This window comes from Rattus norvegicus, chromosome 4 (genome assembly GCF_021556685.1).
Source record: "Rattus norvegicus strain SHRSP/BbbUtx chromosome 4, alternate assembly SHRSP_T2T, whole genome shotgun sequence".
Taxonomy (NCBI): Eukaryota; Metazoa; Chordata; class Mammalia; order Rodentia; family Muridae; genus Rattus; species Rattus norvegicus.
This window is the reverse complement of record NC_141537.1, coordinates 108,194,863-108,266,951: the sequence shown is the minus strand read 5'-3', so window position 1 is coordinate 108,266,951 and position 72,089 is coordinate 108,194,863. Positions and strand designations below refer to the sequence as shown.

At 36.4% G+C, this 72,089-nt stretch overlaps 1 protein-coding gene across 1 annotated transcript; it reads right to left on the bottom strand.

The window, feature by feature from the left end:
* Positions 1-21,391: 21,391 nt before the first annotated feature.
* Positions 21,392-58,681, bottom strand: LOC147994917 (uncharacterized). Its single transcript, XM_087659874.1, has 4 exons — positions 58,374-58,681; positions 42,107-42,195; positions 38,723-38,787; positions 21,392-22,049 (listed from the first exon to the last, which is right to left on the bottom strand). The coding sequence occupies exons 1-4, from the start codon at positions 58,431-58,433 to the stop codon at positions 21,457-21,459; spliced, it is 807 nt and encodes a 268-aa protein (XP_087516000.1). The 5' UTR covers positions 58,434-58,681; the 3' UTR covers positions 21,392-21,456.
* Between the last annotated feature and the right edge of the window lie 13,408 nt (positions 58,682-72,089).

Below are 72,089 nucleotides of genomic sequence, written 5' to 3'. Positions count from 1 at the left end.
TGAGGAATACTGGTATCAGGTGTTCTTTGAAGGTCTGGTAGAATTCTGAACTAAATCCATATGGCTCTGGCAATTTTTGGTTGGGAGGTTGTTAATTACTTCTATTTCCTTATGAGATATGAGCCTGTTTAGATCCTGCTTTTGATTTAACTTGGTTATGTGGTATCTGTCTAGAAAACCATCCATTTTGTCTAGATTTTCTAGTTTTGTTGAGTATGGTAGAATCTGATGATTTTTTTTTAATTTCCCCATTTCTGTTGTTATGTCTCCCTTTTCACTTCTGATTTTGTGAATTTGGATACTGACCCTGGGCCCTTTATTTAGTTTGTCTAAGTGTTTGTTTATCTTGTTGAATCTCTCAAAGAACCAGCTGTTGAATTTGTTGATTTTTTGTATTGTTCTCTTTGTTTCTAATTGGTTGATTTCAGCCCTGATTTTGGCTATTTCCTGCCTTCTACTCTTCTAAGGTAAGTTTGATTCTTTTTGTTTTAGAGCTCTCAGGTGCACTGTGAATTTGCTAGTCTAAGATCTCTCCATTTTTCTTTTTAAATACAAAAACCAAAGCCAAAACAAAAACAAAAAAAAAGGGCACTTAGTGCTATGAAGTTCCTCTTAGCATTGCTTTCCTTGTGTTCCATAAATTTGGATATGACATGTCAAATTTTTCATTAAATTTCCTTACCAAATTATCATCGAGTAGAGTATTGTTCATTTTCCACATGTATATGAGCTTTCTATTCTTTTTGCTGTTATTGAAGACAACCCTTAGACCATGTTGTTCTGATAGGGTGCATAAGATTATATCAATCTTCTTGTATTGGTTGAGTGTTGTTTTGTGACCAATTATATGGTCAATTTTGTAGAAAATATCATGCAGTGTGGAGAAGATGTGTTCTTTTGTTTTAGGGTGAAATGTTCTGTAGATATCTGTTAAATCCATTTGGTTCATAACCTCCATTAGTTTCACCATGCCTCTGTTTAGTTTCCATTTCTATGATCTGTCCAGTGGTGAGAGTGTGGTGGTGAACTCTCCCACAACTATTGTGTGGGATCCAATGTGTGTTTTGAGCTTTAGAAAAGTTTCTTTTATGAATTTGGGTGCCCTTGCATTTGGGGCAGGGATGTTAAGAATTGAGACTTTATCTTGGTGAATTTTCCCTTTGATGTCTATAAAGTGTCCTTCCTCATCACACTTGATAGCTTTCAGTTGAAAGCTTATTTTATTGAATATTAGAATGGAAACTCCAGCTTGTTTCCTGGGACCATTTGCTTGGAAGACCTTTTCCCATCCTTTTACTCTGAGAAAGTATGTGTCTTTGTTATTGCGTTTTTGTTTTTAAGCAAAATGCTGAATCTTGTTTGTATATCCAGTCTGTTAGCTTCTGTCTTTTTATAGTTAAGTTGAGTTTATTAATACTGAGAGATATTAGAGATGACTGTTGGTTCCTGTTATATTTGTTTTTGTAAGTAGCTTCATGTGCTTATGGTTTTCTCCTTCTGGCTTTGTTGTGAAATGCTTAATGTCTTGTCCTTTTTTGATGTAGGTACCTTCCTTGTGTTGGAGTTTTCTTTCTAGGATACTCTGTAGGGCTGAAATGGTAGATAGATACTGTTTGAATTTGTTTTTTTCCTAGAATATTTTGGTTTTTCCATCTATGCTGATTGAGAGTTTTGCTGGGTATAGAACCTTGACTTGGCATTTGTTTTCTTAGAGTCTGTATAACATCTGACCAGGCTCTCCTGGGTTTTATAGTCTCTGTTGAGAAGTCTGGAGTAATTCAGATAGGTCTACCTTTGTATGTTACTTGGACCTTTTCCCTTGCAGCTTTTATATTCTTTCTTTGTTCTGTATATTTAGTGTTTTGTTTATTATGTGACAAAAGGATTTTCTTTTCTGGTCCCATTTGCTTGGTGTTCTACAGGTTTCTTGTACCTTTATGGCCATCTCTTTCTTTAGGTTGTGAAAGTTTTCTTCTATGATTTTGTTGAAGATGTTTTCAGGTCTGTAAGCTGGGAATCTTTATTCTTCTCTAGTCCAAATATTCTTAGATTTTTAAGAATCTTTTCGTTGGTCTTTTCATTATGTCCTGAATTTCCTGGATGTTTCAGGTTAGAAGTTTGCTGTTTCAATTTTCTTTAACAGTTGTATCAATCTTTTCTAAGGTATCTTCTATACCTGAGATTCTCTCCTCTATCTCTTGTATCCTGTTGGTTATAATTACATCTGTATTTCCTGACCTCTTTTCTAGGTTTTCCATTATTTGGTTTGCCTCCATTTGTGTTTCCTTTATTATTTCTACTTCCCCTTTTAGGTCTTGGACCACTTTATGCAATTCCTTCTTCACATGTTTGATTGGGTTTTCCTGTATTTCTTTCAGTGAGTTATTTATATCCTCTTTAAGTTGCACTACTATCTTCATGAGATAGGATTTAGGATCAGCTTCCTGATTTCTAATTGTGTTGGTGTATTCATGGTTGCTGTTGTGGGAGAACTGGGTTCTGATGATGCCCACATGTATTGGCTTTTGTTGCTTATGGCCTTGTGCTTGCCTTTTGCCATCTGATTATCCCTGGTGTTTGCTGGTCCACCTGACACTGTCTGGACTCTTTCTCTTTTGTCCCGGAGTTGCTACAGGTCTCCTGATAACTTGCATCCTGGGCTATAGCAGACCTTCTATGGGTTCTTCCAACTAGAGGGTTTTCTGAGGGACAGAGAAGCTGCTTATTTTTTACCCTAGGGCTTCAGATTTTTGGGACTTCAGAAGAGCAGTCAAACTGTTGTCCTTTGTCAAACACTTCTCCAGGTGGCTTATGGACTATGGTTTCTGCTTTCATGTTTGCAACAGAACACCAGGGGGTCTTTCAGTCTTTTGGGTCAGTTGCTGTGCATGCTACATAGCCTCACCATAAGAGGTCTTCAGACTGTGGTGTCAGTTACCCAGTTGCCCTGTGTACAAAGTAACTACTGGGATGCTGCAAGCTGTTGTGTTCTGGGTGTAGTGGATCTTCTGGAATGTCTCCCTGTTGTGGTGTAAGATGCCCTGAGTCCAACAGATCTCCTGGTATGTCTCAGGATGTACTCTGACTGTAGTGTTTCCTCTGGTATGGCTCAGGATATGTTGTCTTCAGGGAGTAGACTAGCTGGCACTGTGTTCCAGCAGAAAGGACCAGAAAAATGGGGAATGGCATTTCGTGGGTTGGAATTTTGAGGGATGGTTGGTCCTAGAGTCCACTGGGCTCCCAGCAGTAGCTGTGGGACTTCAGAGGGTCTTTACCAAGTGTTCTGAGTACAGTGGATTCTCTGGTATGCCTCAGGATGTGTTGTCTTCCAGGGAGCCGACTATCTAGCAGGCTGTCCCACCAGAAAAAAACAAGTAGAAGGGGCTTTCTAATTTTTTGATAGTGTTAGTCTGAAATTTATTCTAGGTCTTCAATTCTCTAAAGTAGTTTTCCTTTTAATTAATTCTCAAAGTAATGATGATGGAATAGAAAAATACTATGATAATTTTTATTTGAAAATAAGTTCTCTTGAGGGCTATAAGCATTTACCACATGTATATTTCTTGACATGTTGTATTTAAGACCTCAAAATATCCTGAAGCTTACCTGATATTCTTACCATGGGATTTTTAAGACTGTCCATTTTCACTTATTTTAATGTCACATATGAACTGGGAAAAGATTTAGAATTCCATGTGAAGAACTTGGATTCATATAGTAATTTGCTAGTTAAAAAAATATTTGGAATAGTAAACACTCAGTATGCAATTAGGTAGTATAAAATAAAACTAGGCTCTCATTTTGTCTTTTGTTGAATATACGTATACATATATACCTATGTTTCTCATTCTCTATTTTTACCCATTTAATTAATTTTCAAATTAAGGATGATGTACTGGTAAATAATAGTAAAATAAATTAATACATTTTGTCTAATATAAATGAATATATATATGCAGTGTTTCATATAGCTTATGATTGACTTGAGCATGCTCTTTGTTAAAAAATCGCTTTGAAGTTCTTGTCTTCTTGTGCCTCAGTACTTAGATTACAGTTCTGTGTGGCCACTTCCAGTATGATCCATTGCTGAAACTTTAACCAGGACTTTGTCTAAGTGAGGCAACTGCTTTAACAATGGAACGACATTTCAGATTCCCAAGTCCTTTGATACTTTATGGATTTGATATTTGTATTTGATACATGTGGGACCCAGAACTATCTTTTGCAGTAGAGGGGAAAATAAGTAAATAGTATAATTTGAAAAGTGAAAACAGTTAAGTAAAAACAGGATCACTAATACTATTGATGAATTACAGAAAAGCCTTCACAAGGAAGCAAATTTGAGCTGTAAATTTAAAGTACTGTATTATTGATGGTTAAGAGATGTTAAGATATTCAATATTATCATTGATTAAATAAAAACAGAAATATTATTCTCAAAGAAATTCTGCTTAAGAAAAAACAAAAAAGCTTTAAAAATATTCTATAATATACAAAATAGAACAGTATCCAATAATAATTATGAGCTACAGATCAATTTATATTAATATAAGGAAATGTAAAAACATGTGTTCTTGTAACTTAGACAGAGAATATGTTCTCCCTTGAATAATTCCTAGTCTCGATAAGAGAAGTACTGAACAGTATTTGGCAGCATACTGTGACATGGCATTTCTTCAGAGAAAAATAACACACTGCCCACTTCTCAGCCACTTCAGTCATCTTGGCAGCACATAGCTGGAACACTAAGTGGACCAATTTGCTTTATGTTACAAATCAGCCAGTTTGAGGGTGACCATCATCAGCCAAGTTTTCTCTGAACCTGCTCCCTGCTGGATATCTTCACCACTAAAAGTCTATAAATGAAGACTGAAAGACTGAAGGATTTAGTAAAAAACAGATGTGTCTGCATTCTGAATTTCTTGATCTGTTAGCTTCAAGGTGAAGAAATGTTAAGTATATCCAATGTGAAACAATCAGAGCTAAATTTTCAGCTGATGATCAGTAACTTGTACACTCTTCTGAACAATGGCTTTGGGGATTGGCATATTTTGCCCTGTTGCTTGTTATATTAAAACAACCAAAAGGATAATAGGAAAAGGAATAAGAAAATTCTCAGCACACATAGCATATCAAATATAATGAATGGTTAGTTTTCTAGAAAATTTAAAAAAATCTCAATAAAATTAATACATTGTACCTGAACAAAAAGAAAACCTATCAATTGGTTGCATCCATTGTCAATCTCTCTGTCTCTCTCTCTCTCTCATACCCCATTTCCATCACAATGAAAAAAGTTCTTAACTGCATATTAATTTGTAGGTATTAGTAAAAAATTCCTATCACTACCTATAACTTAATTAATTATAATACCAAACTTTGCATCATACAATTTTATTATCACACAGATAGGATATGGTATTTGGAGTGAGAATAGCCACAGAGGCTCATATATTTAAACACCTGGTTACTTGTTGGTGCACTATTTAGTAAAGATTAGGAGGTGTGGCCTTGTTAGTGGAGGTGTGCCACTGAAGGTGGGCATAGATGTTTCAAATGCCCACATAAGTTCTAATTTGCCCCTTAGATATTGCTTGCTGATCTGGATGTAAACTGTTAGGTAATTCTCTATCACCATGTTTGTTGCCTGTTTCCGTTCTCCCATTCAGTGACAGTTGTGGACTAACAATCTGAACTTTAAGTCCTCAGTTAAGTGCTTTCTTTGAAAACTTGCCATAGATGTCATGTTTCAGCATAGCCATAAGGCATTAGGTTTATTCTGATGCAACTATTCTGTTAACAGAATTCTGTGAAGTCAAAAACGTTGTTCTGATCACTTTCTAAATAAGACAATCATATTCTATTGAGTGCATAGAGCTCAAATGACATGTAAAAAATAGCAAATGTCTAAATGCCAATGGAATTGTAAATGCGAAACATATAGAATACCAGAGGCAATACATGTTAGAGGTGTTACCAATACAGGCTTAGTAGTGGCTTTCATTTATAGCTCTTATAACCATTAATGTCTTCACGACAAAATTTTCCTCCTACCTCAGGATCTTTGTGGGTAGGTGATCCTGGCATGTCATAGATTTTTTTCATGTTTAATTTCCACTTAATTTCCTATAAATATAAATCAGTAGGTGTTAACGCTACCATTACACTTTTAAACCATAATGATTCTTTTTGTCTTCCATATTCTATTATTTAAAATATGTATATGTCAATTTGCTGATATTCTATATATGTATATATATATATATATATAAACATCATTTCTCATAATTCAGTAAATTTTCTGAGAATTGCAACATTCCACCCCAAGGCTATCAAAGCATAGCTCAAAAGAAACTTTATGAAAAGTTTAGTAAACACTGAGTTGTGGATATAGTAATAAATTTTGTCTGGTAGAGAACAACTATATTAATATCTCTACTATTCTTAAAAAAGAAAGGAACGAGTGGTTTTTCTTCCTATTTACACACTTTTTATATTCTTATTCTTATACAATAAAAGAAAGCGTGTGTCTTTTGTCAATTCACTGACATCTATGAAGAATAAGTGCAGAATCAGTGGCTTTGAATCCTACTAAGTATTGCTCAGAAATAAAATACAAGGTAAACTCTGATATATGAACTGCTATAGTGCCTAGCCTGCTGACTTTTACCGTTAATTTGATCTAACAGAAGATTATAGGAAGTTAAAAAAATTAAACAATGATCACATTAGAGCTTACTGTATTCATTTTATTATGTAGGTTAAGCACTCAATGTCAATAACTGTGATAAAACTCAGCATTCAAGGCTGTCTCATGTCAAACTTTGACTTTTGGACACACATGGTGCCATAAGAGAACAAGCTCTTTTCAATAGTCTTTTAGCACCCACATACATGTAAGAGTAAATGGGTTTTTGGACAAATCATGAAAGTGCACACACACACACACACACACACACACACACACACACACCCTTACATACACATACCACTATACTTAATTAATTAAAATTAGTCAATATAGTTAAAGGAGATGTACTAAAATTTAGCTTCCCTGAAAGATGTCCACATGGACATCCAAAGGTAAAAAGGAAAGAAAATGACTTAACATCTAAGGGAATTTCTGCCTTTCCTTACATTACTTTCCTTGTCAATTGTTTGGTCTTTTATTCTTAATATCAAGAGAGAACAGAAATGAAATAAACTCAGTTACTGGGAAAGTCACTAGAGATTTTTATATACATATGATATTTTATACACTGTATAAGCTATGTGTATGAATTATATATATTTTTAACTTCACATGATTTTATGGCAGACATATATGTGTGTGTGTGTGTAAGTTATAAAGTGATTATATTATATATATTTATATGGATTACAAAGAGATACCATGGTTTCTTAGGCATCAATAGGTATGCCAGGAGCTATTGGAGTATGAGGCTGTGGAATGGTAAACCATGCCAGGAAGCTTGGTGGGTAGAGTGGGTTGAGACCCCAGAGACTCAGTGGGTGAATAACTTCCTGCTGCCTGCCAAATTCCTGGCCTGGAGTAAGTGCCACATTCCACGTAAGGAAATATGACTTGTAATCACATAGGAGCAGAACAGAATTCTCCATTCTAATGAGGTAACTAGAGTCCCTGAGGGTTTACCCAGTAAGCTTCCCTTCCTGAAAATTCCTTCCTGCAAAGATATTTGTTCTTGGGTCCACGCTGAGAAGTTGGTAATGTAAGCATACAATTTCTTTTCTTTTCTTTTTTTTTCTTTTGGATATATTTCTTTATTTACATTTCAAATGTTATTCCCTTTCCTGGTTTCCTTTCCATAAGCCCCCTATCCCCTCCCCCATTAGGGTGCCCCCCATGCATCCCCCCTTACCACCAACCCCTCCCCGACATATCCCTGCACCAAGGACCAAGGGCTTCTCCTTCCACTGGTGCCCAACAAGGCTATCCTCTGCTACATATCCAGTTGGAGCCATTGGTCAGTCCATGTATAGTCTTTGGATAGTGGTTTAGTCCCTGGAAGCTCTGGTTGGTTGGCATTGTTGTTCTTATGGGGTCACAAACCCCTTCAACTCTTTCAATCCTTTCTCTAATTACTCCAAAGGGAGTTCTGTTCTCAGTTCAGTGGTTTGCTGCTAGCATTCTCCTCTGTGTTTGACATGCTCTGGTTTTGTCTCTCAGGAGATATAAGCTAAGCCTAAGCTCCCATTCCCTCTGGCCACTGGCTAGTAGCTGTCCTCAGCCCACAATTCAGTTCTCAATTCCTCCCAACTCAGTGGTGCCTGAATATCCAGGTGTTTGGGAGCTCCTGGTCTTTGCCTAATCGAAGGCCTGTGGACCATGGCACTTCATTCCTTGCTTTTCTATGTAGTTCTCTAGCAGTAATGGTTGACCTGGAAGCCAAGGAATACCAGTTTCAGCTTTCTCACATCTCAGACTGTGCTTCCCCACCCCTGGAATGGTGTTTCTGTGCTTTCTGAAACCTAGCACGTGCTTTGCAGAGGTTGTGTGGGATAAATGCAGTCAAGCTGTCAGTGCTTCACCTCTCAAGTGGCAATGCCCTGCAGCAGGGCAGAATGTGGACCCAGGAGGAGGAGAGGAGAATATTTGCTGTTCCCAACCAGAATTAGCTCCTGGTAATCCACAATTTCCCAGGTTGTGGGGAGATATGCCTGGCCCCACATGCTTGGGCTGTGGTGAACGAAAGTTCACTTGGTTTTGTTACAGAAGCAGCATAGTGTAGTTTCTAACAGCACAAAATCCAGCATTAAGAATGATCAATTTCCAACTCTAAGAAGATCGTACAAAAATAATTTTCTAAAATTTTAAGTAAAATTAATCATCTAATTCACAGCCACAAACTTCCTCACCAGGATGAAGATCCACAACCCTGGCAGAAAGTAATCATGGAAGGCAAAATGGATCTTTATAGCAATCAGCCCGAGTACAGCCAAGAGGAGGTTAGAAACTTTTATAAATATTTTTCCCTCCAAGTACTATGGAGCAAAATCTAACTACTTCCCATGTCAATTGCATAGGACATTCTACAACTTGACTCACCTCGAGTTTCTCACTAGCAGCCTGCCCCCCCACACACACACACTCAAAAAAAAGACATTAAATACTTTAGCTCATTTTGCATGCAAAGTTAGGTTAGGGCTCTTTAAGTGATCAAATTGTTAAAAAAATCTGAATGCTTAATGTGTCAAATATCTTTTATGTTTTCACTATACTAAAATTTGGTTTGTTAATTTCCTTAAAAAAAAAGATTAGATGAAGTCCTTCTTGTGTTCATGGTCTGCTGTTGTCCCTTTTGTGTCTCTATCAAAGCACAGTGATGGTAGTTCAAAACCCTGAGTCAACATTCTGTAAATGAACTGCCCTTCTTTCCATTTATTTGACTTTGTTTTGTTATGCTGAATTCAGAGTGAGCAAAATTAACCTCTCTACTGTGTAATATACCCTTAATCTAAGGCGATCACAGTATGGCATGAACTAGAATAGCTTTACAGTATTTGTTCAGTTGCAAACTAAGAAACAAATGTTTATAAATAAGCAACCAAGCCTCAGGCAATCTTAGTAGCTGACACAATGATGGTTACAAAATTTAGCTCATATTAGGCACATCCAGCAGTGAGGTAATGTCTGTCAATCATTTTCCTGTATTTCTGGCTGTAAAAATATCTCAGTAACTCTTGTTTCAATTTTTGAGATTATCATATAACTGCATAATTTTCTAATTACCATTCTTCCCTCTAAACACACCACATACTCCTTGCTCTTTCACAAGTTCATGATGTCTTTCTTTTATTAATATTTGTTACCTTATATGTATGTACATGAGGACACTGGCAAAAGAAATGCTAATGTGAATGATAGAAAGACCAAGAGGCTTCAACCCTACACAGGTAAAAAAGAAACTAAGGAATGTTGAGAACAAGAAAAATAGTCTTCACCAGGGATGAGAATTCCAATTGACTATTCAATACCATATGATCATACATCAATATCTTTTCTTTTTAAAGTAAAAATTTCAGTCTAGGGTTCAGTCTATAATACTGGCCCATTTTTGAATCTTTACCTATTAAAGCTCAACTTTACTAAATTTAGTGACTACCAGGACAATGACTATTGTTATTTTAACAATTTTTACAGGTATCCATTCCACTTATGATCTGTGTACCTCAAGCATAAAGCTTTTATTTCTTTGAATAGTTGTTTTAAGACATTAACTAATTTAGATGAGGCTAGCTCTATACTCAATCTTCATTCATGTCCTACACACTGAATAGGTGTTCTCAACCGTATCAAGCCCAACTCTGAGAATATGGCTTGAAAACCAAATGTTCTTATTCCTGTGGAGTTTCAATCTAAATTTATTCGTGCAACAAAGACTATAGACATTAGTCAGTTTTAAAGGTTTATTTTTGTTTAAGTACATGAATATTCTGTATTCCTCTTTGTCCACATGACAGACGAGGGCATCAGATCACATAATATATAGTTCTGAGCCAACATATGGCTTCTGGGATTTGTGCTCAAGACCTCAGGAAGAGCAACCAGTGTGCTTAACCACTGAGAGTTCGCCAGCCACACCATTTTTCTTTTTTACTTAGAACTTTTCAGGAAACTTTGCTAGATGTTTCAATGAGTAGAGATAAATTGTTTATTCATTCAAAAGAGATACACACCTGTAACCACTATTTTTGCGTTAGGTCTGTTAAGTCTCCTAATTATGTAATCTGCACTTACATATCATGAAAAATTAAATATATTTTGTGTGGTATAAGTATTTTTGCTTTTGTAGTTCTGTGCATCATACACATATAATGCCAGAAGATGCCAAAAAATGGTAGTGATGCCCTAGAACTGGAGTAACAGACAGTTATTAATCTCCAAGGGGGTGTTAATACTACTATATAAACAAACATAATTAACTGTTGAGCAATCTTTCTAGTCTCTACTCTGAAATTATAGTAGCTTGTTTGGTTGACATTTGAAAGACCTAGGTTACCTTCCCCAGGAAACTATTTTCTACTAGATTAATTGAGATGAGAAGACCCACTGTAAACTTAAGGCGTACTATTGAATGCCACTTTTGTACCAGAACACTATGGTAGTTCTGGTTCTAATCTGCATGAGAAGATAATACACTGAATATGAAATAGCACTGGTAGTTTTCTTCTTCTTGACACCCATCAGAATGTGGGCAGCAGCTTACACTCCTTCTGGCAAGACTTCCCCACCATGATGGACTGTAATTTTTATGTAATTAACTGTAATTTTTATGACTAAAAATTTATATTTTGTTATAGTCAAGCACTCTATCCCAGCATTGAGGAAAGTAAACAATGAATTGGTTAAATATGATGTGATATCCTAAGTAAAAAAAACTTTGATTTATAGGACAAAAGTATTCTTTAAGCAAAAAATTGAAAAAATTAAATAAATATGCAAATTAAAAATAGACATTATTATGGTATAATTGTTGTTTCTTTATGTCAAATGTATCATGGTAAAATAAGATGTGATAATTGGAAGTTTCCGTACAGTCTTATTAAATAAGGGTTAATTGATAATATGTAGAAAAGATCAAATATATTATACACATTTTGTGAAGACAGACTTAAATTTTGCTTTAGGCTTGAGACATGGCTCAGCTGTTATGAGTGCCTATTGTTTTTTCTGAAGTCTCACACTCAATGCCTATCATGCAAGCAAGGCATTTCATAATTCATGGTTTTCTGGAATTCACTGACACTGTATTCATGCACATACATACACATACACACACAATCACACACTCAAACACAAATACACTTGTACACTCATAAATTTTCACAATTGAAAATACAATACCTTTTCTTTCTTTTTAAAAATTATATTTATTGCAAATATGATATAAACTTGGGAAACTTTTTATACAAATCTAAGTGGTACTAGAATTTATAATCAAATATTTGTATTCACTAGATCTATTCAGTTAAAGATGATCTCAGAACTGTCATTCTTACTTTAAACTAATAATTGTGCTTAGCTATATGTAAATAATTTAAAGATCTTTAAATCTATATGTCATTTATCTATAATTGGTGTTTTGTGAGAAAGCATCTAGGACAGGCTGAAGGCTAGTAGGTGACTTTCCTGAGATGGTCCACCATTTTTCGATTGACTACAATGACTGAGTTCTCTGGGAGGCAAGACCTTGAAAGACTGTGTCTCATGATTAATTCTTGTATTTGATGTGATTTTTCTGTCATTATTAATTTATATAGTAACCCCTGGGCATTAGCCTACCCTACTGGGAAGATTTCCTGCAGATCAACAAATATGTACTATATAATGACAATGCTATATAGACAAACAGATAATTCTTAAGTAATAATAGTGATTCTAAAGCATTAAGAAATTTTGGAACCCTCCATGAGAAAGACTATAATGGGGCTGTGTTCATTGTGTCACTGGTTATTCGAACTAGGATAGAAAACAGGCATGATACAGTTTTACCATCAAGTACAATATCCCTTTAGGCTGTGAAACCATTATTTAATGACTGAAGTTTATTTAAAAAAAAGGAATGAACATTTTATTGTAGGTACAATGAGAGAAGATGAGATATTGACTGAATTTATTATAGAAAGCTTCAGTACTAATGAGACTTTAGTCATTTGACTTGCCCCTTAGCATATCATGCTAACTTAGATGTAAATGTTGAACTTTTAATGAACCTGTGGTGCTAGTGGCACATAATATTTAGGTAGATAACTAATCTTAATAGAAACACATGTAAATATATCTTATTCAATTTATGGTTTAAATTTATGCTTGAACATGCTGAGAACTTCTGAAAAGAAGAAGCTTAGAATATCATGTGATCTTGAATCCTGAAAAAAGTGTACAAAAACTTGGTACTATGTCAACAAAAGAAAAGAGAATAGAAAACAGAAGAGAAGCAGAGTGCAGCAGAGCAGAGAAAGTAGCAGGTAGGCTTCTTCTTACCATAGGATACGTTATTTTCTTAACAGCAAGGGTTTTTCTTACTGACAAGAAGGTACAGATGGGTTTTATTCATTTAGCAATAAAATGGCAGACACTTTTTCTTTCGCTATGAGATAAAACTTGGATCTTATTTGTGATTCAGAATGAGTGATGAGTGAGATTTTTCTAAGCTGGTGCTTGGGCTTTTGCTCCATCCATCGTGTGTGTGTGTGGGTGTGTGTGTGTGTGTGTGTGTGTGTGTGTGTGTGTGTGTGTGTGTGTGTGCGCACACATGTGTGTGTGTGTATAATTATGTTAGTTGTTGAGATGGTTGGACCTGACCAAAATATTTGTTTATGACTGTGTTTGTGAATATGTGTGTTTCTGTGCCAATGGCCCGTGTAAATGCTTTTAATTCCTTTGAAAGTGACTTTATTTTCCTTGCTCAATAAAAGGTCTGCCAAGACAAGTCTGCCTCTTGTCTGGTCAGCAAAAGGTAAGTCTTCTGGGCAAGAGAAAAAGGAGACTTAGCAATTAATCCTTTAGTTAATCCCCAACTGTTGAGCAACATGTATTAATTTGCCTGAAGTCATAGGCTTCTGGCCTCAGAACAACAAAGAATCAAGGCGACTAAATATTATTAATACTAAGCAACTTGTACTTTTGCAAAATGAAGTTTTGCAACCCCCTCCTGCTGCCTCCCTCCACATCAAGTGCCAACACACTTCCCCCCTCAGCTACCTTCCACAGAGAACAATTGCTCAGGCGGCCTCCCAGCAATGTGTATTAGTCAGGGTTCTCTAGACGAACAGAACAATAAAATGAATATGTATTTAAGAATTATTTACAAATAAGGCTGCTATGAACATACTGGAGTACATGTCCTTGTAATAGGGTGGAGCTTTTTCTGGGTATATGCCCAGGAGCAATATAACTGGATCTTCAGGTAGAACTATTTAAAATTTTCTGAGGAAACACCAGATTAATTTACTGGTTGTACCAGTTTGCAATCTCACCAGCAATGGAAGAGTATTCTTCTTTCTCCCCATTCGCCCCAGTATCTGATGTCACTCAAGATTTTATTTTAGATATTCTGATTGGGGTAGGTGGAATCACAGGGTCATTTTACTATACAGTTCCCAGATATCTAAGAGTGTTGAACAGTTCCTAACGTGCTTATTGGCCATTCGAGAATCCTCTATTGAGAAATCTCTTTTTAACTCATTTACCTCATTTTAAAATTGGGATATTTGTGATTTTAGTGTCTAACTTCTTGAGTCCTTTATATTTTGGATATTAGCCCTCTACTACATGTAGGATTAATAAAGATCATTTTCCAAACTGTAGGTTGCCACTTTCCCCCTGTGCCAAAGTGTTCAGGATTATTCCACATTTTTCTCTTTTATAAACCAGTGTATCTGGTTGTATATTGAAGTCCTTCATCTACTTGGACTTGAGCTTTGTGCAAGGTGATAAAACTGGATCAATTTGCATTCTTTTAAGTGCAAACTGTCAGCACCATTTATTGAAGATACTTTCTTTTTCTTTTTCACTGTATAATTTGGTTACTTTGTCAAAGATCAAGTATCCACGAGTATGTGGGTTTATTTCTAGGCCTTCAATTCTATTCTGTTGATTGATGTATCTATCTTTGTATCAATACGATGTGATTTTTAATCACTATTGCTCTGTAGTTCAGCTTGAGGTCAGGGATTGTGGTTTCCCCAGAAGTTCTTTTATTATTGAGGATGTTTTGCCTCTCCTGTTTTGGTTTTTTGCTTTTTCATATGGCATTTAGTATTGTATTCATAGCTGCCTTATTTGTAATAGCCAGAAACTAAAGGAACCCAGGTGTTCCCTCAACAGAAGAATAGATTAAGAAAGTGGTGTTCCTTTACACAATTGTAATAGTAATTCAGCTTTTAAAAATGAGGGCATAATGAATTTTTCAGGAAAGTGAATGGAAGCAGAAAATATCATTCTGAAAGAGGTAACTCAAACCCAAATTATATATATGGTATATACTCTCTGATAAGTTGATATTAGCCAAAATGTTTAAAATACCCATGATACAACCTATAGACATTAAGATATTTAACAAGAAGGAAGGCCCAAGTGAGGATGCTTCAAAACCTACTTAGAAGTGGAAACAAAATAATCACCAGAGACAGAGAGGGGGAGGAAACTGGATGGCAGAGGGGAGGGGGAAAGGGACAATATCACATATACAGGGAGACAGGTGAGAATCCCAGAGAAAATGGAAATAAGTAGCTGCCAGGGTTGGGAATTGGGGGCTGGGAATTAGGGTTTGGTGATGCCTATAGAAAGTCCCAGAAGGGTTGGGGATTTAGCTCAGTGGTAGAGCACTTGCCTAGCAACTGCAAGGCCCTGCAAGGCCCCAGCTCTGGAAAAAAAAAGAAAAAAGAAAAGAAAGTCCCAGAGACCTGGGAGGTGAGTGGCTCCATGACTAAATGATGGTGACCTTAACTGAAATATTCAGAAATGGGGATATGGAACCTAAAGAGACTACATACAGTAGATAGACAGTGCCACCAGTGGAGGGATGAGATCACTAACCCACCTTTAAAATTTTTGACCCTGAATTATGGCCAGCTACAAGAAATACAAACACAATAATGGAGCAAAGACTGAAGGAAAGGCCCAACTTGTGACTGGCCCAACTTGTAAGCCATCCCACTGGCAGATACCAAACCCTGACATTATTGCTGAAACTATGTTCTGCTTGAAGACAGGAGCCTAGCATGGCTGTCCTCTGAGAGACTCTACCAGCACTTGACAGAAACTGAATCAGATACTTACAGCCAACCATTGAATTAAAGTCAGAAAATCTTATGGAAGAATAAGGGGGAAGGGTTGAAGGAATTTAAGGGACTGGGAACCCCATAGGAAGACCAAAAGTATCAACTAACCTGGACCTCTGGGAGCACCCAGAGACTAAACCACAAATCAAAAAGAATACATGGTTTGCTCTGAGTCCTGTGGCATATATGAAGCAGAGGACTGCCTTTGTGGATAAGGATGAATCTAATCCTGTACAGACTTGATGCCGCAGGGAAGGGGGATGCCTGGTGGGGGCACCCTTCAGAACCAAAGGGGATGAGAGATGGAGTGAAGAACTCTGAGAGGAGGAGGTCTGGGAGTGGGGAAATATTTGAGCTGTAAATAAATAAAGCAACTAATTATATCTATGGATTAATTAGAGTAGCCTACAGGCAGACTATAATCCAGCTAGTACAAAATGACTATCTAGTTATGGAAAGTCCAAGAATCCAGTGTTTCTATTGTTTGCATGGCTAGGTGTCTCGGTTGGTTTTCAGTACCCACTGGGATTCTGAATCCGTGAAGATAAGTGAAGAAATGAACTTACCTGAGAAACAGAAAGTTGTGATCACAGCTTTCGTTTTACCCATTGCACAGGCAGTCATGGGGTGATATCCCTTATTTAGCATGTTTCCTCCAACCCTTTATAATCTGGATGGAAGAAGGTTCTTCCTATCTCTAATGTTATTATTACCTAACAATTTCTCATACTTCTTCCCAATGACCCAGAATTTTCTTATATTCCACATATAGTTAAGAAACAAGAAAAGCCATCACAATATGTAAAATTGCATGTTTTTGTCTTGCAAATATTCTCCAAGGTGCATTTCTACATATTTACACAACTGCAAAGTGCTACAAAATTATATGTGGCAATATCACAATTGTTATCTTTTCAGGTCTTATTCTGGATTACATGAAGGAAAGGAAGTAAGTAAAGAGAAAAACAAATATTCCTAAGATTTTACATATTTGTTTCTAATTCAAGTTTAAATAAAGCATTATAATTATTTCCATCTTACTTGTAGAGAGAAAATGGATTATATCAACTGGTATATCAAATTTAATATACTTTGGTTTTGTGAGTGATGGATGTATTTGTACCAGCATCTCAGAGTATGATTACTCTATTATAATCTACATCTTAACTATGATGCCCTTAGAACATCTTAATGCCTGGCTACTTCCTGACCAGTAAAAGATGAAGTTGGGATCATGGCATTTAGAATTTTCAAGTTTTTGTCAATAAAACTGTATGTCTTATTTTTATTAATATATGTTTCCTACTTTATCACTGAGATCTGTCCTGATACATGAAACCATAATTCACATTTCTGCTTCTGTGGTTTTATACACTCCCTTCTCCAATAAGTATTCCTGAAAATGAACCATCATCCCTTTTACTCAGTGGTTTATAGGATCACCATATTTTCACCAAATTTCCAAAACAGTTCAACCCAAATATGCTGACCCTTATTATAGATGTTATAATAAGTTTAATATAATCTTTAAATTAGATACTATTTTAAAGGTTTCCACTAGTGTTTGCCTTCTACCCAGGAGCTTTGCATAAATATTTAAAATTTACAAAAGGTATAAATTATTGTGATTAAATTATTATGTGTTTATTTCAGTGATAGGCTTCGTTTTAAAGTAGTTAATAGATCCCAGAGGGAATAAGAAATTAAGTTGAGGATAGATACTCCAAACTTTGGGGAAATCTAAGCATTGTAAGTGGAAAAGCAGCACCAGAAACCCTTTAACAAAAGCTTGTTCTCACAGAAAAGTAGGACAACTCTAGGTGTGAATGTCATAATCATCCTTTTCTTGTGATACCCAGGGTAAATCTGAAATATTAGCTTCAAGAGACCATTCAAACAATGAAAGGGTAACAAACATTGACAAACAAATTTTGGAATCTTGACTGTGTTTATTTCCTTTGTGACTATAATAAGGCATAATTTATGAAAAGGAATAAAAGGTAGATTATTCTGCAGACAAAAATGCGTGACTGTGACCTGGGCCCATAGAATTTAGTCACTGAGAATTTCGTGTTCTAGTGTCCAAGCAGTTTTCCAAAGTTTGGTAACAGAATGACAATAACAACAAAAAGTAATAAATCAAGCTATGTTTAAAATAGCTTTGTGGGAACACTGAGCAGGCCATTCCAGCACACTGAAGAAACTGCCACAACATCAGGTGCTATCCGAAAGCGTTCTTAGCCTTGAGATTGGAGGGACTAGGGTTTGTTAAGACAGTACTTTTAAAAATGATTTTCCCTTTGTCAGAAAGTTAGATTTAGATTCACTGTTAGGGACAGGATAATAGGATTCACACTGAGGTTTCAAAGAATTTCTCATTAGGTAGATCAGCACAATCCAAGATAAATTGTACGTAGGCTCTTGAGCTTATCCATATCACTGAAGTTCTAGTCAGTCAATCAGCTTTTGATGGAATGCATTTCATTGTAGGAGTTTCTGGTTATATTTGTCATTCTTAGACTTACTGTGAAAGATCAATTGAATAGACAAGTCTCATGTGCTATGATTTTAATAGGACAAATTTACCTATCCTGACTTCCAAAATCACTTGAAAGAGGCTTCACCATGGAAACACATATCCTACTTTGGACTGGGGAATCCTCAGCTGATTTTTTTGATTGTTTATTTTCTACATATAAACTATGATTATACTTACTTGAATATCATTGGAAAATCATATAAGAATATCATTACATGAATTAGTAGACAAATTATCAAAGGGTTGGGGAGAGAAGTAGGAAGAGAAGAAGAGTAAAACAGAAAACATGGAAGGAAAGCAGGAAGGGTAGAAGAGAGAAAGAAAGAGAGTAAGGACAAAAAAAATGAAGGAAGGTAATGAAAAATGTATTCACAGCATGCTGGTTATTTTGTTAACTTCTAGCTCCCTCGGCTTTGCTGTGTAATATAATAGAACCTTGTGTTCATACTACAGCAGAAGAATATCTTTTCCCCCAATGTATTTAGCAAATGACAGGCATGAACAGAAGATAGGACAGCAGGTCATGTGTAAGCACACAGTTGTCTCTTCTCCTTAGTTTTTACCATCTTGACTGTTTCTCAAAGGGCACAGCTGCTGCCAGAAGACCCTGCTCATGAAAGCTACTCTTCTCACTTCTAGTAATTATGACCTCAATTGCTTCTCTAAGCCCAAAGTTAATTGCTAAAATGATCCATGTGAGATACTTATTGACAACCATGTTGATTAAGCTAATTAATTTTGAGTCGTTTTATTAATACTGAGAGAGAGACACGCCTCCACAAAGGCTCTTTGTGCCCAAGCTCAGGAGTACAGTGCTTTAATTAGAAATCCACAATTACATCAGTACTTGAAAATGGAGATGCAGGTTGTATTAGAGAAGGATTTGGGGTGGAATAATAACATCTGTTATTCTTGTGAAGATTTGCAGTATTTTCTAGACAGTACATAGCCTATTTGAACCATGGTCAAGGTTAGGGATTGTTTTAGAAGTGTTGCCTATGCAAATGGTACTGTTAGGGGTAGAAGTCAGACCAGTGACTAGGCAGGAACAAAATAAAGTTAGGACAGGATGACATTACTGTAGTCATTTGCTTTATGGTTGGGGTAAGTTACTCTTTCTGTTTCTCTCAACATTTCATAAAGGTTGAAATAATATTTTGGCTAACTTTCTTATTGATTAAACCTGAATGTGACATATTTTTTAACTCAAAAAAGCAATTTAATGGAATTTTGGTTTCTTTTGTCTCATAGTCCTATAATAAAATCCATCCTAGCTGAGAGTTATGCTGGCAAATCTTAAGGTAGTTATCCACACCGTCTCTACTGTGAGGAAGCAGAGATAGATTCTAATGTTCAATTTACTTTCTATTTTTAATTCATTCTAGGACTCCCAGCAATGGGATGGTGCCACCTGTGATCAGGGTTGTTCTTCCCATCTTTTCAACCTAATCTAGAAAATGTTTTATAGATATGCCCAGAAATTAGTATCTCTGGTATTGTTAAATCTTCACTGATTAGCCAACCAAGATTAATCATTGCACATTGTCATTTGGGTGGTGGGGGTAGGTTGTGGGTTGTGGTAAGACACTGGCTTAAACACATTACCCCAAACCAGAAATAAAATTGAAATATTATTCAGATCAGAATCCTATTTGCTTGTTAGGAAAAGTCACTTTATTTAAGGCTAATCCTATTATAACTTATCGACTCATGAGACTTCAACTTATCAAATTATCTACTCCAAATTACAAAGAGATTTTGTTATGAATAAAATTAAGATGTCAATAAAAATTTTAATGATTGGCATGTGAAGTGTATGTGCAGTGAAGTACACGACTTTAGAATACAGTGTTCAAATGACTATGATTTTCCCGTGACCGACATTCTCGTTTACCATCCATTAAAGTCTCCCTATCCATATAATGTTACAGAGATATTAAAAGAGAAAGGAGTGATCAGATGACCTAAGCCTATTGATCTAGAAGTAAAAGCAGTCATTTATTTTAGATTTCATTTCCACAACACAAGCATGGAGATTCCAATATTGAATATATTCCATATATGTGTATATACATATTAATAGAGAGACATTGAATACATTGAATATTAAAATTAAATAGTAACACTGAATATATACATTTATATGTGATTAGTTTGATAGGTAATTTGTAAAATCACTACATTTAACCAAACATGGGAAAATATATCTATGAAGAGATATTGTGCCTGAAAAGAAACAAGGGGAAATTAGCCACAAGTTTTGCTTGGAGGAAGGCTCATCAAAGATACAGGACTGTATGTGCTTTCATTGAAAAAGGGATGTACAGATGGCGAGCCATGGGGGATGTGAGAATGTGGCTCTAAGTCAACTATATTTTTCTTGTGTTAAAAAGATATTTCTCACCTATAGATTTTTGGCTAGAAGTACAATACTGGGCTAGCATGCTTGAATCCCTAGGGTTGGTATTTAGAACCATAGGAAACAAAAACGAACTGAAACCTGACTTAAGACAAGTTGAAAATTTTCTTCTAAAATCTTATTGTCAGACTCCATAAATATCACTGTGTTTCTGTCACCTTTAATTGGAGCCAAAATGAATTTCCAAGATCATATCCCCTTGATAACTACTTCTAAATAATTTTATCCTAAATGTTCAATAATTTATTGTAAAGAAAACTAGCCAAGGCTGGAGAAGTTAATTATTGCTCTTTAGTTTTTAAATTAACTGGGCCTCCCCATGTGGATTGGCATTGAGATTAGGACTGGTACTCTAGCATATGGATACTCAGTGACTCTGAAGTTTAACTTAACTGCCTACTTACCTGTCTATATCAGAGCTCTTTTAGTTTTATTTTTATATCATTTTATCACTGACTTAAATCAAGCATGTTTTTAAACTAAGGTACTTGGATTCTTGACAAAGGAAGAAATCCATTGTAAGTGCTCACAAAGTATTATATTCTTCTGGGTTTTTTTGTTTGTTTGTTTTGTTTTTTTGTTTTTTTGTTTTTTGTTTTTTTTTGTTTTGTTTTGTTTTGTTTTTTGCTTGGTTGGTTAGTTGGACATTTTTTCAATTTTATTTTTCTTGGATATTTTTTGTATTAACTTTTCAAATGTTACCCTCTTCCCCCCCGCTCATATCCTCTCCCTCTTTTCCTACTTCTATAAGGATGCTCCCATTCCCACCCACTCCCTCCTCAACATCCTGGCATTCTCCTATATTGGGGAAACAAGCCTTAATAGGACCAATGACTTTTCTTCCTATTGATGCTAGACAATGACATCCTCTGCTACATATGTGGCTGGAGTCATGGGTCTCTCCATGTGTACTCATTGGTTGGTAGTTTAGTCCCTGGGAGCGCTGTTGGGTCTTGTTGGTTGATATTGTTCTTCCTATGAGATTGCAAACCTCTTTAGCTCCTTCAGTCTTTTCTCTAACTTCTCCATTGTGGTCCCCTTGTTCAGTCCAATAGTTAGCTGCAACCATCCTCAGCTGAATCAGTAGGGCTCTGGCACAGACTCTCAGGAGACACCTATATCTGGCTCCTTTCAACAAGTACTTCTTGGCATCAGCAATAATGACTGGGTTTGGTGGCTGGATATTGGATGGATGCCAGGTGGGGCAGTCTCTTGATGACTGTTTCTTCAGGCCCTGTATTTTTCTTTGTCCCTGTATTTCCAATGAGCATTTTCTTCTCCCTTCTAAAAAGGAATGAAGCATCCAAATTTTGCACTTTGGGAAAAGCAGAAACCCAGGATAGTGAAAACTATTCTCAGCAATAAAAGAATTTCTGAAGGAATCACTATCCCTGAACTCAAGCAGTATTACAGAGCAATAATGATAAAAACTGTATGGTATTCATACAGAGACAGGCAGATAGATCAGTGGAATAGAATTGAAGACCCAGAAATGAACCCACACACCTATGATCACTTGATCTTTGACAAAGGATCTAAAACCATCAGTGAGAAAAAAGATGGCATTTTAACAAATGGTGCTGGTTCAAGAGGAGGTCAGCATGTAGAAAAACACAAATTAACACATTCTTATCTCCTTGTACAAAGGTCAAGTCCAAGTGCATCAAAGACCTCCACATAAAACCACATATGCTCAAACTAATAGAAGAGAAAATGGGGAAGACCTTTGAACATATCAACACAGGGCAAATTTCCTGAACAGAACACCAATGGCTTATGCTCTAAGATCAAACATCAAAAAAATGAGACCTCATAAAATTGCAAAGCTTCTGTAAGGCAAATGCCATAGTGAATAAGACTAATCAGCCTCCTACATATTGGGAAAAAATCTTCATTAACTTCACATCCAATAGAAGGTTAATACCTAATATATACAAAGAACTCAAGAAGTTAGACTTCAGAGAATCAAATAATCCTATTAAAAATGGGGTACAGAGTTAAACAAGAAATTCTCAATTGAGAAATAGTGAATGGCTGGGATGCACATAAAGAAATGTTTAACATCTTTAGTCATCAGGCAAATGCAAATCCAAAGAACCCTGAGGTACCATCTCGCACCAGTCAGAATGGATAAGATCAAAAATTCAGATAACAGTAGATGCTGGCGAGGATGTGGAGAAAGAGGAACACTCCTCTATTTTGGTGGGATTGCATGCTGGCACTCTGGAAATCAATCTAGTGGTTCCTCAGAAAATTGGGGACCCAGCTATACTGCTCCTGGGTGTATACCCAAAAGGTGCTCCAATATAAAACAAGGACACATGCTCCATTTTCTTCACTGCTGAGTTATTTATAATATCCCAAAGCTAGAAACAACCCAGATGTCCTTCAACAGAGGAATGGATAGAGGAATGTAGTACATTTATACAATGGAGTACTACTCTGCTATTAAAAACAATGACTACATGAAATTCATAAGCAAATGACTAGAACTACAAAATATCATCCTGAGTGAGGGAACCCAGTCACAAAACAACACACATGATATGCACTCACTGATAAGTGGCTATTAGAGAAAAAGCTTGAAATACCTAAGAAAAAATTCAGAGATCAATAGGTTGGTTTCTTTTGTATGATTATTCTAAGACAGAGAAGGTTTTCTCTCCAATTCAAAAAGCAGAAATAAGTTATCATGAAATACATTTTTGAGAAAGAAGAAAGGTAGAACATACAACTACCCAGGACAGTGGACTGTCCTTGGAAATCCCTACTAAGTATGTAGATGTGGCTTTTTCAGAACTCAATCTTCAGGTAATTTCTAAAAAATATTAGATATTTATAGCATCGCATAAGCATACATTTTTGTAATCAATATAACAGTTGTACTAACAAAACAATGCTTGCTTCTGAGAAAAGTGTGAATCAACTAAGAAGTATGAGCTGATTTTTGCATGAAATTAGTTAGTTGAACCTTTTTTTTAAAATTCATGGCTATGAGCACACACCTCCTGCAAATGGGAGCTTGGTTCTATCTAAAACGTTAAAAGATACAGAATCGTGTTGAGAGCTGGACAGAAGGGTAGACAATTCAGAAGATAAGAGAGCAGCAAAAACCAAATTTAGTTTTGAGCCTACACATTACCAGGCTTAACACAGCCTGTAAAATCATCTTCTGAATTTTTATCTCATCTGTTGTTCTCCACCACGGAGCTACATAAATCAAAAAATAAAACCCTATTCTTTTTTAAAAGATAATATGTATTTAATTTTGTGAGTCTAACTGTATGATACATGTTTATGCATATAGAGTAGACTTTGATAATATATTTAAGTAAGACATGATTTGTAATTTTTACTCATATTTTAGATCATCATCTCAACTGTATTTACTTAACATTTACCCAAGTAATTGTCTGTCTTCAAAAAATTGAGAGGTAGATTTTTTCTGCAAGTTTTACAACTATACATTTCATAAGCAATAGAAAAATTAAAACTCACTACGTAAGAGATTATATACTTTATCTTTAGTTGATCATAACTAATATTTACTTATCTTCTCATTAATATTGAATTTCAACCAAAACAGAATAGTCTCACCAACTTCTTTTCATATACACAATGATATTTAAGCTGTTTAAGCTATTAATGAGTTCAGAAGAAGGAAAAATAGGAACAGTTGTCCAAACAACTGAATAGGTTAATGCTCCTTTACAATATATAATTTTTCATATTTTAAGGAGTTATATCTATATCTTCTCATGTCTTAAATTTAAAGAAATAGGCAGTTGGAATTAAATATCAGTCTTAGAAATGCTTACTGAGGTTAATCAAAATTCTAATCGGTGACTATTTAACTATATTCTTTGTGATGAGCTGTTAACATTTAGACAAGGGAAGATCAAGTCTACTCATAGGCATCATCAAATGCTTATCGTGTTCATTTCATTTTTAACACTGTTCTTTAAATCATTTTTATTCAGAAAAATGAATAAAATAGTGAAGGCATTGAAGATTTTATCTATTATGAAATACAGCATATATGTGAAGATACTTATTCTGAAATACAATCTGTAAGAGGTACACTTGGCTTTCTTTACTCATTCCAGGATTTGTTAAACTAATGAAGCTCCTTCTGTTTGTTCTCTAGTAATATTCTGTTCCTCATAAGGCTCAGAGGGAAAGGAAAAATTACCTTGCCAGCTCAGCACACTAGTTTACAATTCCAAAGCCCTCATAATTTTTAACATTGGTAATCAGGTTCTATAATACAGGTACTTGTAGAAATGGAAATCAGAGTTGAGTAATGAGTTTTGTAGATTTGTGTTAGTGTTATTAATTAAGATTACAGGCAATCTTGAATTAAATTATACTGCATTATCGTGTGTGTCTGTGTGCATGTGGAGTGTCTCTGTGTGTGTGTGTGTGTGTGTGTATGTGTGTGTGTGTGAAAGAGAAAGAGAGAGAGAGAGAGAGAGGGAGGGAGAGAGAGAGAGAGAGAGAGAGAGAGAGAGAGAGAGAGAGAATTCATATACATGACAAAGTACATGTTTAGATGTCACAGAACAACAATGGGAGTCAGATCTCTCCATTCATACTGTGGCTCCTGTAACTCCAACTCTGGTGAGGAGACTTGGGTTCAGCCACATTTACTTCTCCTAAACATAGTCACATTCTTATGAAGAAAACTAGGACACATGAATAACCAGTATTTACTAATATGTTGGCCATGCAGAAGGGATATTTAAAATAAACAAAAGTTAAGAAAACTTTTTTCAAACCCCATTTTTTATAATGCTTCTTTTTAAAAAAGCAACAGGAAAATGAAAATGGATAGTCTGAGAGACTCAAGGAAGAGCAGAAAAGAATTGCAACAGGGGGATATCTAAATGAGGCACAAAAGGAGGGGCCAAGGAGTCACAACCGTCAGATCTGTTCCACACAACTCTCCTCTTTCTACCAGAATCATTTAGGAAATATAAATGTTTAAAACCTAATTTCAAAAAAGAGGAATGATGTTGATCTTGAAGTACTGATTTTAGGGATCGGCACCACGCACACAAAAAAAAACAACATATGATTTATTAATAATGTATAATATATTAACATCATTTACTAAGTGTTAATGTCTACAATAGATTCCTAAAGAACAACCAAAACTGTGAGGAAAGTTCTGAGTTACAGTAAAAAAAGCTCAACTCCAGTCTAAGGCTAAACAGGTAAACATTTAAGATGCTTAATTCATATATAATTGTGATTGATGCATAAAAATACTAAATTTGCACATGTAATAGTTGGGGGACTGTGTTCATTGTTGTACTTAAGCCCAGTTAAATATGTTTACCAGTTCAAACAATACATTTCAAAGTATGTTTTTAGAGTTTTACAATACATGAAACAGTCTTTTGTACACAGTATGCTGTAAATGATGCCCATGAATGTTCTTCTCTTTTCTTTTTTTTTTTCTTTTCTTTTTTTCGGAGCTGGGGACCGAACCCAGGACCTTGCACTTGCTAGGCAAGCGCTCTACCACTGAGCTAAATCCCCAACCCTGTTCTTCTCTTTTCTAAGTGGTGACTTGGCGACTGTCAATGATACTTTTCACATCTCTCCACAACCTTTGGTAACCAATATTTTACTCATGACTGTGAATTAGTACTTATGCTCAATCTATAAGGAAAAGCATTTTTCTGCATCCACCTGAATTATTTCAATTTGTGTAATGATTTCCAGTTATAATCCTGGTCTACTTTGTAGATGAACTTCACATATGATATTTTGTTGGCATAGCAGAAACAAGTTTCCTTAATTAATTACACAATGAATAGCATAAGACAGAAAACATAAAAAGAGGAACATGGATTCAGTATAAATACATTAAATATGAAATATACTATGCTGGAAATGAAACAATTACAGATCATTAATGTGATCCAGTAATATATTAGCAGATACTTATTGTACTAAAATACAACAGTAGGAAATTTTTGTATCTTTATGCATGCTGGCCCACTTTTGTATTACTGCAGTTAAGGGAATCCAATGGTTCTCTTAATGTGGGAATTATCATCCCAATAGTACAGAGACTTTTCTAATTTAAATATGATAGAGTAACATCATTATAATTCAGAGATTTTCATTTTTCTATTGTTAAACATGTACTTATGAAAATGCTTATTTCACTGTAAATAATAATGAGTTAACACTGAAATGTTTTAAATTATTTATAGTTTTTTAAAGAAATTTAAAATATTTAAGTATATATTATAGAGGTATATTTCTCTTTATAAGTATATATGATATATTTTATATATGAACAGAAACACATACACACATATACATATATAACATCCCACATATAGTTATTAATTGTGGCTAAAAGATGAATAAATACAAACCAATGAAGTCAGTATAATAAGACACACTTTAGCTTATTTCCCCCTTAGCAGCAGGAAATGGAATCTCCCCTTCTCTAGACTCTAAAACTCATAATGATGTACCCTGCTGAATTCACCTATGAAACATTTCTGATTTCACCCTAGTACCTGATATTATCTGACTGTGACATCCCATTCATAACAAAGAATTTATGGTACAAATGAGTTCACAACCTTGTCAAGTAGCTGAATCAGCCCACAACATTGAGCCTACATCTCAAAGATTCTATGACCCTCTTTGTGTTTGTTATAACTCAGGTGCTCCTATATATTCTCCTTTGGAAAATGGATTTGTAAGCAGATTAAATATGTGGTAAATACATTAGTTTGCTACTAATAGAGGGATTCATAATGATGATACCATTCTGATCTGAGCTTTTCTTTGAGAAGTTGGAAAATGATTTAATACAATATGCTGAGAATACACAGTTTGTACAGCCATTACCTGTCTCTATCTTCACTGAAACAATGGTCATTCCAGTATTAACTGTTCTGAGCCGTGTTGTGAGTTCAGAAAGGAAAATTCTTTTGGGTTTTCATAAAATTGTCTCATGAAAGACCTAATAGTTCAGGAACAGGAAGAAGAGAATATTTTTGTAAGAGAGTCCATTTTACAAAGTTTATTAAAAATAAGTAACAGTAGCAAATTAGTTTGTGGTCTGAGGCTAACCTGTGTTGCAAGATGTCAGGTGCTATGTGTATTTGCTGATTCATGAAGGTTATCCATATCAATGCTATGCTGTTCAAACCAAATACGTCCTTTAGTCTGTTTTACTCTCATGAAACAATTTAACAAGAATTAGTTCATCTCACACGTTCCTAAGTTCATTTTTCTGTTTATTTGTTCATTCTTAAGGGTTCGTAATTGCTTCTTAGTTGAATGTGAAACCATCAAGCCCTAGATTTTTCCTTGGTGGGGCACATGTCCCTACCTCAGAATCGTTACTTGCCATTGGTCTGTTCATGTTTTCTGATGCACTGGGGCTCTTTTCTTGTGAGATAAATGTACCTCATTCTTGTTTTCCATTCCTTCTAAGATATCTAATTTGGTCATATGTTTATTTATTCTCCTTTGATATTTCTGTAATGTTGCTGCAATGTCTTATTAATCATCTCTTATTCTGTGAGCGTCTTAGGTCCGGTTAATGTCTGCCTTTTTTGGTTTATCGTTTCAAGCAGCGATCTCTGTGTTCTGTACTCTTCTGTATTGTTCTGCTTTTTTGTCCACTTGATAGGATCTGCACTAATCATTATTACTTCCCTTTATCCAATGTTGCGTTTGTTTGTTCTCACTTTCAAGTTTCTTGGGAATAACTGTTAGATTTTCATTCTGTTTGAGTTATTTCTTATTTTGTGTTGTGTAGGCTAACTTGCTTCTCAGTACTGCTCTCTGCAAATCCTATCAGTTTTGTCATATTGTTTCCATTCTGCGCTAAGAGGTTTTTAAAATTTCTCTCTGATGTATTACTTGATCAATTGACATCCATGACTACATTCTTTAATTTTCATCTATACATTTTTCTTTTCGTTTACTATTTAGGACAAGGAAAAACAATGAGAATTGAATAGTAACTCTTACAAAGTTGTATATTACCAGCCCTGAACAGAATTTTGTTGTGCCCAATTTTTATTCTAATTGGTTTGTAGTATTATTGCTTTGGTTTTGGGAAAGTGCCTAGGCATTAGTTCCACTTTTAACATGCTGGTATTTGTTTTGTGACATGTAAGATGATCTACTCCAATGAGTGTTCTGTGTGTTAGTGACACAGATGTCTCTCAACATCTATTACCTAGAAGGCACTTAATATTTCTGCTATGATCATTAAGTGAAGGATTCACTGCCCTGCTATTTATTACTTGATTTCATTTATATTTCCATATTTTGAAAGGGGGCTGCTAAGGCCTCCTCCTTCAACTAGAATCACAGGACAATGCATGCCCTCTTTAAAACCTACTATGTGCTAATGTGTGTGCTTCAGTATGAGATGTAGAGTTCTTATTCCCTATAGTTAACTTGCCCTTTCATTACGTGATGGCTTTCTGTATTTCTTGTGGCATGTTTTTACTAGACATTTTATAGGATACTTGTATGCTTAGTTTTGCATCATTTCATACTCCACTCATAGGGAATATCTTCTTCCATGTTTTTTCAATCAATGTCACAAATATGAGAAAGGAAAAATCGCAATAAGAAAACTCTCTTTTGCACTCTGCCTCTATCAGCTTTTAGGATTTTATATGGTAACCAGTTATATAATCTTTCTAGCATATTGAATACTTGTTATTTTGTTTAGCCCTTATATTAAAAACGGTTGTAATTGGCATATCACTTTTACATCAGCACCTATCCTTACTGAGTTACTTTGTAAAGTTATTCATACCCGTGAGCTTACTGACTCTCGTTTTATTCTTTCAGTCTGAGGAATTCTCTTCAGCATTTCTCACAGAAAAGGTCTAATAAAAGTTATTGTATTACCATCTGCTTATGCATCAAAATCTTAATCTCTTTCATTTTTAAAAGTGTGTTTTGCTTGGGAAGTACCATTTAATACAACTATCTGCCTTCTCCTTAAGTGTTATTGAACTCCACGTGCCTGTTTGCTCACCTGTATGACATACTGTCTTTTCCCTTCTTGTTTTATGGGTTACTCGTGGACTTGATTTCATGCCTTTCCCGCTTCCGCCTCAGTGATGTTAGACTTATTGGCATGTGCTACCGTATTTTAATACTTATATGGGGCTATCTTTTGGAATATCATTTGTTAGTAAAGTTTTTCTTGTAACTTTGGATGTCAATGCAAAAATTATATAAATTACAATGAGAACATTACATTTTAATGCTTTAGTGTCTCATGGGTTTTTATAAACTTGGCATACTCATTTAAAACAAAGTTTCTTGTCACCTCCATGGAGCAATTAAAATTAAAAGTGTGTGTGTGTGTGTGTGTGTGTGTGTGTGTATGTATGTGTGTATGTGTGTGTGTGTGTATTCAGGACTGCACATTACATAAGGTCTGATACTTTTGCTGGATTATCTAAGGGGTGTAAAAGGTGTAATATTTAATGAGGCATGGGAAAAGTGAAAGACTTAATATATCAGATAACAAATTCCTGAGGATAAAAGCTATTTCTGTCATATGTCAACAGGGGTGTTTGGATGTGAGATGAGTTAGGAAAGAGATATCAGTGATATTGTCACCCAAGACAGTTTACATTGACTTGAGAATCTGTGAACATTGAGAGAATTCTGTTCCTGAGAAAAAACACAGATGAGTCATTTAAACGTTTTATATTTCTTTCTATCCTTATGGTTTTCCTCTTTTAAGACTTCATCAAAACAAACTTTTGAGAATAAGATAAAAGGAAGGAGATGAACATCTTTAAAAAGTACTGTATGTTCTCATAATATGCATGTTGAATGGTGTGTGCCTTGCACCATAGAGTATCAAAATGTAGCAATGGCTGCTTTATCCCCTTTTTATAGGATTGTTTTTTATATTGTCTAAAAAATTCAAAACTCAGACATGTTTGTTCTTCCATACATTCTGTTCTGTCAAATGGAATTTTGCTTTTCTAACTGTCACTATGCCTTTGGGGAGCTCCCAAAGATAATGGAAAGTTGTCACATACAAGAAGACATTTGCTATATTTTTGTGTGAAGAAATATTATTTAACAATTCATATGTCTGCACAAGAGAGTTTTCAAGCAAGATGTTTTAGATTAGAAAATAATCAATTTAAATAAATTCTTAATGTCTTTCCAAAGGAAACAAGACAATTGTCTCATATTTGCCATAAGAAGAAAGTTTAAGACAGTCTAAAGTGTTAAAATTAATGTGCATTTGAAATTTAAACTCCTTTTTCTCCCTTTATTGCTCTTTCCACCTCTCCCTAACACTCTCTAATACTCCTTCACTTAGCATTTAAGAAATCTCCTTGAAGTTTATTTTATCCACTCATTTTTATAGTTTGGGTTTTTTTTGGGAAATAAAATAACAATTTTATTAATTTCTTATAAATAACATACATGTAAACACTATACCTTGCTTATATCACCCCTCTCCCGCTTACCCATGATCCCACACTTCTCCCTCCCAATGTTATGTCCTCCCTTTTTTGTTTGGTTATTTAACTCTGGAATTCCAATTAGTGCTCCCCATGTATGCCCTGGGCATGGGGATATTCACCAGGGTATTTCCTGGAGAGTAGTGACTTTTAAAAACTCATGTGAGTTCTTCGGTCTTCTGACTTCTCTAGTGAAAGTATTCATACTTTGCTGATACTTTTGTGTTCTTCATTGAATTATTCCTCCACATAAAGAAAACATAGTATTTTGGATAGAAGGGAAAACCTTGTTTTATTAGCTCCAGTGTTCTATAGCTTTTCCTGGACTACAATAGACTTTCAGGTTTGTCTTGATTTTGATGATAATGAGAACATTGAGGAGTATCAGTATAATTCATGGAATATTCCTCTAGGACATTTTCTGGTAGTTATTTGGCATTTCTGAAGATAACTCACAATGATAAGTATGCTCCGTTTTCATCAGCATATTTGGAAGTCACATACAATCGATCAATATCACCACTGACATAAATTGTGTTACTGGTTAAAGTTGTCTTTCTGTGTAATAATGTACACAGATAGGCCTAGAGAATAAATGTGATACCAGTGTTCATTGCCATCTTGATTGTAATTGGAATCACTTAGGAGAAAAAACCCAGTAAGAGCTTTAATAGAGAGTGCCCTATTCTGGATGATGGTTGCAATATGCCAATATTCCACAACCTGTGGTCCTCCACTGATATAAAGCAGAAATTGAATTGAGCATATTTATTGATCTTTTCTTCATAACTGCATATGCAACATGATCAGCTAGATGCTTAAAACTTCTGCCATAATGCCTTCCCATGCAGAGAGAATCAACTAGCAATAAAACCTTAGTCAAGACAAACTTTTCCTTCTGCTGATTTTATCACCTATTTTGTCATAGCAACAAGTGCAGTAACTAATGAAACTAGATTTATCCATTTCTTTGATTGTATGGAACAATATTCCCAGAATTGAACCTTTTTTTCCAGGAGGAGCACAGATTAAGATTCCCTAAGTAAACAGAACCCATAATATTCAGGGAGCAAATATCTCAAAATTCAAAGATCCCTAGTCAAGTTTACATAAGGATTAAGGAACATCACCTTGCAACCTGAGGAGACTGCAACCTAAGGAGCTGGCTGAGAGTCCTGCAGGGAGCTCAGGAAATGCAGCTTTGTGAGCAACCACCCATGCTGCCATGAGCTTTGCAGTTATGCAGCTGCATTGTAGGCATCTGTGTTCTTTTATATGACCTGGATTCCTGTCATTACCCACAATAAACACACCAGCTCACCGAACTAGACTCAGGTGAATGGCCTTTGTTGGTCTGTTGCTGGTGTCCTATCTTTCCTCAAAAGACATTTAATTTATACATAATTGATTGGAATTCTGCACATAAAATCTACGCATTTCTCGATAGTTAACATTTAATTCAAACTTCAATTAAATGATTTGTAGCTATTTGTTTTAAATTTGTTTATCAATAAATAACATATCATTTTTATTATTGTTTCTGTTCAAATTATTGAAGCTCCGTCAATGAGAATCTTCTCTATTTGTTCCTGGGTTCTGATATGCCCTACTTACCCCTTCACTTCTTTGGTGAATATTTTATTTTATTAATACTACATAAAGCTTCGGATTCATATTGTATGTTTCCCTCGAAGTATTAGAGTAGCCCTGCTTTCAAAGCAAGGCCTAATTTAAAGTCCTCAAAATGTTACAATACTCAAATTCATGAATAACCTTATATGATTTATAAAAGGAATTAATTATATTTCTAAAAAATTCAGAAAACTTACACCAAAGCCCATCAGCTCTTACCTTGCTGAAAGTTAGAAAAATATGTGTGATTTTATGTGCATTTATTTGCTTCCTTGCCTATGTCCTTTTTACAGAAATCATTTTCCAATCTTCAATTATATTTTCTATTATTCAAGGTGCCTCTTCTTTTCCATTTAATAAAAAGTACAGAAAGGACTTTAAAGTTGTCGTAAAAATGGCATTGCTAACTCTCCTTTGCTCAAGAGTTCTGTCAAAGGTAGAATTGTGCTGTAATTTCCATACTCTAGAAATGCAAATGACTTGTTTTAAGGCATATTACATTTGCTTTTCAAATAGGAGTCCCCAATTCAAAGAGAATAGAGTAAGAGTCAGTTGGATATCTGAGAATTACAGACAGCTCTCAGTCTACCATGTTACTGAATACAATTATATGAGTAGAAAACATAAAATATCATCCATATTTCCTCTCCACATAGGGAAAAATAAAAATATTTAATAATAAACCACCACTTCTGACAATGGTCTATAGCCACATTACCTTATCCTGCCTATAGGTTGCTCATATTTTATTCAAATGAATTGACTTCATTTTACCTCATTATACGAAACAAAGAGAATACAAGTCATTTAAAAGTCAAAGATCACTTAAAATAAAATTTCATACATATTGATGAATCTCCTTCATACCCACTTCTCACATTTGATAAAAGTATCTATGAGACCATTCAACTACGAGATATGTATGAGAGGTGACTCCCTTCCTCCACAGTCAGCACTAAATCTTGATTAGTCTAAGACCCTGGAGTCCCTAAAATTAAAAATCTATGAAACATTAAAAACTGGTGGTGTTCTTTTACAGAGAAAAACTTTCAAGTGAAAGAAAAACCTTATCAACCAAAGTATCACTCTTCAGAAATTTAGTCTTAATGTTCAAAGTAATTGCAAGGTGGTATACTCATGGCTCCTCTGTTTACCATTGTGATTTCCAATGTAAGAATTTATCCTTTCTGTTCCAAAGTATAGAAAAACTCTCTCTGAAGAAGCAGAATTTATTTCTGAGCAAAAAAAAAATGTATATGTTAAGGCTTGCAAAAATAATGACAATACACATAATTATTCTACAACCATCGAATATTTGGTCAGTTTCTTCTTTGCTATGCAAAGAGCTTTCCTCACAATCACCAATAACATAAGAAAACAGATACATTGTTTGATATATTTTGAATAATTGGATTATTTGAGAAATTCTATATATGTAACACACACTTTTCTTTTCATCTTTATTAACTTGAGTATTTCTTATTTACATTTCAAATGTTAGTCCCTTTCCCGGTTTCCAGGCCAACATTCCCCGAACCCTCCCTTCTCCCCTTCTATATAGGTGTTCCCCTCCCCATCCTCCCCCCATTACCGCCCGCCCCCCAATAATCACGTTCACTGGGAGTTCAGTCTTAGCAGGACCAAGGGCTTTCCCTTCCACTGGTGCTCTTACTAGGCTATTCATTGCTACCTATGAGGTTGGAGCCCAGGGTCAGTCCATGTATAGTCTTTGGGTAGTGGCTTAGTTCCTGGAAGCTCTGGTTGCTTGGCATTCTTGTTCATATGGGGTCTCAAGCCCCTTCAAGCTCTTCCAGTCCTTTCTCTGATTCCTTCAACGGGGATCCCATTCTCAGTTCAGTGGTTTGCTGCTGGCATTCACCTCTGTATTTGCTGTATTCTGGCTGTGTCTCTCAGGAGACATCTACATCTGGTTCCTGTCGGCCTGCACTTCTTTGCTTCATCCATATTATCTAGTTTGGTGACTGTATGTATAGGCCACATGTGGGGCAGGCTCTGGATGGGTGTTCCTTCTTCTTCTGTTCTAAACTTTGCCTCCCTATTCCCTGCCAAGGGTATTCTTGTTCCCCTTTTAAAGAAAGAGTGAAGCATTCACATTTTGGTCCTCCTTCTTGAGTTTCATGACACACACTTCTTTAGATACTGTCTATATCTAAGATATCTTCCTTCATGCCCTATTATCACTACTGGCAGGAGTAATGCAAGTGTAGCTTTTCCAAGTATGTGCTTCTTGATACTCATTGACACCAGTGCCATGTTATTCTGCTTTTGTTTGTCCTAGAGTGTTATTTGGTCTTAAATTATTATTTCTCCTCCTTTACTTGAATTTTGTTACTTTCTCTAATGTATTAATCTTCACGTAAACATAGGAGAGATGCCTCAGAGATTGAAAACATCTCTCATAATTTGGTAAATAATGTTGAATAGAATAAGGAACTCGGAATTTAATTTCAATAAATTTATAAACTGTGAAACACAAAGATACAAGTGAGCGCAAACAAATTTTAAGCATCTGATATAGAGGAGCTCGTTCAACAAGACTGACATTCACCTGCATATACCTAAGAGCTGTCAGACCCTAGAGGAAGTTTTTATGTTCAACAAACAGATGTAAATTTCATTCTTTCTTGATGACCTGAATTGAAATTGGCATTTATACCTAAAATATAAAATAATGGTCTTATAGAGTCATTAAAGTACAAACCCTGAGCATAATGGAGACAGAAACCAATAATCCTAAATCAGTGGAAAGAACATGACATTATTGGTGAGTTTTGAATAAAAGCAGATGAAGCTAAGATTTAGTGAATACTCTTCATATACTAATAGTATTGTTTTAAGGTTTTCTCCATGCAGGGTGCCATTATGTTGGGTTTGTCTCATACAGCATTTGTTAAGTTGACCTAGGTTCCCTCCAGTCCAATTCTCTCCAGAACTTTTATCTTGTAAGAAGGATAAATTTATTTTTTCCAATCAATTATTTTAAACCCTTAAAAATCCTACTATATTGTTAGAGTTTTTAAAACATGTGACAATTTTATCATTTAAATTACTGGGTCAATCATTATGTTATTTTAAATTGTGATTTTTATTTTGGGGTAATAGAATTTTATTTGCCGTTTGCCTATCCTCCACTTAGTCCTTAACACATACCCATCTTTATTCATGTTCAAAATCAGGCCTCTATTTTCTGCATCTACTGAGATGACCATCTTATTTCTATATTTAAATCCATCTACAAGACATATTATGTTTATTTGACTTATGTATGTTAAACCATCCCTGCATTCCTGGGATATTGCCAATGTTTTAGTTACGTATTTAGTTTACAAGCATTTATGAAAAATAATTGATTTTGTTTCTATCTGAGATACAGACCCATGGTTTTCTTTCTTTGTTATACCTTTGTCTGCTTGGAGTATTGGAATAATGCTTATACATCGAGTTTAGAAGTATTTCTGTTTTATGTTTTGAATAATCTATGAAGCATTGATGTATTTCTTCTTTGAAAATGTAATGAAAATCTGCCACAAATCCATCTGGATCTGGGATTTACAAAACATTACATGAAGGACTACCTCTCACTGTATCAAAAGGGTTATTAAAGCTGCCAAGGAAGAGAAACAATATATGGTCCTAACAAACCATGAAGCCTATGAATCACAGCAAAGATGAACGTAGCAGTGCAATAGTAGCCCTTTCACCTTGGGAGTTAACAAAAATTGACTAACTGGACTTAAGACTCTCTCAATATGAGGGAATTCATGCAATTAATCTGCAACAAATCTAGACATTTACTCATGGCTAGAGGTGTCCCAGACTCAAACGATAACCTACTACTGCTCTTTTTCTCAATAAAAATAAAATTGTGAACTGCATTCAAGGTATCTATAATTATATATAAGTAAATAAAGTAAATACAGCTCTCACCTTTCACTGGTATATATACTAGGCAACTTCAAATATATATATATATATGAAACACTAAGCTTTATGTGAAAATTCATATGCATTTTATTATATATTACATTATTATAAATACTATTATAAAATATATATGTGATAGAATGTATCAAAGATAAGATATACCCAACACTCTGGAGAAACGATAGGAAAAAGGAGATTTAAGAGTGCAGTGGAGAGTGAGTCTGAGAGAAAGGAGGCAGTTTTACAGGGACAGTTTTAGAGAGACACATTGCTCATCTTAGGTGGAATTACTCAGTTGTAACTATCCAGACTGTTATGCAGAGATTACTGTTTATGTCAACGATTCATCCAGGAATAATGAGGGTAAGAATGTGTGAGTGAGATCAGGGAAACAAGACCTTGGGAACGAAGGTGATCCTAGCTGAGTCACCAATGCAATTTTTTTCTAATCTATTTGTGATGAAGTAACAGAATAAACAGACAAATCAACATTTGCAGTTACCATATGATATAGAATTGAAAGAAGAAAGAATCACATATAATATGCAATGCATATTATGTAGGTTACAATAAAATTTGGACATAATTTTTTGTCATTCTATCTCACAACAATGCTTTTAAACGTGTATCTGGAATTTACTTTATTGTTTAAACAGGTTGTTTAAACAGGTAAGACTTGAGATTGTGCAGATATTCTGTATGCTGTCACAACTGTTAGGAGCTCAAATGTTCAACTACCCTGGTGCTTCTGGAAATAATTTTCTTATAGCCTTCTACTTCCACTAGCTATTGTACTCTTTGAGCCTCCATTTCCACAATGATGCTTGAGCCTTGGAAAGAGAAGGGTGTACTATAGAACCCTCATTTAGAAATGAACACTCTGCAGTTTCTTATTCATTTCACCTAGACCAGGTGTGGGAATGTCAGTTAATCACCATTTATGGCAAAAAAAAAAAGAAAAGAAAAGAAAAAACTTCTCTGATGGAGGCTAGAGATGAACTATGGTTATAAAGAACAGTCACTGGGGTTCAGTTTCATACCACATTCATTTAGCAGATTAATCATAATAGATTTTGTCTCAATTGTCTATCACCTTTCTAGGCACTGATTAGTGGCCCCAGAAACAGATAACAGAGAAATCATTTGGAAAATTTACAACATTGACTTATCTAAATTTTTCCATTTTGAAAGAAGGTTGTAGACATTTTTTAGCTTCCCTGCTTTCTGTTTAAGAAGGCTTTAATACCATGGTGCCAAGATGCCACCCTATTGAGATACCCTCAACTTCTGAGACAGATGTAGATCACATACGGTAGTGATGAAAAATGTTTCCCTGTTCTCAGTCTGCATTTTACTGGGAGAGAAATAAACTACCTAGTGAGAAAAATGTTAAGGAAAACTTAATTCTCAAGGGGCTAAAGGAAAAAAAAATCCTGAAGAAGAGGAAACTCATTAACCAGGAGAGGAGAATGAATAAAATAAGTTACTAGGTTTTTAATTCTTTGATTACTAAGGAAGCATGATAGAGGACTTTCTCAAAATAAACCTAGAAGTGATCCCAGGGGTTAGGTTCAATGACTAATAAAGTTGAACCTCAGATACCAATTTCATAACCTCCAGATAAATCATTTATTTTAAAGTTGGCAAATCACAGCTCGCCCTGGAAGATAAGGAGGAGATTAGCTTTGCCTTTTTATTAAGTAGCTGGAGGCAAATAGAAGTCCTGGTGTTTCGATAAATGAGTAAGTCAACAGATGGTTGACTGGAGAAGCAGCAAATATCCATTCTTATCATCATTCTTTATGCCTGCACGACAATAATGATGAGAGGATCTCATAACTGCTCTCTTTGCAATACAAGGTCAAGATTAGAAATCCTCACCTCTGTGTAGCCATTCTAGAAGCTCCTTCTTCTTAGTACTGAGTAGAATATTGACTGAGATATATCTGAAAGGAAGCATATGCATACTCTCAAACTTACAGTTTATTTCGACCTTAGCCTAAGAAGTTGAAATTCAGTTGAGAAAATGCCCTTCTATACAATTTCTTAGAAAATAAGATATAATTTTATGTGGAGAGCTGTCTTTAGCTTTTCCAAAGAATACTATTTTCAAATGAAGAGGCTCTCTCTTTTGATTTCACTTTCTTTGTTAATGACAGATGTAGATATAAATTGTGCATGCATAAATGGCTGTAATATAAAATATTAAAATATACATATGCCAGACACTTCATAGCATTTTACAATACTTGTCTTCTACATGACATTCATGTAGAAGAAATGTCTGGTCATGGCAGACAGAATGAAATAGATACAATGTCACCAGTGCTTACTGAAACAAGTCAGAAGATAGCTAATAGAATGGAAGGTAGGTAACGTCCCTAAGGAAAGTAGACCCATTTATTTAAGAAAGAATCCCCTTATATACACCAAAATGGCCTCAAATTTTCATGATTCTTTTTTTTTTCTTTTCCTTTTTTTGGAGCTGGGGACTGAACCCAGGGCCTTGCGCTTGCTAGGCAAGCGCTCTACCACTGAGCTAAATCCCCCACCCCAATTTTCATGATTCTTACTTCTGTCTTTTGGAGGATAAATGGAAGACACTACAGACTATTTTAAGTTAAAACTCTCCCTTTTAAACCTAGCCCTCAACTTTACCTTACTCCATAATAACATCACAGAATCTACAAAATGTACTTCATTCAAAGTGGTAGCAAGTTCATTTAATATCTATGTACTAATGACTGTAGAATAATAGTTGTAAGACATAGAACAAGGGACTCTGCTACTGTATAACTAATGTATTTACAAGTTACATAAAGATTGCCCCTTTACCTTCATAAAGGAAATAAGAACTTCTAAATAACTCTAAAGCTGTATTGCATTTTATAGTTCAAAAATAAGTCCATTAGGATAGCTAGGATCAGTCCTCATGATTATTCTACAAACTGAATGTAATAACACTAATATCTTTATTAGATGACAAAAGAGAAAAAGAAGATGTTGCAATGAGGCAACATGGCTGTATAAGCAAGTACAACATGGAAACCTTTTAGTAGAATTAGTGTCATAATTGTCATATACAATAAACCTCACATATTTAAAATGTAGTATTTGATTAATCTTGACCCATGTGAAAAGCTGAACCATTACAATACTTAGAATTGAATAAAGTACTATACATAAATTATATTATTGTATATGTGTTATATGAGCTAAGTATGTTTAGTAATTAATATTCTTAAATATTAAAATATTTGTAGTAAATTTGCTAGTATAGTCATAGTAACGATTAATTTCATTTTTAAAAATTCGATGATTATTATAAATTGTACCTTAGCAGGTACTATACCTAGTCTTTATTTTCCCACATCCATACTTACATGACCAAGTAAAAAATTTAAGTTAATATGTTGTAATACACAAATATTTTACATATAAATATGTGCATGTAATACATACACTATGCATAACCTAGTCTCTCACTCATCAGAAATAAAGCATACCAGAGAATAGGAGAATCATCTTACCCAAATGTCTACTGGAGTAAAAATACTGATTACTCAACAGAGAGCTAAGTCAAATACTCTAAACAGTTACTCAGAGAAGTGTGTCTGGTACCAATTTTAGGGCATATCACCCTATTAACTTGTTATACAATTCTATATATGCAGTTGCTTTCATATAGCATCTTCTTTCTGTTTCAGTCTTATATCTGAGACTTGATAGGGCTACAACAGGTCAGGTATCTTTATTCACTTATACTACAATACAGTCTAGTCATCAGAGAATGATATTTGTATTATACCAGAATTGTATACATGTAAATATAACAAAAGAACATCAATTCTTGAAGGAGACATGTTTTTATGTTTTTTCACCAGACAGAATGTGCATGGCCATGAGTAAAATTTAAAAATTAAAAATGGAGTAATTGATGATTGAGACTTAGCTAATTTTAATAATGCAAGCAAAATTCTGCTTTAATTTCTTTAGACGTGTTTGCCTCAATGTCGCTTCATGTTGGTTATTTAATATCTGGGATGCAACCTCTATTTATCTCTTTTAGTCCTCTGCAGTCAATTTCTCTGTATATTTTTCAAATTGATTCTCATTGCTGTTCAACCCTGATGGTTCTATAAAACATTGGATCCAGCACAAACCCAATTTAAGCCGATCTAATTAGCTATGATTCTTTATATTCTGTACAAATTGCACTTGTCTTTGTGTGAAATGCACTTCATGAATTCTCTGAAGCCTTCATTCTTTGGGGCATACATTTTCTGCATGGGTCAAAATATCAGTACTAATATTTTCAAGCTTTTTCATTTTTTTTCAGAATCCTTTTGTGTGAATAAAAAGCATGACTCAATGTTACTCTTTCAGGCTATAGAAAACAAAGAACCTGATTTGTAACAAAAACATCCCCTTCTGAAAGTGTCCAAGATAATGCCTTCTATGGAAAAAGAACAAATAACCTATGAAACTCGCCCCTATTGAGTTTTATTAAGCTTAACAGGCTTATTAAGATTCATAAGACAATTAGAGGTGCTAGCTGAATTCTCTTTACTTTTTCTTACTGTTGCCCTCACATTAACATAAGTGGAAGCTGGATGCCTTTGGCTGTAGGCAAAACATGGCCCATTTTTGAATAAGAATAGCATCTGCAATTATACTAGCCGAGATAAAAATTAAAAGGCCCATGAATCAGCATGCTTCAGAGCATAAGATTATAAATAGATGGTGCCAGCAAGTTTCTGCCTGGCATGACGACTCACTACTGCACAGGTGCATCAGAACAATATTCTCTTGGCCTCCCTCCTCATAATGTCCCATATATACACTGGATGGCAAAATGAATGGGACATTTGCATTTTACCAAGATGATGTCCTCGTATAACTTAATCATAATGAGGGCTGAGGTTTCATAACCCACACTGAATATTTCCACAAAACATCTACATAATTGAAATCAAGAACAACTGTTTATCCTCTGCCTTCATACAAACAATCCATCATCTTCACTTTGACATGGCAATCTTTTTTAAATGCACTTAAAGAGAATGACTTTATGGGAAAGCAGGAGAAAAAGAATCGAGAGATTTTACTTTAGAAAACTGTGCACATGAATTAAAAGGTCCACTAGCTGATAGGCATCCATGAAATACCGGTTTCTTTGTACTGTTCAGGTCTATGAAATATATAGAAAAAGAGACTCAGGAGATAGTTCAGTGGGTAAGAGCTCTTGCTACTCTTGCAGAGGACCTGTTCTCAAAATCTGTGACAGGCAGCTCTGACTGTTTGTTAATGCAGCTCCAGGGAATCCATGACATTCTTGTGGACTTTATGAGCACCTGCACAGAGAGAAACAACACACATACATATAAATAAAAATAAATCTTAAATTCTGAAAAAATACAAATAGTAAAAGTTTCTTTAGTTGAACTAAAGACATAAAACAGGGTCATGTCGAGGGTACTGTTCATGAATTTAAATGGAATATGACAATTTAAATTTTCTGCATATACATTAACATAAAATGCTATTATAATATATAAAGGGGATACAAATTTATTATATATATTATGCACAATATGTATGTGTGCAAAGATGTGAGTCTAGACACAGGTCTGTTATAATACAGGAATGTTAAAAAACATAAGGATTATAATTTACTCAAAATGTTTATTGAAATGAAAACATTACGTTGTTTATTAGTTATGTTCTTTGTTTTGAAACAGAGGCATCCCAGGCTGTCCTTAAACTTGCTACTTTTCAGAGGGAAAAATTGGATTTCTGATTCTTTGTCTACTCCAAACAGATTAGTTATAGGAGTCTATTATGACTGGTTATGTCTTCATTCTAGACTTTTAAAGTTCTGAAAGGATTTCAGTATATATTTTATTATCTGAAATAATATTACTATTCAGTTAACAAGTTTTATATTAAATATTACTTTGGCATGTGGTTTATAGTTAGAAAATCTCATTTTAAGTAAAAATAGATTCTTTTCTTACACAATACATTCCAACCACAGTCTCCCATTGCTCCATATCAACAGCCTTCCTCTCTTCCAGATCCACTCCTCCTCCATCTACCATCGGAAACAAGCAAACCTCCAAGAAAGAACAACCAAACACAACAAGTACACTGTATCAAGGTGAAAGCCCTCAAACTTTTATACTGGTCAAGGCACTACAGCAAGAAGAGAAGAGTCCCAAAAGCAGGGTGAAAAAGTGAAAGACATCCACTTCCCCAGTTAAAAGTTCCACTAAGCTAACAGCCACAACATTATACACAGAGGACATGGTGTAGACTTCAGTCTCTGTAAACCCATACGTGCCCAACTCAGTTGATTCTGAGGGCCTTCTTCTCATGGTATTCGCCATTCCCTCTGACTTCTATGATCTTTCTGTCCTGAGCACCATGAGCATGGGGTCCTATGGAGACCTCCAATTTATTCCCTCTCAACATAACATCTTGCTATGGATCTCTGCATTAATTCCCATATGCTATGGATGAAAACACTCATGAAGACAACTGCACAAGGCATCCGTTTAGGAGTACAGCAGATATGTCATTTCCTTATTTCCTTATTGATTTATTTTTTTTAGACAAGTTGTGTTTATCTTTATCTGGCCTCTAGTTCTTAGTAATCTAAACAGTGTTGGGCATGTGTTTTCTTTCTCACAGGGTGGGTCTCAAATTTAATCTGACATTGGTTGGCCACGCTCACAAGTTTCCAGCCTCCATTGCCCCAGCATATCTTTCAGGCAGGACTAATTTTAGACCAAAGGATTGTTGACTGTGATGGTGTCCAGGTTTTTATTCACACACCAGAGTCTTGAATGAAGAGCTGTAGGCTCCATGCTAATACCACCTTCCACATTTAAAGAGTAGAGTTGAAGTTGTCCTTGGCAACGGTGCTGTATCTTCAGAAAGCAATCCTCTGACTTTGCATTAGCCTGAATTGTGATGGAACATGTTTAAAAGATTGACCCAGAAAGAGAAATACCTTGGGGAAATGTAAGAGATGCTCCATGGAGAGTCAGAGGACCTTGTAAATCAAGCACATTTTATTCCCTGATTTGTCCTTGGATATTATTTCTTACCTACTGTGACATAAATTTGCATTCTATTTACAAGATATGTTTATTCTTGGATGTCAGATCATAGCTGTAGACCGCAATCTTCCTTGTACCCTGAATCTGGATGTGGACTTCTTCCTTGCCCTCATACCTTCTCAGATACAATCAACTGCACTGCTAGGCAATTGTGTTTAAATTGGTCTGCCATAAGAAAGTTCTGGGAAAGGGTTGTTCTATTAATAATTAGTGTGTGCTTACTACCATTTACTTACACGCTTTTGATCATCTTTTTCTTAACTCAAACAATCTTCTTTGGATTATTACTTTCTTTTTTACATTTTTGTATAAAAGTACACTGAAACTGAAGTAAGGTTGTTACAGAATTAGACAGTACTCCAGCCCATTTTTTCAGGTTCTCAGATTCCAGGTCCAACAGATAAGATTTGTACAGGTCAAACTGAAAAGTCAACAAGTCGTTTGGGGCTCTCCATAGGCCCTGGGCTAAAAACTCAAGCAAAGACAAACCAGTCCCACAATGGGTAGCCTTGCTGGCCACAAAAGCTAACCGGTTCAGACTCTGTATGCCCTATTAATAGAAGTCCTCCTTCGATTCCAGGAAATTTCCACTCTACTAGGTTTTCACATCACCTGACAAATGCCCTCTAATTCCAGCTCTCTCACCCTGAACTCTCTGCTATCCCATCTCACCACATGCAACTTATTTCTCCCATTCCCATCACCACCCACCACTAGTCCATTCTCCAAAATATCTATTCTAGTTCCCATTTCCAGATAATACTTAGGACCCTGCTAGAACCCAACTCCTTACCTAACATCTCTGGAGCTAAAGATTGTAGTTTTGTTATGCAATTAATGACCAATGCCCACTTATAAGTGAATACATACTATATTTGTCTTTCTGAGTTTTGATTACCTCACTCAGAATGATTTCTTTCTAAGTCCATTTGTCAATTGTATATATGAAGGCTACATTTTTTTTCTTTTCTTTTTTTTTTATTAATCTGGTATCCTATCCAGCTACTTTGCTGAAAGTGCTTACCACTATAGGAGTTTGCTGGTAGAAATTTTAAGGTCACTTATGTGACTGTACTTATAAATTCCTTATATCTGTTAAGACTTTGTTTGTGGCCATGGAGGTGGTCAATTTTAGAGAAAGTTCTATGAGTTGCTGAGCAGCGAGTATATTCTTTTCTCTTCAAGTGAAACAATCTACTAATACCTGTTAGGTTAGTATCTGTTAGCTCCAGTACCAATCTGTTTAATTTTTGTCTGCATTAACTTTCCATTGGTGAGAGTGGAGTACTGAAGGCTCCCACTGTCACTGTGAAAGTGTCAATATGTGATGTAAGCTATAGCAGTGTTTCTTTCCCAAACCTGTTTGCCTCTGTGTTTGGGGCATACATGTTAAGAATGGAAACATCAGCTTGGTGGATTTTTTTTTTCCTTTGATTAGTGTGTAATGTCCTTTTCTATCCCACTTGATTAGTTTAGTTTAGTCTATTTAAATAGATGTAAAATGGTGATGCCAGGTTCCTTCCTCCTTTCAGTTCATTTAATTGAAATATATATTTCCAAACCTTTACTCTGAAGTAATGACTATATTTAATGTTGATGTATGTTTTGGGGATGCACAGAACAATAGATCTTGTCTTTGCATTCATTCTGTAAGATCTATCTTTTTATTGGGTATATGAGATGATACCATTTAAATTGTGAGATGATAGTTGATTCTTGTTACTTTGATGGTAGTAGTAGTCATAATGCTCTCTCTCTCTCTCTCTCTCTCTCTCTGTGTGTGTGTGTGTGTGTGTGTGTGTGTGTGTGTGCTCATATTTTCCTTCTTTAGACTTAGCTGGGGTGATTTTTTTTTCTGTGTTGTATTGGTGTACTTAAACTTAAAATTTTCCCTGTAGTTCCTGCTATAGGGCAGAATTTAGAGAGAAATATTGTTTTTTTTTCACTCTACCATGGAATATCTTATTTCTCCATCTGTTATGATTCAAAGTTTTGCTAGGTATAGTAGGCTGGGTTGACATCTATGGTCACATAGGTCTGCAACACATCTGTCCTAGCTTTGCTGGCACATAGAGTCTCCGTTGAATAGTCAGATGTATTTACAACAGGTCTGTCTTCACACGTTCTTTTCATTATTATTTTTTGCTTTCAAAATGTAATATTCTTTCTTTTTTCTGTATCTTCTTTTTTATTATTAAGTGATGGTGGGAATTTCTTTTCTAGTCCAATCTATCTAGTGTTCTGTATGCTTCTGTTACCTTCATAGGTATGCCCTTGTTTAGGCATGTAAAATGTTCTTCTATGATTTTGTTGAAAATATTTTTCTGGGATTTTGAACTAGGATTCTTCAAATTCCTCTATTCCTATTATTCTTATGCTTGGTCTTTTCATATTGGCCTAGATTTCATGGATATTTTGTATCACAAATTTTTGATTTGACATTTTCTTTAGCAGATGCATCCTTTTCTTTTTTCATATCTTCAATGCCTGAGATTCCTTCATCTATCTCTTGTATTATTTTCTTACTCTTGCCTCTGTAGTTCCTGTTTGAATTCCTAAATTTTCATTTCTAGAATTCCCTTTTTTTTTTTATTGTTCTATTTCCATTTTCAAGTCTTGAATATTTTTATTCATTTTCTTCAACTAGTATACTTTTCTTGGCTTTAAGAGAATTATTCATATTATTTAACTGTGTTTTTCTGGCTTTCTTTATTCATTTTCTACAATTGTTTATTTGGGTTTTCCTTGACTTCTTTAAGGACCTCTATCATCTTTACATGGATGATTTTAAAATCTTTTTCTTGTGCCACAGTTATTTTGGAATATTTAGGGTCTTTTCTAGTATGATAGCTAACCTCTAATGAAGACATGTTGTCCTGGTTATATTAAGTCACCGTGATTTGGATAATTTAAAGTCTAAGTATTGATTTCTGGGATGTCAAGAGATGGAGGTCTGTGAGATCCACAAGAGCCATGGTCAGGCTGAAAAGGAGTCTGCAGTTAGTGTTTTGTTGCAATGCTAGGGATGAGACTGAGAATTAGGTCTGTTGGGGTTACACAGCTATATTGATATTTTTAGACCACGAATTTAATCTGATTTCTATTGTTTCAACAATACCAGTATATAGTATTTTTTGCTTCTAAATTGAAAATATAACTTGCTTTAGACTTTAAGCCATCATCTCTGAATATTTACAACATATACATTTGAAGATCCTAATGAATACTTTGCACCTTACATAGCAATGATCTCTGTTTGCATCATGTTTATTCTGTTTGTATACACCTGTGATAAAAGCTAATTAATAACTAGTTACAAGAGATTAGTACTGCTTATTAATAGCAAAATTAATAATTATTATACTATCATAAATTGTATGAATATTTTCTCTCTAAATATATAATTAAAATTTATCATTCTTGATGTGTGATTATTTAATCCCTAATGATAAGAACATCTCCATTTAATGTCATAGTCACTAAGAAGTAGAATTGGGCTACTGATATCTTTTTGTTGATTTTTCAGAAAGAAAATAACCTGCCTAGAATGATGTAGGGCCCTGGAGCTTCCTGGCATAGGTGGTTGGAGACAGTGAAAGTATTTTTGACAAAATCCTTTATATGAATATTATGAGTGGAACTTGTTTATCCCATTGTTATTCCCCTGGTGCTTTCTTTGCACTTTTGTAAATGTAGATTCTAATGGATGCCTTCACTCACAGAAACTCAATTCCATCAAAACTGAAAATGTGTTTAGGGAATACTTTTGTCTTAATTAATGGTATCAACTCTTACAGAAGTGTGATAAAGACATCTGCCTGGGGATATGAACTCTTCAAAGAGTGCATGATAAGCTGTCCAAAGACATTTCTATTGTCGTTAACCACCATGACTGGTAATTTATCACATGGTATTCATTGTTCCCTCAAGGTCTTTCCATGAGACCTTGTATAGACTCTGTTTTTTCTATAACAACAAATTACTACTAAACTGGAAGTGTGCTTGTTTCCTTCACTCACCAATTTAATTCCCAAGCATGTTATTTGCCAAGCATGGAGCACATAGTAGGACTACAATGTTGGGAGTTTGAGAAACAACAGCAGAGCTAGCACTGGTTCTCTTTGTACCTTCACAGTTCCATTGTAGCCAAGGCCTTAGCTGCCTTATCATGTTCATATCTTTCCTGATTACTTTGTGATGTTCAACTTCTCAATTACAGGAAGCTCTTTTAGGGTCTCTCTGGAGCACCTGAATTGTCAGTTTCCCTCTGCTTATGCTGGAAAACATTGTTAGGACTAATAGTGTTATAAAAACACAGCTCTGAAAAACCAAAAATATTTTAACAAGGCCAACAAAGTTGAGCAGCATACATGCACAGGGTGGAAATATTACATGAGCAAAAGTATAGGATTTTAGTAAATAATGGGTTGAAAGATAATTCTGAAAATTTTTGGATGACAGTTCATTGTATGAAACTATAACCATGGGGAAAGTGAAGAAAAATAAAAAAGGGACACTGCTATCCAGTCAATCTCCCTTGTAAAGCTTGACATTTATTTCTTCTATTTCATTATCTTTGCCATACCTATAATAAATTAATTTCTCCTGAGAATATAGATGAATTTATAGAAATTGATTGTATCTTGATTATGTAATAGGAAAATAACTGTAAAATATAACTAAGGTACAAACACAATTCTGATTCGATGAAATAGACTAACATGGAATGAATTTCATATATTGTATTTTTCTTAGCATGTACATGATGGCGGGAGTTCAACATATTTGAACATAGATGTATGAAGTTATCATTCAAAATGCCTGCACTTACATAAAAATATTAAAGCAAAATCAGGAACAAAAACAAAAGTTGAAAAAGAAATTTTCATTCTGCAACATGTCTTCTCTGTCAAGTCAGCACATCCCAAGACTGTCTATGTCTGTGTGATCCAGATGGAATACAGTCATGCCCTGGTTTACAGTATGATCTGACCAGAATTCAGACCTGCCCTTAGTAACACACCTATGATCCTTAACAATAAAGGTAAAGCTAGTTTGTAGAAGGAACCAGCCATGTTTGAAAGTGATGGCTAATTGAGGTGGAAAGTGATAAATCAAAGAAATAATCGACAAAATGAATAAAAGAAAGAATACTTCCAATTCTCGTGAGAAACACACAGGAAGGAGAGCATAAGAATTTAAGCTTAAGGAGTACTTAAGAACAGCACAAGGAGAGAGAATTTTGGAGTATGTTTGGCAGTTTTACAGTGACAGTTTTACAAAGACAGGTTGAAGAGAGAACGAACTAAGCACAGGTTTAGAACACGTAAGAGAATGAGAAGCCAGAAGATTAGAATACATTGCCAACATTAGCATTAGTCCAAGCAGTGCAATTCATTCATGAGCTGAGAGAAGCTGGATTGAACCAGGAAACTTGAAGATTAGACTTTATGAAGGTTACAAGCTTCCAAGACTACGCTTTGGGATGGTTAGAAGAAAGAAAGAAACTCTTTGAGCTGAGCCAGGAGTCTCTTCACAGAATTTGGGTATGGCTCTCATCTTATCATTTTCTCTAAGGAAGTGAAGGTGGCATTTACAAAATGTACTTTTGAAATCTAAATAGAATAACATCTAAATCCATTCACCCTTTTGTTCTGTCAACTGTATATTGATCTATCTCATGCACATGCCAGCAGTCTACAAAGATAATTCAATTACATGAGAAAAATAGGTGCTAAGTCTTTAATTTTCTTTTTGAAATGTTTGTGTGAATGAATATTAGACTGATCACTGATACACTGATAAAAGAAAACAGTTTATAAAAGAAAACAGGTTCAAATATATACAAATCAGGGATCAAATAAATAATTTATTTCTGCATGTTTTCTCTGACTTAATTCTACTATTTAATATTTTAGAAATTTGTGTAATATAAAAATAGAAACTGGAGCACATTAAGGCTTCCCACGTCATAAAAATGGTACTGGGAAGAATGAAGGCATGTTGGAGTGTTTAAGAGATTTTTTTTCCTTTCAGAAGACCCTAGTTCATAACTTAGCACACAAATCAAGAGACTCAAGACTTCCTGTAACTCCAACTCCAGGATATCCAATGCACATGCATGTATAACACAGACACTTGCATAGTAAAATAAAATAAATATTTTACAAAATACCATCTTTGGGGGCTGAAAAGATGGCTTAGTAACTATGATCATTGCTCTTCCAGAGGACCTAGCTTCAATGCCAAACATCACCAATATGGTGTCTTAAGACTACTTATAACTGCAGTTTCTGGCTATTCAACACTGTCTTCTGAGCTCCTTGGGACAAGACACATAAGTGCTGCACAGACATATATGCAGACAAAGCATCCACTCACCTATAATAATAGTTAAATAAATCGTAAAATAATATTAATAAACTTGAGCTCTCTACTCCCAAACCCCATGGGAGAGAGACCTCACCGCCTGCGGAAAGGGCACGCAGAACTTCCTGGTTGCTGCCACTGTGAAGAGCTCATAAGCAACACCCCACGAGCGAACTTGAGCCTCAGGACCACAGGTAAGAAAAACTTTTCTGCTGCAAGTGACCTGACTGGAAAACTCAAGACACAGGCTCACAGGAACAGCTGAAGACGTCTAGAGGGGTAAAAACTACACGCCCGAAAGCAGAACACTCTGTCCCCATAACTGGCTGAAAGAAAACAGGAAAATAGGTCTACAGCACTCCTGAATCACAGGCTTATAGGACAGTCTAGCCACTGTCACAAATAGCAGAACAAAGTAACACTAGAGATAATCTGATGGCGAGAGACAAGCGCAGGAACACAAGCAACAGAAACCAAGACTACATGGCATCATCGGAGCCCAATTCTCCCACCAAAAAAAAAACACGGAATATCCAAAAACACCAGAAAAGCAAGATCTAGTTTCAAAATCATATTTGATCATGATGCTGGAGCACTTCAAGAAAGACGTGAAGAATTCCCTTAGAGAAACACAGGAAAATATTAATAAACAAGTAGAAGCCTACAGAGAGGAATCGCAAACCATCAAACCAGACACACTCAAACCCCGTGGGAGAGAGACCTCACCGCCTTGTCAGGTGGGCACTCCTGAGGCTGCAGAGCAGAGGAGACCACCAACACTGCCCAGCACTGCCCACATCCCTGGCACAAGAGGAAACTGTGTAAGGCCTCTGGGTTCCCGTAGGGGAGGGCCCAGGAGCAGGCAGGACCCCTGTGCCTGAGACACCGCCGGAACCTGAAGGAAACAGACCGGATAAACAGTTCTCTGCACCCAAATCCTGTGGGAGGGAGAGCTAAATCTTCAGAGAGGCAGACACCCCTGGGAAACCAGAAGAGACTGCACTCTACACACACATCTCGGACGCCATAAGAAAACGCCAAACGCCATCTGGAACCCTGGTGCATGGAAGCTCCCAGAAAGAGCGGCGCAGATCTTCCCAGTTGCTGCCGTCGTGGAGAGGACTTAGGCAGTTCCCCACGAGCAAACTTGAGCCTCGGAACCACAGGTAGGACCAACTTTTCCACTGCAAGAAACCTGCCTGGTGAACTCAGGACACACAAAGGCAGAATTCCTCTAGGACCGGGCACTTCCTGTGTTTACCGGAAGTCCCACACCCACGGATCCTGGCCCGCAGCAGCTCTCTGCTCCCAAACCCCGTGGGAGAGAGACCTCACTGCCTGGTCAGGTGGGCACTCCTGAGGCTGCAGAGCGGAGGAGACCACCAACACTAGCCACCCCTGCCCACATCCCTGGCCCAAGAGGAAACTGTATAAGGCCTCTGGGTTCCCGTAGGGGAGGGCCCAGGAGCGGCAGGACCCCTGCGCCTAAGACACTGCCGGAACCTGAAGGAAACAGACCGGATAAACAGTTCTCTGCACCCAAATCCCGTGGGAGGGAGAGCTAAACCTTCAGAGAGGCAGACACCCCTGGGAAACCAGAAGAGACTGCACTCTGCACACACATCTCGGACGCCAGAGGAAAACACCAAACGCCATCTGGAACCCTAGTGCACGGAAGCTCCCAGAAAGGGCTGTGCAGATCTTCCTGGTTGCTGCCGCCGCAGAGAGCTAGTGGGCAGCACCCCGCGAGCAAACTTGAGCCTCGGGACCACAGGTAAGACCAACTTCTCTGCTGCAAGTGACCTGCCTGGTGAACTCAAGACACAGGCCCACAGGAACAGCTGAAGACCTGTAGAGAGGAAAAACTACATGCCCGAAAGCAGAACACTCTGTCCCCATAACTGGCTGAAAGAAAACAGGAAAACAGGTCTACAGCACTCCTGACACACAGGCTTATAGGACAGTCTAGCCACTGTCACAAATAGCAGAACAAAGTAACACTAGAGATAATCTGATGGCGAGAGACAAGCACAGGGACACAAGCAACAGAAACCAAGACTACATGGCATCATCGGAGCCCAATTCTCCCACCAAAATAAACATGGAATATCCAAATACACCAGAAAAGCAAGATCTAGTTTCAAAATCATATTTGATCATGATGCTGGAGGACTTCAAGAAAGTCGTGAAGAACTCCCTTAGAAAACAAGTAGAAGCCTACAGAGAGGAATCGCAAAAATGCCTGAAAGAATTCAAGGAAAACATAAATAAACAAGTAGAAACCCTTAGAGAGGAGACACAAAAATCCCTGAAAGAATTCCAGGAAAACACAATCAAACAGTTGAAGGAATTAAAAATGGAAATAGAAGCAATCAAGAAAGAACACATGGAAACAACCCTGGATATAGAAAATCAAAAGAAGAGACAAGGAGCTGTAGATACAAGTTTCACCAAAAGAATACAAGAGATGGAAGAGAGAACCTCGGGAGCAGAAGATTTCATAGAAATCATTGACTCAACTGTCAAAGACAATGTAAAGCAGAAAAAGCTACTGGTCCAAAACATACAAGAAATCCAGGACTCAATGAGAAGATCAAACCTAAGGATAATAGGTATAGCAGAGAGTGAAGACTCCCAGCTCAAAGGACCAGTAAATATCTTCAACAAAATCATAGAAGAAAACTTCCCTAACCTAAAAAAAGAGATACCCATAGGCATACAAGAAGCCTACAGAACTCCAAATAGATTGGACCAGAAAAGAAACACCTCCCGTCACATAATAGTCAAAACACCAAATGCACAAAATAAAGAAAGAATATTAAAAGCAATAAGGGAAAAAGGTCAAGTAACATATAAAGGCAGACCTATCAGAATCACACCAGACTTTTCGCCAGAAACTATGAAGGCCAGAAGATCCTGGACAGATGTCATACAGACCCTAAGAGAACACAAATGCCAGCCAAGGTTACTGTATCCTGCAAAATTCTCAATTAACATAGATGGAGAAACCAAGATATTCCATGACAAAACCAAATTTACACAATATCTTTCTACAAATCCAGCACTACAAAGGATAATAAATGGTAAAGCCCAACATAAGGAGGCAAGCTATACCCTAGAAGAAGCAAGAAACTAATCGTCTTGGCAACAAAACAAAGAGAAGAAAAGCACACAAACATAACCTCACATCCAAATATGAATATAACAGGAAGCAATAATCACTATTCCTTAATATCTCTCAACATCAATGGCCTCAACTGCCCAATAAAAAGACATAGATTAACAAACTGGATACGCAACGAGGACCCTGCATTCTGCTGCCTACAGGAAACACACCTCAGAGACAAAGACAGACACTACCTCAGAGTGAAAGGCTGGAAAACAACTTTCCAAGCAAATGGTCAGAAGAAGCAAGCTGGAGTAGCCATTCTAATATCAAATAAAATCAATTTTCAATTAAAAGTCATCAAAAAAGATAAGGAAAAACACTTCATATTCATCAAAGGAAAAATCCACCAAGATGAACTCTCAATCCTAAATATCTATGCCCCAAATACAAGGGCACCTACATATGTAAAAGAAACCTTACTAAAGCTCAAAACACACATTGCACCTCACACAATAATAGTGGGAGATTTCAACACCCCACTCTCATCAATGGACAGATCATGGAAACAGAAATTAAACAGAGACGTAGACAGACTAAGAGAAGTCATGAGCCAAATGTACTTAAAGGATATTTATAGAACATTCTATCCTAAAGCAAAAGGTTATACCTTCTTCTCAGCTCCTCATGGTACTTTCTCCAAAATTGACCATATAGTTGTTCAAAAAACGGGCCTCAACAGGTACCGAAAGATAGAAATAATCCCATGCGTGCTATCAAACCACCACGGCCTAAAACTGTTCTTCAATAACAATAAGGGAAGAATGCCCACATGTACGTGTCTGTGATTGGTATATGAATCAGGACTGAGAGTGCTCCATAAAAAGAGGCTATTACTACTCCAAACACTACCTTGTTAGGCATTATGAAAAGACTGCAATGCTAAGGTTCACTTCATGAGCCCTTAGAAAAATCAAATGGAGGCTTACTTTTCTTAGCTAATTTTAGTCATGATGCTGAGCTGATGAAAGAAGGAAGCAGCAGGTGCTAAGAGGAAAACTCATAGTGCCTGCAGAACGAAACAGGAAAGAGCATATGTCAGCAGCTTGACAGCACACCTAAAAGATCTAGAGCAAAAAGAAGCAAATACACCCAGGAGGAGTAGAAGGCAGGAAATAATCAAACTCAGAGGTGAAATCAACCAAGTAGAAACAAAAAGGACCATAGAAAGAATCAACAGAACCAAAAGTTGGTTTTTTGAGAAAATCAACAAGATAGATAAACCCTTAGCCAGACTAACGAGAGGACACAGAGAGTGTGTCCAAATTAACAAAATGAGAAATGAAAAGGGAGACATAACTACAGATTCAGAGGAAATTCAAAAAAAATCATCAGATCTTAGTATAAAAGCCTATATTCAACAAAACTTGAAAATCTACAGGAAATGGACAATTTCCTAGACAAATACCAGGTACCGAAGTTAAATCAGGAACAGATAAACCAGTTAAACAACCCCATAACTCCTAAGGAAATAGAAGCAGTCATTAAAGGTCTCCCAACCAAAAAGACCCCAGGTCCAGACGGGTTTAGTGCAGAATTCTATCAAACCTTCATAGAAGACCTCATACCAATATTATCCAAACTATTCCACAAAATTGAAACAGATGGATCACTCCCGAATTCCTTCATGAAACCACAATTACTCTTATACCTAAACCACACAAAGACACAACAAAGAAAGAGAACTTCAGACCAATTTCCCTTTTGAATATCGATGCAAAAATACTCAAAAAATTCTGGCAAACCGAATCCAAGAGCACATCAAAACAATCGTCCACCATGATCAAGTAGGCTTCATCCCAGGCATGCAGGGATGGTTTAATATACGGAAAACCATCAACGTGATCCATTATATAAACAAACTGAAAGAACAAAACCATACGATCATTTCATTAGATGCTGAGAAAGCATTTGACAAAATTCAACACCCCTTCATGACAAAAGTCCTGGAAAGAATAGGAATTCAAGGCCCATACCTAAACATAGTAAAAGCCATATACAGCAAACCAGTTGCTAAGATTAAATTAAATGGAGAGAAACTTGAAGCAATCCCACTAAAATCAGGGACTAGACAAGGCTGCCCACTCTCTCCCTACTTATTCAATATAGTTCTTGAAGTTCTAGCCAGAGCGATCAGACAACAAAAGGAGGTCAAGGGGATACATATCGGAAAAGAAGAAGTCAAAATATCACTATTTGCAGATGATATGATAGTTTATTTAAGTGATCCCAAAAGTTCCACCAGAGAACTAGTAAAGCTGATAAACAACTTCAGCAAAGCACCTAAAGAAATGTTCAATATCTTTAGTCATAAGGGAAATGCAAATCAAAACAACGCTGAAATTTCACCTCACACCAGTGAGAATGGCTAAGATCAAAAACTCAGGTGACAGCAGATGCTGGTGAGGATGAAGAGAAAGAGGAACACTCCTCCATTGTTGGTGGGATTGCAGACTGGTACAACCATTCTGGAAATCAGTCTGGAGGTTCCTCAGAAAATTGGACATTGAACTGCCTGAGGATCCAGCTATACCTCTCTTGGGCATATACCCAAAAGATGCCCCAACATATAAAAAAGACACATGCTCCACTATGTTCATCGCAGCCTTTTTTATAATAGCCAGAATCTGGAAAGAACCCAGATGCCCTTCAACAGAGGAATGGATACAGAAAATGTGGTACATCTACACAATGGAATATTACTCAGCTATCAAAAAAAAACGGCTTTATGAAATTCATAGGCAAATGGTTAGAACTGGAAAATATCATCCTGAGTGAGCTAACCCAATCACAGAAAGACATATATGGTATGCACTCACTGATAAGTGGCTATTAACCCAAATGCTTGAATTACCCTAGATGCCTAGAACAAATGAAACTCAAGACGGATGATCAAAATGTGAATGCTTCACTCCTTCTTTAAAAGGGGAACAAGAATACCCTTGGCAGGGAAGAGAGAGGCAAAGATTAAAACAGAGACTGAAGTAACACCCATTCAGAGCCTGCCCCACATGTGGCCCATACATATACAGCCACCCAATTAGACAAGATGGATGAAGCAAAGAAGTGCAGACCGACAGGAGCCGGATGTAGATCGCTCCTGAGAGACACAGCCAGAATACAGCAAATACAGAGGCGAATGCCAGCAGCAAACCACTGAACTGAGAATAGGACCCCCATTGAAGGAATCAGAGAAAGAACTGGAAGAGCTTGAAGGGGCTCGAGACCCCATAGGTACAACAATGCCAAGCAACCAGAGCTTCCAGGGACTAAGCCACTACCTAAAGAATATACATGGACTGACCCTGGGCTCTGACCTCATAGGTAGCAATGAATATCCTAGTAAGTGCACCAGTGGAAGTGGAAGCCCTGGGTCCTACTAAGACTGAACCCCCAGTGAACTAGACTGTTGGGGGGAGGGCGGCAATGCGGGGGAGGGTTGGGAGGGGAACACCCATAAGGAAGGGGAGGGGGGAGGGGGATGTTTGCCCAGAAACCAAAGAATTATTATTATGTATTAAATAAATTTAAAAAAAAAAACAAAACAAAAAAGCAAAAAAACAAAAAAAAAACAAAAAAAAATGTGAATTCCTCACTCCTTCTTTAAAAGGGGAACAAGAACACCCTTGGCAGGGTAGAGAGAGGCAAAGATTATTAAAACAGAGGCTAAAGGAATACCCATTCAGAGCCTGCCCCATATGTGGCCCATTCATATACAGCCATCCAATTAGACAAGATGGATGAAGCAAAGAAGTGCAGGCCAACAGGAGCCGGATGTAGATTGCTCCTGAGAGACACAGCCAGAATACAGCAAATACAGAGGCGAATGCCAGCAGCAAACCACTGAACTGAGAATAGGACCCCCATTGAAGGAATCAGAGAAAGAACTGGAAGAGCTTGAAGGGCCTCGAGACCCCATATGTACAACAATGCCAAGCAACCAGAGCTTCCAGGGACTAAGCCACTACCTAAAGACTATACATGGACTGACCCTGGACTCTGACCTCATAGGTAGCAATGAATATCCTAGTAAGAGCACCAGTGGAAGGGGAAGCCCTGGGTCCTGCTAAGACTGAACCCCCAGTGAACTAGATTGTTCGGGGGAGGGCGGCAATGGGGGGAGGATGGGGAGGGGAACACCGATGAGAAAGGGGAGGGGGGAGGGGGATGTTTGCCCAGAAACCGGGAAAGCGAATAACACTCGAAATGTATATAAGAAATACTCAAGTTAATAAAAAAAATACTCAAGTTAATAAAAAATATTAATATACTTTTTGTAATCTGGTAAACATGCCTATGAGGCAGAACATGAGTCTCCTAGTTTTTTTCAGGTACCAATCCTTCCTTCCTTTTCTCAGGTAGTGCACATCACACATTTCGTTCATTCTGGTGACATTTGCAAGATTCTAAGAAGCATGGATATAAGAAATGTACCCAGCCACAGCAGTGTCTTCCTGAAAATAGTTCCACAATTCCTTGATTGACTCTATGGAAAATTATATGTCTATTTTTTCTAGTATCTAAAATAAAGTATAGAAGAAAATTTTTATGCTAATAATCTTGGGATTTAAAGAAGACACTGGGTCAGTAGACCATTCCAGGAAGCTTGGTGAATAGAACAGGTTGAGATGCTGGAGACAGATACGTGAGATGGGAGGCGCCTCCCTGCTCCTTGCCAATTCTGTGGCCTAAAATGTATGTCACATTTCCTACATAAGGAAATGTGACCTGTGGTCATATAAGACCCCTAATAGCGTTCTCCATGCTAATAAGGTACCTAAAGGCACTGAAGGCTTAGCCAATAAGCTTCCCTTCCATCCATACCTCCCTGCAAAAGGTATTTAATCTCGGGTCCATCCTGAGAAGTTTTTACTGTAGCGTACTGGAAGCATCCACTTTCCACTCTGAAAGTCAAAACACAGTTTTGAATCATGGATTGTCTCTTTGATCAAGATCTGCCATGGGGAACGTGGAGAATCCCTTCGACTCCGGAGTTACAGCTTAATCCTCGCATAACAGGCCTCTCTGTGCTTCCAGTCACACCTTCCTTGCCAAACTGAGGACAATCTCTTCTGAGCTAAACTGGAGCTCTGTGCCCCCAGACTAGATGCCTACAGCCAGAGCGTCTCCAACTCCACTCCCAGTTCTTCCTGACTCAGTGAAGCCTGAATGTCCAGAAGTTTGGGAGCACCCAGTCCTGATCTCATCACAGGCCTGTGGACTCCCTATACTTTGCTCCTGACTTCTCTGTGTGGATCTCCAGTGGCAACTGCCTGCCAGGAAGCAAGGGAATGCGGACCTGTGTACTGGAGGCTTTCCACCGAGATCTCTGGCCAGGCCAGGTGTGAGGGTTCAGGCGAAGGGCAAAGGGGCGAAGGGGCGAAGGGGCAAGAAGTCCAGCAGGGAGGGGAATCATCTCCATTGCCTTGGCTGCTGCGGCTGCTCCACCTCCTTCTCCTCTCAAATTCAAGAGGATCAAATGTCTGTTTACTCAGAAACTCTCTCTCTCTCTCTCTCTCTCTCTCTCTCTCTCTCACACACACACACACACACACACACACACACACACACAAACACTCACACACACACTTAATTAAAAATAAAATACATTTTTAAAAATTATCAGAGAAACTATTGTGCTAATTCCTGGGGAGGACTACCTCTCTCTCTTCCAGATTTCTGCAGTGGCCTAGAGTTCTGGCTTTCTGGGGTCCAGTTTGGCATATTTATTAGCTCATTTTAGAGCACTCATGTTGGCGAGAATAGAGAACTGGAAATGATATTATAATTACTGTTATCTAAGAAATGGGGAAAATGTGTTAGAGAGAAGACCATGGAGCTAGATCAGTAAAAACACAGGAGGACAAAACAAGCCTACAGTATACTATTTTTGTGAAAGAAAGAACTTCAAACAACAACTGATCTCTTAAAGTTGGGAATTAGAACTAGGAAGTCCAGGGCAAGAATTTCTGTTCTTATCAATAACAAATACTTATTTATGTTTTTGTGGACCTCGTTATGCCCATTTGGGCAAACCGGATAGGGAATGTCCATTTGTCAGTGCACATGTGTAAATGATTTGACATTGAGTCACTTGGAATCCTTGTAAACATTCTGTGAGAAGGAAACAGGTCCCGCTGAGTGGCATCTAAGATGGGCATTTTGTGGTTTTGATTGTTGAACAGAACAAAAGCAAGAGAAATTAAGATTTAGGAGGTCAATTTAACCTTTGAAGGCCCTGTGCTCTTTAAAGGATAGCATAGAAGAGAAACAGTAGGGAAGGACACATGGAAGTTTCTAAGAGAATCGTTGATAAATTAAAAAATAAATTAAAGAGAGAGGGGGGTTTGGTGAACTTTGAAAGTACAATGGAAGAATCTCAGAAGAATTTGTAGACTTAGACATGGATTGGTAAGGCGTATGTTAAAACTCAGACCGTGGCTGTGGATGGCTGTGTAAGCCAAGGCCACAGAAACACTAACGGTAAAAAAAAAAAAAAAACACTCAACGTGAGACCGCTGAGTCAGAGAGGACAGAACTTTTTGGTTGAGACCAAAGTTTATATTTATCTTCTGGTTAGTGAGAATGACATCAATTTGATGCAAAGACAGATCATTCTGTAATTTAATCCTTCTGTTAAATAACGGCCTTAACATCTGAATCCACCAGGCTTATTCTAGTATTCTTTATAAGAATTGTAGTAGGTGTGTCATATTAATTATATTGTTTATTCAAAATGACTTTATATTATTTTGTTAGTGCTTTGTCTGCATGCATGTCTGTGCACCACACCATGGGCGTACCTGGTGCACGTAGCATCAGTAAGAGGCTGTAAGATCCCCTGGAACTGGAGTTACAGAGATTTGTGAAATTCCATGTAGATACTGGGAATTGAACCTAGATCCTTTGAGGATCAGCTAGTGCATGTAACCATTGAACCATTTCTCCAAACCCTAAATAGGTTTTTAAACAAATGTTATACAGACAGCAGATATTACCTTTAGTTTTGCACAAATCAGCGCATCTATGTGTTGGAGTCCAGGGTAATAGGGATAAACACAGTTGCAGGCAGTATGTGGACACAGATGCTCTCCACTGACAAGAACAACTGAAGAATCATTATTGTGAGTGATCTTAATCTCACTCAGCTTCAGTTTCTTGTTATGTGAAGGTGATCACAGGGGCAGACACTATTGATTGTCTACCCAGCAGCATGGCTCAATCCTATTATTTCTAGTGAACAGATTCGATTCCCCACAATACAGATCAAAAGAATAAAATACTTACATTGCTGGGCTCCCTCACATCTGAGGTTTGGGTATATCACTCAATCATGACCAGCTCTTCTTATAAGTATACACACATTTTCTAGCAGTAGATGTGTGCTATAACAAACATGGGAGCACACACAACTCGTTTAGATCATGACTTTACCTTCTTTGCATTTACACTTACTTGTGAAATTGATTGTGTTCTCTTGGATTTACACTTTATATTGGAATTGGTGGTGTTTTAATTTTGAGGATTTTCTGTAAGAATGTGTGTTGTATTTACATCATTTCTTCCCCATACTCTACTCCCTGCACTGCTCAAGTTGACTGTTTCCTATTCTTTAACAATAATTGTTACATAAAAACATATTTATGCTTATAAATACAACAGCCAGAAATCATTTAGTTTCATATGTTCTTGGCTGGTCTCTTGGAATTGTCTGGCCTATCGGGTAGCTTGCCCCTTTAAAAGTCATTCTCCCAAGTTCAGCCACCACTATTTGCTCTTCTTCTATGAATAAAGCTTTGTGAGAATCCTCTATGCAATCTGGCACGTCAATTGCTGTCATATTTTTCAGGCCAGTTTAGGCATCCATATTGCTGACATTTCCCAGGTGCAGCTTCTTTGTCATATACAGAAGACATTATCTTACAGATTACCTCTTGTTTGTTCCTCTGACTCTTACACTCTTCGATTCTATATGTAGTGTTTTTCAGCCTCTCCACACTGTTTTCCACAAGGACTGTACATATATTCACTTCCATTTACCATGTGTGAGGTGTTATTATTCTCATGTTAGCAATGTAGCTCCAGTAGTAGAAGGCTTACCTTACAGAACATACATGGCAGCACATGCCTATCATCCCAGCACTTGGGAGGAGAAGGTAAGATCGGCAGTTCAAAGTCACTCTCAGTAACATAGTGTGTGTGAAGAAAGCCTTGGTCACATAAGATCTTAGGCTGCTGATTTATTTGACAAGCATTATGAAATATGTTACTTTTCATAGTCATTGTAACTGCCGTGGTCTTATCTCTCATTGTTGTTTTGATTTGGATTTCTTTAATGATTATAAATTGATTATTTTTATGTATCTAATGATCATTTAGATGTTTTCGTTGTTAACATATCTATTCAGGGTGTTCACCAATGTATATACCATGTTATCAGCATTACTGTACTTGACACTAGGTTATCTGAGTTCTTTATAAATTGAAGCTGGTAGTCATATTTGAGATTCATGATAGAAAATAGTTCTCCGATACCGTATCTTACTTTAGTCTAATGATCATTTCCTTTCTTGTACAAAATGTCTAGTTTGACATATCCCTGTAGTGGTGTGTGAATGAGTGAATGTGTGTGTGTGTGTGTGTGTGTGTGTGCATGTATGTGTGTGTATCTTTTTGTGCATATATATTCATTTCTGTTTGTATGCATATGAATGCATATGTGTGCACCTAGGAAGGATTAAGATAGGCATCCTTAAGCCTTGAATATGTGTTTCAATGATTTTCCAATATTATTTTTCCGAGAGGGACTCTCCGAGAACATGGATGACACAAATTGTGTTAACACAGTTCCTCATACTTGTATGAATATCACTTTAACTGAATGACCTTTTTCTCCTATGCTCTGTGATAGTCTTGATTACATATTAAAGTAGATTCAGAGTTGCCCAGATTAATAAAATAACGTTTTATTGTATAAATGAGTCTTTTATTTTACAGCTTTATGTCTCTAATTCCTTGATATATTGAAAAAAATGTTTAATTGGGAGGTAGTGAAGTGGATATTTAGTGGGAAATTGTTTTTTGTCAGTATTCCCTAGGTGATTGTACAGGATTTTGGATCCCTACTAGTATTATTTTCTGTTTTCTAGCTATATGTATATGACAAAACTATTCAACCATACTTTTCACACCATGATACACTATGATCTCTAAAACCATGAGCCAATTTAAGTCTTTCACTTCTCTAAGTTGCACACATATTAATATTTGTTTATGTAGTAGTTCTCATCTATTATATAATCAAGGATCTTTTGATTGAAGGAATTATTAATATTCTCATCTAAATGATTGTTGCAAGTGAATAATGGATGCACTATAAGCCTATACACATACTGAAACTTAATACTATAAAAATTATACATATAATGAGTGAAAACTATACATAGATAAAATATTTTTGCTCAACAGTATATATTGTTGGTAACATCTAAAGACTATTGCCCTAATGGTTGAAAAAAAGGAAGGGGTAAGTGCTTTATTTTATAGTCCTTGAACAGTACCTTGAATAAATATAATGTTGGATGTTTCTGTAACTTATCCAAGAGATGTGGATGCTATTACAGGTTATAGACAGATAATTAAAAATTGTCCAGAGCAACTAAATACAAGAAATAGTGATAAGTGAAATACATATGCAGTAGGTTAGTTGATGCATAATTTGTGATGCTAAGCTTCAAACTTAGTGCCAGAAATGTGGTAGAAAATACCAACAGTATCACTCAGTTACAACCATACTCTCCTTCACCAGTCTTTGTTAAGATGTCACATTACATACAGTCATGAGTTATAATCACATCAATAAAATCATTTAAATAAAAAAAAGTTCAATCTGAACTAGTAGTATATATTCAGTAGTTGTCATGGTTAATGCAACACTGACCAAATCACCTTTTTGAAAAACATAAGTCTATTTTTGCTTATATGATACAGCCTGTTGCTTAAGAAAGCTAATAGGAAAATCTGGATTCAGGAAATTAAGCAATGACATTGGAGGAACATGCACGGTTTACTGCTTTGTTCCCTATAGTTTACTCAGCCTATTTAATTATACAGCCCAGGACCAGTTTAGTTGGTTGGGCTATTCCACGTCAATAGCAATGAAGAAAATGGCACAGGGCTCTCCCAAAAGCAAGCCTTATTCTTCAACTGAATCAACTGAGGGTCTGTCTTCACGTGTTTCACTAGAGTGTGCCAAATTGACAAAACTGACTCTTACAATATTTGCTGTTTTTTAAATGACACTTATTAAACCTGATATGATGACATTATGATATACCCTCTTAACAGTGTCTCTTATAGTGTTTAATTTTTTAAAGCCAGATTAATGCAATATTAAACTTGTTGCCCAACAAAATTAACCAAAACCAAAACCAAAACCAAACCAAACAAAAACCTGAACAGGAGCTCTATATTGGCTTTGAAAAAGAAGGTGAGGTGAGAGTGGTTGCAGTCATAAAAATATAAAAGATTAAAGATAAGCATGCAATAGAAAAGTATGCATTTAATAATAGCAAAGGTATATCAAAATAACTACCTTTTAAAACCATACCAGGTATTTATAAAACTCAATTCTAAAAAATAAAAGTTATTGCCTACTTAGAAAATATGACAATATACCTTTTGTAATTATTAATTAAAACTGTAAGAGAAAATGCATTATTTAATACATGCATTTAGTATGTAATTGCAAACAGCATCAGTTGCACTGAGTAATAAATTCCATCCTTTCTCTTTCAGCCTCCCACATTTTAGCTATACACTTCGCAAACAATTAACAGTGTCACCTCTTGCTCTGTAGCTTTGAAGTGGAAAATTAGAATATGGCAGGAGTCTTTACACCATACAGAAACATTTTTAATGATCCCATTTTGAAGTATAAATCCTGAGAAAAGCAGAATAAATGTTCTGTTTGGAGGACTCCAGCCCTCTTCTAGGAAGATGATGGAATAATCATTTCAGGGAAAATGCCAATGTTTTTTCCAGCAGATCTTGGTAACAGCATAGTGCCACTATGACTAGAAAGCTTTCGTTTATCTAGCTGTGACTGTTAGATTTAGGTTTTGCTTAGAAAGGTCTTTGCAAACTAAGCCTTGATACTTGAAGATTAGTTTGCTTCCATCAAGCTAGTTACATAAAATAAAATCTGTTGAATAAAAGGTAAGTAAATATAACCTTACACATTCAAATGGAAGATTCTTATGCTCTCTTATGATTATAGATAAATAAAGGACTCCTCCTAGAACAACACCTTTGTGCCTCAGCTCAGTGCCTAGTAAGAATAAATGAAGTGCTGAGAAATGCTCCAGTGGTTAAGAGCTCTTGTACTTGCAGGGGACCTGTGTCCAGTTTTCAGCATCCCTATTGAGTGGCTCACAACCACTGTGTTGTCACTTAGAGGAAATCCAGTGCCCTCTTCTGGGCTTTGAAGACACATTTACACAGAGAAATCCACACACAAGCAAATAATGAAATTTAAAATATATATATTGAAAAGAACAAATGAAATTGCGTGATACAAATTATAATAAAATGTATGGTAACCAATTATATTCCATCATATAATCTGTAAGAAATAAACACATTCCTATGAACAAAAGCCCTAATGTGACTGAATCAAAATAAAATCAAACAAAACAAACAGACAAGGAATCAAGAGTCAACGCCATGTCAACAGTGATTAACCCAGAACCACAGAGCTAACTGGGCTGCTGAATTTTAGGACGCGTTAAATAAGAAGGAACAAGAACTCATTTTGAACTCTACAAAAAGAAAATTCAGCATCATCTTGGTAGCAAAGCCAGACAAGAGCAAAGGGAAAGAAGAAAACTGAAAACCAGGATCCTAAAGAAACACAGATTCTGAAGAAAACGTCTTAATAACACCATATCATTATGATAGAAATTGGGAAAGGAAAACTCATTTGGATGTTCAAACATTATCTAAATTGCTAAGACAGCCTTAAGAAAATGAAGTTGGATCTCTCATTATTTTGATTTTGAAAATACCTGAAAATAATTCTAACTCAAATAATATACCTACCTGATACATACCTACGGCTCTATGAAACAGCACACGCTCAAACAAATTTATTTACATAAATCATCAACTGTACTTAAAAACAAATGTTTATTGTAATTTATACTAAAATATTACTATTAAATATCCATTGCTGTTGCTGTTGGCTATGCATGAGTGTATACATGTGGAGGTCAGAGGACAACTCTCTGGCATCAGTTCTCCCCTTCTACTGTGGGCTCTGGGTATGGTACTCAGGGTGTCAGATTTCATACTCAAGCAACTTTTCCCAGAGTCACCTGTGCAAATTTTATTGGCAGAAACAAGAGACAAAGTAAGAGCATAAGACATTAAAAGCCATTCAAAATTTCATATTGAGAAAACTGAATGGACAAGTACAAATGAGTAAGAGTTCATCTTCATCACATAGGATTCTTGTATGCCAACTCGAAATTTAAAATTAGCCTTGAAAACCAAGTCTTCTGATTGAAACAAAAAGAATCAAGACATAAATCTCTAGGAGAGATTGGAGACAGTGTCCCGTGGTACAACCACAGACATACATGAACATACCATTTTACAACTATCTGTTAATGCCACAGTGGACTTCTCTTTTCTCCCAGTTCATATTTTTTAAGTTGTTATTGTCAGGTTAGTTTCTAGCAAGAATCTTTTTTGGGTGAAGCCAAATAGGTTTCATAGCAGTGTAGAGAATTAGACATTCTGAAGAATTTATACTCTAAGATTCATTGGAATCACTATAATCCTTTGTGGACTGTTTTTTGCTGTTGTTGTTGTTATTGTTGTTGTTATTGTTGTTCAAAGGTCCTACCTGATAACCTTCCCAACTATTCACCAATGATTTAAATGAATGAACAGGTAGTGGAGTTCCTTTAAAACATTCTCACAGGCATGTCATTAATGAATGTTAATCACAGGAATGAGAAGTCAAATTTCCATTTCCCATCTTCAGCTACATACCACTTGTTCTGACACACAAGTTCTTCCAGCATACTTTGGTCTCTTGACAACGTTTATTTAAAATTATTATTATTATTATAGATTTTATTTGATTGTAATTCCAACCTTCTTTTATATTCATTTCTCATTTAATTTTTTATATAATAGAATTTTCTTGTCCTTTATCCTGTACAAAATATATACCCTAAAACACTTTAAAAAAAATTAACCTTCAAACATCACACTAATAATTACTCAAAATAAATCATATAATAAAAAATTATATCTCCAACTTTCTCTTTCTTTTGCTGTCTCTCCATGTAAGGAAATTACAAGCAAATGTAAAGAGAAATTACATCACATGAAACTGAAAAGTTTCTGCTCATTAAAGAAGAGAAAAGAATAATGAAGCAATATAAGGACACAGAAAAAGTAATATCTGTAAACAATTTATCTATAAAAGTTTAATGTTGGCAGAGAGCTCGTGGGCAGCACCCCGCTAGCAAACTTGAGCCTCGGGACCACAGGTAAGACCAAATTTTCTGCTGCAAGAGACTGCCTGGTGAACTCGGGACACACAGAGGCAGAATTCCTCTAGGACCGGGCACTTCCTGTGTTTCCCAGGAGTACCATACCCTCGGATCCCGGCCCGCAGCAGCTCTCTGCTCCCAGAACCCGTGGGAGAGAGACCTCACCGCCGGGTCAGGTGGGCACTCCTGAGGCTGCAGAGTGGAAGAGAACACCAACACAGCCCACCCCTGTCCACATCCCTGGCACAAGAGGAAACTGTATAAGGCCTCTGGGTTCCTGTGGGGGAGGGCCCAGGAGCGGCAGGACCACTGCACCTGAGACACCACTGGAACCTGAAGGAACAGACCAGATAAACAGTTCTCTGCACCCAAATCCCGTGGGAGGGAGAGCTAAACCTTCAGAGAGGCAGACAGGCCTGGGAAACCAGAAGAGACTGCCCTCTGCACACATTACTGATTCCAGAGGAAAACACCAAACGCCATCTGGAACCCTGGTGCACTGAAGCTCCCGGAAACAGCGGCGCAGATCTTCCTGGTTGCTGCCACCTCAGAGCTCGTGGGCAGCACCCTGCGAGCGAACTTGAGCCTCGGGACCACAGGTAAGACCAACTTTTCTGCTGCAAGTGACCTGCCTGGTGAACTCAAGACACAGGCCCACAGGAACAGCTGAAGACCTGTAGAGAGGAAAAACTACACGCCCGAAAGCAGAACACTCTGTCCCCATAACAGGCTGAAAGAAAACAGGAAAACAGGTCTACAGCACTCCTGACACACAGGTTTATAGGACAGTCTAGCCACTATCACAAATAGCAGAACAAAGTAACACTAGAGATAACCTGATGGCGAGAGACAAGCGCAGGAACACAAGCAACAGTAACAAAGACTACATGGCACCATCGGAGCCCAATTCTCCCATCAAAAAAAACATGGAATATCCAAAAACACCAGAAAAGCAAGATCTAGTTTCAAAATCATATTTGATCATGATGCTGGAGAACTTCAAGAAAGATGTGAAGAACTCCCTTAGAGAAACAAAGGAAAACATTAATAAACAAGTAGAAGCCCATAGAGAGGAGACACAAAAATCCCTGAAATAATTCCAGGAAAACACAATCAAACAGTTGAAGGAATTAAAAATGGAAATAGAAGCAATCAAGAAAGAACACATGGAAACAACCCTGGATATAGAAAACCAAAAGAAGAGACAAGGAGCTGTAGATACAAGCTTCACCAACAGAATACAAGAGATGGAAGAGAGAATCTCAGGAGCAGAAGATTCCGTAGAAATCATTGACTCAACTGTCAAAGATAATGTAAAGCGGAAAAAGCTACTGGTCCAAAACATACAGGAAATCCAGGACTCAATGAAAAGATCAAACCTAAGGATAATAGGTATAGAAGAGAGTGAAGACTCCCAGCTCAAAGGACCAGTAAATATCTTCAAAAAAATCATAGAAGAAAACTTCCCTAACCTAAAAAAAGAGATACCCATAGGCATACAAGAAGCCTACAGAACTCCAAATAGATTGGACCAGAAAAGAAACACCTCCCGTCACATAATAGTCAAAACACCAAATGCACAAAATAAAGAAAGAATATTAAAAGCAGTAAGGGAAAAAGGTCAAGTAACATATAAAGGCAGACCTATCAGAATCACACCAGACTTTTCGCCAGAAACTATGAAGGCCAGAAGATCCTGGACTGATGTCATACAGACCCTAAGAGAACACAAATGCCAGCCCAGGTTACTGTATCCTGCAAAACTCTCAATTAACATAGATGGAGAAACCAAGATATTCCATGACAAAACCAAATTTACACAATATCTTTCTACAAATCCAGCACTACAAAGGATAATAAATTGTAAAGCCCAACATAAGGAGGCAAGCTATACCCTAGAAGAAGCAAGAAGCTAATCGTCTTGGCGACAAAACAAAGAGAAGAAAAGCACACAAACATAACCTCACATCCAAATATGAATATAACAGGAAGAAATAATCACTATTCCTTAATATCTCTCAACATCAATGGCCTCAACTCCCCAATAAAAAGACATAGATTAACAAACTGGATATGCAACGAGGACCCTGCATTCTGCTACCTACAGGAAACACACCTCAGAGACAAAGACAGACACTACCTCAGAGTGAAAGGCTGGAAAACAATTTTCCAAGCAAATGGTCAGAAGAAGCAAGCTGGAATAGCCATTCTAATATCAAATAAAATCAATTTTCAACTAAAAGTCATCAAAAAAGATAAGGAAGGACACTTCATATTCATCAAAGAAAAAATCCACCAAGATGAACTCTCAATCCTAAATATCTATGCCCCAAATACAAGGGCACCTACATACGTAAAAGAAACCTTAATGAAGCTCAAAACACACATTGCACCTCACACAATAAAAGTAGGAATTTTCAACACCCCAATCTCATCAATGGACGGATCATGGAAACAGAAATTAAACAGAGACATAGACAGACTAAGAGAAGTCATGAGCCAAATGGACTTAACAGATATTTATAGAACATTCTATCCTAAAGCAAAAGGATATACCTTCTTCTCAGCTCCTCATGGTACATTCTCCAAAATTGACCATATAATTGGTCAAAAAACGGGCCTCAACAGGTACAGAAAGATAGAAATAATCCCATGCGTGCTATGGGACCACCACGGCCTAAAACTGGTCTTCAATAACAATAAGGGAAGAATGTCCACATGTACGTGGAAATTGAACAATGCTCTACTCAATGATAACCTGGTCAAGGAAGAAATAAAGAAAGAAATTAAAAACTTTTTAATATTTAATGAAAATGAACGTACAACATACCCAAACTTATGGGATACAATGAAAGCTGTGCTAAGAGGAAAACTCATAGTGCTGAGTGCCTGCAGAAGGAAACAGGAAAGAGCATGTGTCAGCAGCTTGACAACACACCTAAAAGCTCTAGAGCAAAAGAAGCAAATACACCCAGGAGGAGTAGAATGCAGGAAATAATCAAACTCAGAGCTGAAAATCAACCAAGTAGAAACAAAAAGGACCATAGAAAGAATCAACAGAACCAAAAGTTGGTTCTTTGAGAAAATCAACAAGATAGATAAACCCTTAGCCAGACTAATGAGAGGACACAGAGGGTGTGTCCAAATTAACAAAATGAGAAATGAAAGGGGAGACATAACTACAAATTCAGAGAAAATTCAAAAAATCATCAGATCTTACTATAAAAGCCTATATTTAACAAAACTTGAAAATCTACAGGAAATGGACAATTTCCTAGACAGATACCAGGTACCGAAGTTAAATCAGAAACAGATAAACCAGTTAAACAACCCCGTAACTCCTAAGGAAATAGAAGCAGTCATTAAAGGTCTCCCAACCAAAAAGAACCCAGGTCCAGACAGGTTTAGTGCAGAATTCTATCAGACCTTCATAGAAGACCTCATACCAATATTATCCAAACTATTCCACAATATTGAAACAGATGGAGCACTACCGAATTCCTTCTATGAAGCCACAATTACTCTTATACCTAAACCACACAAAGACCCAACAAAGAAAGAGAACTCCAGACCAATTTCCCTTATGAATATCGACGCAAAAATACTCAACAAAATTCTGGCAAACCGAATCCAAGAGCACATCAAAACAATCATCCACCATGATCAAGTAGGCTTCATCCCAGGCATGTAGGGATGGTTTAATATATGGAAACCATCAACGTGATCCATTATATAAACAAACTGAAAGAACAAAAACACATGATCATTTCATTAGATGCTGAGAAAGCATTTGACAAAATTCAACACCCCTTCATGATAAAAGTCCTGGAAAGAATAGGAATTCAAGGCCCATACCTAAACATAGTAAAAGCCATATACAGCAAACCAGTTGCTAAAATTAAACTAAATGGAGAGAAACTTGAAGCAATCCCACTAAAATCAGGGACTAGACAAGGCTGCCCACTCTCTCCCTACTTATTCAATATAGTCCTTGAAGATCTTGCCAGAGCAATCAGACAACAAAAGGAGGTCAAGGGGATACAGATCGGAAAAGAAGAAGTCAAAATATCACTATTTGCAGATGACATGATAGTTTATTTAAGTGATCCCAAAAGTTCCACCAGAGAACTACTAAAGCTGATGAACAACTTCAGCAAAGTGGCTGGGTATAAAATTAACTCAAATAAATTAGTAGCCTTCCTCTACACAAAAGAGAAACAAGCGGAGAAAGAAATTAGGGAAACGACACCCTTCATAATAGACCCAAATAATATAAAGTACCTCGGTGTGACTTTAACCAAGCAAGTAAAAGATTTGTACAATAAGAACTTCAAGACACTGAAGAAGGAAATTGAAGAAGACCTCAGAAGATGGAAAGATCTCCCATGCTCATGGATTGGCAGGATTAATATAGTAAAAATGGCCATTTTACCAAAAGCAATCTACAGATTCAATGCAATCCCCATCAAAATACCAATCCAATTCTTCAAAGAGTTAGACAGAACAATTTGCAAATTCATCTGGAATAACAAAAAACCCAGGATAGCTAAAACTATCCTCAACAATAAAAGGACTTCAGGGGGAATCACTATCCCTGAACTCAAACAGTATTACAGAACAATAGTGATAAAAACTGCATGGTATTGGTACAGAGACAGACAGATAGACCAATGGAATAGAATTGAAAACCCAGAAATGAACCCACACAGCTATGGTCACTTGATTTTTGATAAAGGAGCCAAAACCATCCAATGGAAAAAAGATAGCATTTTCAGCAAATGGTGCTGGTTCAACTGGATGTCAACATGTAGAAGAATGCAGATCGATTCATGCTTATCACCCTGTACAAAGCTTAAGTCCAAGTGGATCAAGGACCTCCACATCAAACCAGACACACTCAAACTAATAGAAGAAAAACTAGGGAAGCATCTGGAACACATGGGCACTGGAAAAAATTTCCTGAACAAAACACCAATGGCTTATGCTCTAAGATCAAGAATCGACAAATGGGATCTCATAAAACT

Bases quoted from the DNA above. Each gene is read 5' to 3' on its own strand.
- LOC147994917 (XM_087659874.1), bottom strand. From the start codon at position 58,433: ATGATTCAAAACTGTGTTTTGACTTTCAGAGTGGAAAGTGGATGCTTC. The intron at 42,196-58,373 runs GTAAAAACTTCT...CTCTCTGTGCAG, and splicing joins GATGCTTCCAGTACGCTACA to GTGCTCATAAAGTCCACAAG. The intron at 22,050-38,722 runs GTGAGGATTTCT...ATTCCTTTTTAG, and splicing joins TCTAGAATGGCTACACAGAG to AAGGGAGAAGAAAATGCTCA.